We start from the raw sequence: 72,089 nt of genomic DNA on the forward strand, positions 1-72,089 counted from the left end.
GTCACTAGGATAATTTATGGAGAGTCAAAGGAAAGAAAAATAATCAAAGGCCTTTAGAGAAACATATTCCCATTATCAATCCTCTGTTCGTAGCCTTTTATTGTTTTGAATTTTGTAGAATTCAATGAAGTCTGGAGGCACTGCCCAATGGGAACTGGAAGCAATCTTTAAAGCCATGACTGCCCTCAGCCTGCAGTAGAATGTCTTCTGCCAATGCCTCTGAGTCCCATGCTTCCTCATTCCTGCTCTTGGGAATTCCAGGATTGGAGGCTGCACAGGTCTGGCTTGGTTTTCCTTTCTGTGTTGAGTACCTGACTGCTCTTGTGGGAAACCTTGTCATTCTGTTTGTGATCTGGACTGATCCTAGACTCCACCAACCCATGTTCTACTTTCTGGCCATGCTGTCAGTGATCTACCTGAGTCTCTCTACCTCTACCATTCCCAAGATGCTGGGAATCTTCTGGTTCAACATTCAGGAGCTGTGTTTTGGGTGCTGTGTTGCTCAAGTGGTTTTTTTTTGTGCACTTTTTCAATCATGGAGAGCATTGTACTTCTGGCTGTGGGCTTCAATCGTTATGTGGTTATTTGTAACCCTCTCAGGTACACCACAATCCTCACCAACAGAATCATTGGGGTGATTGCTGTGGCTGTGGTTCTGCGAAGCTTGTGCATGATTGCACCTATCATTTTTCTCCTCCTGAGGCTGCCTTACTGTGGGCATAGAATCATCCCTCATACCTACTGTGAGCACATGGGAGTGGCACGTCTGGCTTGTGCCAGCATCCATGCCAATGTCTATTATGGTCTAGGGAATATTTCTATCTTGTTCCTGGATGTGCTTCTAATCATCATCTCCTATGCTAAAATTTTATGCACTGTCTTCCGCCTCCCTTCCCAAGGTGCACACCTGAAGGCTCTCAACACCTGCAGTTCCCATATCTGTGTCATCTTAGCCTTCTTTGGCCCAGCTCTTTTCTCCTTCCTCACTCATCGTTTTGGTCATCACATCCCCCAGTATATCCATATCCTCCTGGCTAATCTCTATGTAGTCATCCCCCCTGCCCTCAACCCAGTCATTTATGGGATCAGAACCAAGCAGATCCAGGAGCGGGTGAAGAGTCTCTTTACTACAAAAGATTGAATGAGAGTAACTTATTTAGGTTATGGAAGCCAAAGACCTAAAAGACTGAAATTTATGATAAAAATTAATAAAGAAATTTCTTTTGTCAAATTGACCTTCAATTGTATATACATATTAGATATACATAAATACATATATATGAAATATTGACCACAGTTATTGGATTCGTGTGTTTTTGTGTGAGTACATATTCTCTATTGAATCCTAACACAGAATATGCCATGTAAGTGTAAGTTTCAAGGAGTAGAACTTGAATTCATTGAGGGAAGAACTTACGATTAGAACTATCTGACTATTGATCTCTTTAAGGTAATAACAAAATTTCCTTCATAGAGATATTTAATTAGAGGTCAAGTTAGGAGTTAAATTAACCAGGATGTAATTTGTCAATATTTACTAAAATTATGATACCGTGCTGACTTATGATGTAATTCTAGGAATATAATGTAAATTTTACTCACTGACAGGAGAACTGGAATTTGGGTAGTGATGATTCACACACAGAGGAGGTACCAGGTGTGAGATATGGGGGAGTTTAATCACACATTACAGAGAGAGCAAGAATGAATATTTATTTATTTGTGTACTGGTTTTTAACTGGATGACTTTGAACATCAAAATGTTTAAGAAATAAAGAACACTATTAATGAACTTCAAAAAAATGTGGGAAAATGGATGGTAATAGAAAACAAATTGTAAATAATCCTAAAAATTTGGGAGTATAGAAAGTTTAATATAATAAGATATATAAAATGGACAAGTAAATAAATAATAAGTTCATGGCTTTCAAAAATGTCAACAGAAAAGATAATGTTAATTTACAATAAAGAGCATTTTAAAGGAGTGAATAATGTAAGTAGAATATTGCTCAAGAAAAGATCAAATTGGACTTTGGAAGTCACTATTAACAGCATTTCACTCACTTCTATAACAATCCTAGTGATTTCTATTAACTTAACATAAAACAAATATTTTTTAAATGTTATTAATGAGGATCATCCAATTTCAATGAGAAGAGTTAATATAGAGGTAATTGTTAAAAATACTGTGTCCAAAAGATTTTATAATCATCAAGGATAATAATTACCAACCAAAAATCAAATAAAAAGACAACATTAAAATTTTCAAAAGAAAATCAGTGGGATTATAAAAGAACTATGATCATTATACACAATAAATTGGATGTAAGATGAAATTTTTCAGCCATAAACTGGAAAGTAATAATAACCAGTTAGGAATTTTATTTTTTGAAATTGCATTAATTTAAAATACATATTCAATAGATGAGCTAACAGCATATCATACCTAGATGAAGAGATAATGAACTGAGAGTTATCAAAATAACATCTATAATAACTCCTAGAGAAATAACTTGGTAGAAAATATGAAAAACAATAGAGATTTAGAAAATAATCAAGTTATATATATACGTGGGTCATAAAAGAGTTCAAATATAGGTTAGAAGCAATATTTTTAAATGAAGATTATAAAATTTATTAAAGAAATCAAGCCAAAAATTTAAAACATGATTTATTTAAAAAAAAATTCACCTAAGAGGGTCAAAGTAAAACCACTGGGAAATAGATAAAGAGAAAATTTCAAAACAGTCAAAGGGGTTGAGGGGAATATCTTCAATGAAGCAATAAGAAAACTAACAGCAAATATATTTTTTAAAAACTATGAAATAAAGAAAATGGTAAAATATTTCCAAAACTATAGTGGAAAAAATGAACTGCCAACCCAAATTTCTATGCCCAAGAATATATCTTCTTCGGTGTTAGAAATCCAAGTTGGAAGTTTATTTTTCTACTATATTTTTCAATAGCACTATGAAACATGATAAGTCCAACAACTGATGTTTTGGACTTTTCAACTCAAAGTATAAATTTAAGGTAAACCAGGTAAACAATGTGGAACAATCAATAATTTTTAAATCCTCTTGAGTTATGTATTGAATATAATAAATATTTCTGAGAGTTTATTTGCCCACTTGTTTTCATTTACAAATTATAACATAGATTCAAAAGATAAGAGCCAGACCATCTTAAAGAACTTTTTAGGGTTTATACTATTACAGTCCCAAATCCATTCTATAGCTTCACTAACCAGAGTTGTGGGATATGTGTACAAGAACAGGCAAACTGGTATAACAGTTTAGTACAGAAAAAACACATCCACATACAGACATTATTTAGGACAGACAGCACTGCAGAATACCCAAGAATGCATAGTGTTTTTATAGATGGGGCAGAGCCAAATGAGAAGCCAATTTAGATCCAGGGGATAGTGACTTGCCCTTGAATCACTGCCCTTTCAACATGATGTTTAACATTTTCCCATCAAGAGATGAGCTTATTTCCCTACCCCTTGAGTTTGGGCAGGAATATAACTTCTTTTGAAATCAGTAAATGTGATGCAAACAAAGGCTTAAAAAGAGCTTGTGAATTGGAGTTTCTTGCTGTAGACTTGAAACCCCAAAATTGTCATGAGTGAGTCCTAATTGACTTGCTGAACTGCAAAGGGCAATGAGGAAGAGCCCAGCATTCAGCTCTCTAATCTCTGGGGAAGTTAGATGAAACTGTCTTCCACCATCCAGCCAAACTATGACTTGACTTATAGCAAATGCTGGAAGAGATAGAGTGAGAGAGCCTAGACTGAAATAATTTCTCATCCAATCCAAAGAATCTTGAACCAAAAGGGTTGTACATTTTTTTTCTCATATGTGGAAGACTGAAGAAAAGAAAAGAAAAGAAAAGAAGTCTCATGAAAATAGAAGAAGGGGATCAGGAGGAAAGAAGATAAAGGGGAAGGAATGTACTAGAAAATAAAATTGATCAAATTATATTATGTGTACTCTGAATATGTCACAATGTATCCCACTATTATGTATAATTATGATACACCGATAAAATTAAAAATAGTTTTTTTAAAAAAAGAAAATATGTTTAAAAAGAATTACTCTTTTTAAGCAACTAACTTTACAGAAGTTTTTTTGTTTGGTTTGGTTTGGTTTTTTGTTTTTGTTTTTGTTTTTGTTTTTGTTTATGTCACTAAAGTTAAATGATGTAACAGAATGCAAAATGCAAACACCATGAGGCAAAAGTTTGGTTCATTGATCACATTACATAATCATCCCTGATGGTACCCAACCAAGGAGATATGAAGGTTTCCTATACAGGACACCAGTAAGATGGAGATGGTGATGAAAACAGTTATCATCCTTGTGTAAACCATATTAAGCCTTCATAGCTGCCTACAAGATGGGGTACAGCAAGAGTTAAATTAACCAGGATGTAATTTGTCAATATTTAGTAAAAATGTGGTACCATGCTGACTTATAATGTAATTCTAGGAATATAATATAAATTTTACTCATGTATATAAGAAGTCCTAACAAACACAAAATTTTCATTATAGTTTAAAGTAAAACTAACAAGAGTCATATTGGTAAAATATTCAACAAAGCAGCAGTGCATTGGACTTCAAAATCTTCAAGGAAGTAGGAGTATTGACTGTATTATGTCATGAGTATCAAAGTAGATTTGATTATTAGAGATAAGGAGTGGATATTATTCCAGTGGTATCAATGAGAATAAATGAGAAGTCTTCCTCGAGGCTTTTCAGTGTGAGGAGTTATAGTGGAAAAACATCCAATCCCTAAAAAGTTTTCAGAGAAACAGTGTCCTCACGGAATAGCCGGCGTTCTGTCTCACAAGTAAAATCAATAGAACATCAAAATGGTTTAAGGCAAAATTAATACTGCTGTTCATGAAAATTTGATTCCATAAGTCATAGTGGAATAATTTTTGGCATAGGACCAGATTACAATATATACAATCATATGGTGTTATTACCCTCAGGTCTGGAATTTTCATATTCCAAGAATAATGTTATTCAATATGCCTGAGCACTTCTAACATTTAAGGTATTATGCTAGATAAGGTGAGTTAAACACCACTGTAATAACAGTCCACTAGAATAATGGGAAAGATAGAAAACATTAAATTCAATTACACATGTCCATGTTATGATAATGTTTTACACTGATATGAAAATACAAGAGATCCAGAGATCATATCCATTTGGCTGATATGGAAGAATAACATTGGTTATTGAGGAACAGTTGAAAGGAAGTGGAAATAAGTAGTAGTTATGTTGTATGTAGGACTTTCAGTCACCAAATAAAAGGATATGCATTATGAAGTTAAGAAGTACAACTAAAGTTTAAAAGGATGATTGAGTACTGAGAAAAGGACTTTGGCAACAACAGTGCTTATTGTATCCTAAAATATCCATAGTATATCACGGACATAGTAGAGGTCATAGGAAGAAATTTTAAGCATAGACTGAATAGAGTTAGGCTCAATAGGGGAAAACAAATGGGGATACATTAGGGAAGATGGACTCAATGAGGGGAGGGCAGGAAAATAGAACATAATCTTCTCATTAATTAAAATGAATGAAATGAACAAGAGAATGTAGTGGATTAAACTGGAATCTCTTCTGGACCACACATATTGCCATCTCTATGGTAACAACTCAAAAAAGACTAAACTTAGAAGAAAAAAAAACAGCTGAATAATTCCATTGTCCATCAGTCCCTTTCACCTATAGTTAGAAAAATCAGAATCCGTGGCCTGCCCAGGTGGCACCATCAGGTCCACTTCACCACGTCTAGGAAGGGAGACCCTCAGGACACACTTCTGTGCTCTGGCTTAAAAAGACAATATCATGGTTTTCTTAGGAAAATGTAGATTTTTTCCACCATCAACCAAAAGAGCTAAACATGTGTTTTTCTGGAGACTTTATGTTCACCATAGTTATAAACTGGAAAGGAGACTCGCTGGCTTGAAAGAAGCTGAAGCCTTTATCTGAAGGCATGCCCTCTGCCAATAAACAGAGCTGCCCCCATCGGGTCTCATGTGCTGCCACAGACTCTACAGGGTCTGTTTGAAAGTTCTACTCCTTCTTCATCCTTTGAATCGTCAATTGTGACAGTAGACAAACTAAATCTGAATTTATAAATTTCTATTAAATAAAACAGAACAGTTGCCAAGGGCAGTTTCCTAAGATGTCATACTTTGAAGACATTATAGTATGAATTTAATATTTTCAGGGTTCCTGAGAGAGGCTGACTCAACATCATCTCCCAGACTCCCCAAATCAGAATATTTCCATTCCTCACATTCCATGCACATCTCCTGCCCTGCACTTAGGGGTTATATGTGGTACAGTGTTTCTCAGCAGATGCACCAGTGTGGGGACAAAGAGTTAGAGAGACTTAATAACCCTTGTCCATGTTTCTACCCAGAGGATTCTGAAGACTAAACTCAGGGATTCTGGGACATTCCTTAGGTTCACTGTAAAGTTTTTCTCTCTGTGACCAGGTAGGCTTGGGGCACAAAGACTTGAAGAGGCTTCCAAGCACCATCTTTTTTTTTATTGTTGGTTGTTCAAAACATTACATAGTTCTTAATATACCATATTTCACAGATTGATTCAAGTGGGTTATGAACTCCCATTTTTACCCCGTATACAGATTGCTGTGTCACATCAGTTACATTTCCATTGATTTACAAATTGCCTTTCTAGTGACTGATGTATTCTGCTGTCTATCCCATTCTCCACTATCCCCCCTCCCCTCCCCTCCCCTCCCCTCCCCTTCTCTCTCTCCACCCCCTCTACTATAAATCGTTTCTTCCACTTATATAATTTTTCTCCTACCCCTCCTTTCCTCTTATATGTAATTGTGTATAACCCTGAGGCTCACCTTCCAATTCCATGCAATTTCCCTTCTCTCTCCCTTTCCCTCCTGCCTATCATCCCTGTTTAATGTTAATCTTCTTCTCAAGCTCTACCCTGTCCTTGGTTACTCCCCTTATATCAAAGAAGACATTTGGCATTTGTTTTTTAAGGCTTGGCTAGCTTCGCTTAGCATAATCTGCTCTAATGCCATCCATTTCCCTCCAAATTCTATGATTTTGTCATTTCTTATTGCAGAGTAATACTCCATTGTGTATAAATGCCACATTTTTTAATCCATTCATCTATTGAAGGGCTTCTAGGTTGGTTCCACAATCTTGCTATCGTGAATTGTGCTGCTATGAACATCGATGTAGCAGTGTCCCTGTAGCATGCTCTTGTTAGGTCTTTAGGGAATAGACGGAGAAGGGGAGTAGCTCATCTTTAAGAACCTGGGTCATGTTGCAAATATGCTCCAAGTTAGAGCTGGGAAAAGAAATGTGAGAGGTAAGAATGCTTGAACAGGGCAAGCACAATGCTACAAAGAGGAGAAGGAAAGGACAAATGAAAGAAAAAGACAAGGAGCCTCCCTTTTGCCAAAAAGTTATCCCAAGTGCCATTATCTTCACCGACAAATGCATTAGAGCATCTAGGATTGTACAGCGTCCACAGCTGAGGACTGTGGCATACCAACGAGTAACACGCATATACAGAATTTCTTTTGTATTTTTGTCCTTTGCCCTTTATCTCCATTTCTATCATTTTCCCTCTCTTTCTTTCTATTATACACCACCCACTGGCCAACACACATACAAATACTCAGATACCCAGTACACTTGCTCTAGACAGATGCCACAAATATAATCATATTGACACCAACTGTCAAAAATAATGAAAATTGCTCAGACTAGCAAATTTACATATTACAGGGGGAAAGGCCAGCAACTAAACTCACTCTGGTTTATATAAGACAGAAAGACACCCCTATAGGACACTGTCATATATTTGAGTTGGGGGTGGAATGGTGATTAATGTCAATTTCCAAATGGAATGACAAATATTTGGTCTGCACTATGTTCTTCAAGTTTTATCAACTTTATGAAACCAATTCCAAGCCTTTATCTGTATAAATCAATACACTGCTACAGCAGCCAAACTGAGCCTGCCTCCCTAACCTCTTTCATGACTCAGTCTTGAAAATGCAGAAATAAACCGTGCACTATACACCTGTAATCTCAACAGCTCAGGAGGCTGAGGCAGGAGGATCATAAGTTAAAAGCCATCCACAGCAACTTAGTGAAGCTCTAAGCAACTTATCAAGATCCTGTCTCAAAATAAAATATAAAATGATCTGGGGATGTGGCTCAGTGTTTAAGCACCCCTGGATTCAATCCCCAGTACCAAAAAAAGAAAAAGTGCTTAAATAGAGATTATTATCCACACTCATCAACTGCCTTGGTTCCACGGAGTTTAGGAGATTAAAGAAAGAACACAGTTCCCCTCAAAGTGAGCAAAGTAGGGTTATGTTAATATTAATAAAGATTTAAAGATAAGTATAAATGCCTGGCCCAACAACACTCTCTCTTTGGTCTCATCTGTGACAATCATCATTCCCACCTCCTTCATACATACCATCTGAGAGTCAAAGATGACTTAATTATGAATGAAGGCCTTTTAAAAAGAAGCCTGTTATTTTTGCTACCATGTGATTTACTGTGTTAATATTGGGGCTAAAGGAAAATATAATATTGGGAGGCATTGATAATATGAATACTATTTTGGAATACTCTGTGAGCTAGTTCCTTGATTTACATTGATCTTATCCGCCATTAAAAAAATGAACAATGTTACTTAGATTTATTGTTTCCAATGTTATGGGAACAGAAACTAATCTGGAAAGTGAAAGAAATTTGCCTAAAAGTTTCCAGAAAGCAAATGATACAGCAAGATTTAAGCCATTTTAAGTTTGAATGGGTTCAAAGTACCAACACACTTAATAGCATACTAGAGTCAGAGAAATAGACTAGACAGAAGAGAAAAAGACACCACAGGCTCAGTGATCTTAGCATTGGTGGACAGTAGAAGGGTAAGATCTTCAACTATTATAAATCTGGATTTTGAAATGGACTGTAGGGCTGGGATCTTTGTACCCACCTAAAGCAGGATGAATGTGTCACTTTGCCTTCCAGAAAAAATCTTCTGGATCACACTGTCTGCCATTGTTTGTGGCTCACAGCTGCATCGGGAAAGAGGCAAGCACCCTGGTCTAAACTGCCACAGGGTAAGTGTCCGGATATGCAATGAAAGACTGGTCTCCTATGCCATTTCCCTGGAAACTTCTTCCTCTGCTAGTGAAGGGTCATACTGAAAATCTCCCCCCTGAAGATGAGACTACTCTGAACTTAAATTCCATGACCTACCACCCTAGCTATTTCCTCAGACTAGTCCAAGTTGTACAAGCAGCTTCTCTCTGATTTCTCAGTCTGGCTTCTTTCCCACAATACTGGAAAATATTGTGCCCTCCCTCAAACATGTACAATACTCTCCAGTTTCCCAAAAATGATGGGCATCTTCTGGTTCAGTCTCCAAGAGATCAGTTTTGGGGGTTGCCTTGCTTAGATGTTCTTCATCCACAAGTTCACTGGCATGGAGACTGTTTTGCTGGTGGTCATCTGCAATCCTCTCCACTACACGGTGATCCTCACCAATAAAACCATCAGCATTCTAGCCTCTGTTGTCATTGGAAGAAATTTAATTCTTGTAACCCCATTTGTATTTCTCATTCTGCGACTGCCCTTCTGTGGGAATCACATCATGCCTCATACATACTGTGAGCACATGGGTCTTGCCCAACTGGCCTGTGCCCCCATCAAGGTCAACATAATCTATGGGCTTATGATGATTTCTAATATTATTGTGGATGTGATCCTGATTGCCTCTTCCTATGTGCTTATCCTCCAAGCTGACTTCCGTCTTCCCTCTCAAGATGCACGACTAAAGGCTGTCAATACTTGTGGTTCCCATGTCTGTGTCATGCTGTGCTTTTACACACCAGCCTTTTTTTCTTTTATGACTCATCGCTTTGGCCATAACATTCCCCAGTACATCCATATTCTTTTGACTAATCTATATGTGGTCATCCCACCTGCCCTTAACCCTGTCATTTATGGTGTTAGGACCAAGCAGATCCGAGAGCATGTTGTAAAGATATTTGTACAAAAAGAATAATTCTATATAAAATTTGGGTAAACATATCTATATGCAATTCAAGTTATAATAATTTAGCTCCATTTTAAATATTTTATACCACCAGTTTCGGGTTTACATCTTTCATTTGTATTGGAAGTGGTTTATTTTTTTTCTTTTTTATTGGTTGTTCAAAACATTACAAAGCTCTTGACATATCATATTTCATACATTAGATTCAAGTGGGTTATGAACTCCCATTTTTACCCCAAATACAGATTGCAGAATCACATCGGTTACACATCCACATTTTTACATAATGCCTTAGTAACTGTGGAAGTGGTTTAGTATTAACAGCAAAACTTCTTTTGCTGCCCGTTCTCCTCATCTCCTTCCCATATCTGGACAAAAGTAAAAAAGACTAATAGAGAAGATGCTGGAGGTGTCAGTAGCCTTGAAGTATGACTCTCTCCATCTCTCCATATATCTTCTCATGCAGTAAACTTGGATCCCAGAAGAGAACAGATCCAATAATATGTTAGATGAAGAAATAAGGTTCAGTCCATGGGATAATGGCAATGTCTGGATGAAATCATCTAATGCCCCAATTTTCTATCCTTAACAGAGATACCAAATTTTATCTTCCTCTCTAGAATCTTTGATTTATTTTTATTTTAATGTTCTGTCTTATTCTTACTCTGATTTCCAATATTCAGTCCTATTTCCATACTCTAGATCTGAGAATGGTGTCTTTGCTTTAAAATAAGTCAAAGGAGCACTGAACCGAAATTTGTGACTGACTATAGAACTCTTGCTTAAAACTCAGAAGTGTCCTTCATGTCCTGTACTTTGGAAACATTTTCTATGACTGCATGATAATATATAAAATACCAAAAAACATGCCACAAAAGTTTATTAGGAAATAGGGCAAGTATAACCAAGAAGTTAGAAGAGGAACACTATTCAGTTCCTGTGAACTTGGGCAAATCTTGGCATTAAATTTGACCCCAGCTAATACAATTCCTGTAGCCCATAGCCCTTGTGAAATTTCTGTCTATGTGCATGGGTTAAAGTTTGGTTTGAGGGTTTTTTGTTGTTGTTGTTTTGTTTTGCATATTTGTATTGATTTACTACCTCCACTTCAAATTTCTAAAATTTTGATAGGAACATCAATTTTTAAAGATGGAAATACATTTAACCTTATCCATCCCATTATCTTATGAGTAAAAAGACTGAGGTCAAAAGAAACACAAGAGCTAATGTACACAAAAGAGATAATATCACACTCATCTTTAATATAGTTTTCACATACAATAGAAGGAAGATCACTCAGATAAATCCTTTTGTTCAGAAATTCTTAACTCTTATAGAAGATTTGAGTAAAAAATATTCTATGTAAATATGTGAGGTCACACCATGGCCCTCAGGTAGAGATATCTAGAAAAATGGAAAACAGAAAGTAGCCTAGAGTTAGTGTTGATAATGAAGAGCTAGACTCAAGAATTTTTGTGTGGGAGCAACAGATCACAAATAAACAGTGACTGAACTTGATCTTGTCTTTCTCACTGTGGTCCACAATACTGAGTGGTAAGTATCCTCATCAATATCTATAACACACACAAACATGCTAAATAAAAGGGTTTCTTCTTTCAGTGATATTAAGAAGTCTGTAGCATGTGTAAGGCAATTTTCCAGTTAAATGTATTTATGGAAATGCGAAAAGCTTAAACATAATAGTGCATACAGTGTGGATTGAAGCACATAGTAATGATGGCTCTGAAGTGGTTCATAATCAAACTGCAATACCAAATTTACACCTGGGGATGTAGCACAGTGATAGAGAATCTGTCTAGCATAAGCAAAGCATTGAATTCAATCCCTAGTACACCAGGGGGAAAAGAAAGAAAATGCTTAGACCTGGCTAAGCAGAGTCCCTGATCTGGGTTTTCTTGTCAGGAAAACTTTTTGTGCTTTGGAGTAGCTTCCTCAAAATTTTAGAAGTCCAGACTGGTGCATGATAACAACAAGGCTCTCTGGGTTGTATGCCCTGACCCTGAATCAAACATAGAAGTCCAATTCTCCTCCTTAGAGAACTCTGTTACTATCTTCTTCCTATAACCACCAGCTTGTGGAGTTACCCATTTTCCCAAAGAAGTTCTGTGATTTCTGCCTATTGGGCTGTCCTGTGTTCTCATGGCTGAGACTTGGCTTCAAGAGAATGGTTTGGTGACCAGATGAGATTCCCTCTTGATAGTATAGTTTTCTTTCATGGCATCACACAAGATGAGGCCACCATAAGGTGTTGCTGTGCTAATATAGGGTGATTCTTAGATCAGACCCAAGATGTAGTCAAGACTCTGATTTACCAAAGTTTCACCGTTGAACCTTGGACTCAAGCCATGTGTTAGGGCTGTATGTTGTATCTCACTCATCTGTTTCCAAAAGCAAACACTGCCTTCTATCTTTAATGCTCATGGTGGCAGAAAGAACAGAAGACATTACCATCCCCCAACCCACAACCCTGGCACCAGGACACAGAGTGGTCATTACAACCCCCACAGCAGTTTCCACATAAACTGTCAGGTATTTGCACAGAAGTGGCTGCATTAGCCTTTTTTTATGTACCAAGGATTGAACCCAGGGATGCCATGCTACTGCAAAGTCTTTGAGATCATTACTCTGCAATGCCACCATGTACTTTGTCCTGATTGATCCTCTGTGTATGGAGGAGACTGTTAATCCCACCCTGCCCCACAACACATCACCCCCTACTCCAGCTGGTGGCACTATGCGAACAGAAGCATTATGGTCAACATTAAAACAGATCCCCTAGAAATGCAGAAACCAGGGTCTAAATAGTTCAAGTGGTGGAAAGATATTTTTCTACAGTTATGCTATAAAGTTTCTAACAAAAAATTAACATGAACAGTAAAAATGATCATTCACATTTGAGAGAGAGCATGGGAGGAATAGACAAACTCTAGATAGGATAGAGGGGTGGGAGGGGAAGGGAGGGGGCAGGGTGTTAAAAATGATGGTGGAATGTGATGATCATTATTATTCAAAGTACAGGTATGAAGACAGGAATTGGTGTGAATATACTATGTATACAACCAGAGATATGAAAAATTGTGCTATATATGTGTAATAAGAATTATAATGCATTCTGCTGTCATATATAAATAATTAAAAAAAGATTGCTATGGTTAAGCCTGGTATTTGTAGTCAACACCAATGAAGCACTAAAAGAAACTTTGAGCCAGGCATGATGGCATGTGCTTGTAACCCTAGTGGCTTGGGAAACTGAGGCAGGAGGATCCCAAGTTCAAAGCCAGCTTCAGCAACTTACTGATGCCCGAACCAAGTTATTTTTTATAATGAGACCCTGTCTCATAATAAAAAATAAAAATGAACTAGAGATATGGCTCAATTGTTAAGCACCACTTTAATTAGCACTAAAATTTAATTAATTGATTGATTAATTAAGTTTAAATATAGGAATCTACAGAAAAAGTTTAAGACTGCTTTGTCAGTATTAGTCAAGTCTCCAGGGAAAAAAAAAGTTGACAAATTCAACTTGAGCCCCTAAACTTGCCCAAGTATGTGAACATTTTAGGGAAACCACAAGGGACATTAGGGACAGTAATTGTAGGATAATAACAGCTCCTCACTGGAAGAGGAGCAGGGGTTCCTGGAATCTAGAGCCCAAGAGAGCATTCTGGAAAAACCTAAATGTCAGGAATCGAGATTGATTGTGAGGCCCATGGGGACACTAAGGACATCATCAGTGAGGGAGCAGGCAGAACCAGAACAAATATCTTAACCGCAGTCTCCTGCTGCCCTCCTGTTGGCATGTTCCCTTTTCTGAATCCAACCTGATGCCGTCGATCAAAGGAAACTATCACTGAAGTACGTAGTCCTGAGTCCTCAGGAGAGTACAGAGTATACCTGGAGAGACAAAGGAGGTCACAGACAGCACACTGGCCCAAATACGTGAAGAGCTGAAGGAAAACAGACATTCATGAAGACCAGAATTTTTATATATTCCCTTTGCAATTACTTCTTTGCTCTTTATTTCAGGATTTTTGTCTCTAATACTAGATACTGTGTCCCTTTTTGTTCTGAGTTATTAGAATAGTTTTGCATTATTTTAGATAATCCAAGAGTTAACTAAAGTGATGTTGATTTAAAAAAATCATTTACACTAATACACTTTGAATTCAAATCTAGTATGTTTGCACTGAGGTTGACATGGGAAAAACGAAACAAACCTTGTAATCACCACACATATTACCTGCTTATACTCCTAGGTTTCTCACACAATTTTATAGAACTAATTATACAAGGTCCAAAGTGGTGTGAAGAAACATTTGAAATGTTAAGAGTATCCTTTCCTATTAGAGTATTCACAGATATTGAAGAAAACATTGCACTTTCTAAAGCTTTGATGAATGTTGTAATTTAAACACATGAACATAATAATGTATGGTGAGACTATCAAACTTTATAAATAATAACTAAATTATCAGGAAAAGTTACCTATGTCCTTTATATTTGGTTGTCCATCATAGTTATACAAAGTAGTGGTGTTCATTTTGACAGATTCATAAAAGCATATAACATAGTTTAATCCATTGCAATCCCCAGTACTTCCTCTTTCCTGCTTCACATTACTGTATTTCATAAGAAATAAGTGCTTCCTCAGGATAAGATTGTTTTAACCTTGGAGATATGCAAGCAAAGATATGCCTAAAATACCTTCAACGTTTGCAGTTAGCATGATAGCTCACAGAAAAATTCACATTATTTGTTTAAAAACTGTAGTTGATTTGATGATTACATATCCATATTCCTCAAAAGACAAAAAAATTGTTAATTTAGCTTTAATTTATTACCCATTTATTAATATTATTATTTATTTTATTTAACATCTAATTATTATATTGTCTCAGCAGAAATTCAACAAATGTAGACTCAATTGTTCAAGGAGCTTCAGTTTGGCATATGAGCATTACTGACATCTAGTGGTCAAACTAAATGCATTTCTTGAATGAATAAATAAGGGTCCTTTACATGAGCAATCTAGTAAACTAAAAAGGTAACTGCTATTGGTCCATCTGATATTTAATCTGGTTTTGAACACCAATAACTTCTATTTAAAATAAGTAATAAGAATGGTGTTCATTTCAATAAGTGTATGGATCTGTTTTCAAACACACTGCTACTCTAGCCACATAAATTCTTTCACTTGTTAGAAAAATTATGTATATTGTCATTTTTATGACTCCCGGGTGTTTTACAGAGAAGCATTAGTTGCAGAGAGGTTAATGAAATGTTTTATCAACTATCAAATTACAGAAAATAGGTCTAAAGTTAAAGTAACCATAAACTATCTCTGATTTCCAAGTGTTAACTGTAAAGATAAGGTTGTTAAAAATTATAAAAATTTCCAGTGTTTGTTTATCAATAAATGCCTAATAGTTTCTGAGAACTTTGCAAGAATTACATTATTATATAGTTACAGAAATCCTATATGTTGACACAATATTTTATCATTTTCCATGTGAGTAAACCAAAACTAGGACTTAGAATGTCACATGAAGTAGATCAAAATCGTAGAAAAAAATTAGTGGATCGGAAGTTATGTTTTTAATCTGTTCTCTAAACTTATTCCCTTTATATAAATATATATTTATTTTTATGTTTCTCTAAATTAATAACATATAGAGAGTTAGAGTCACTAAATGCTCACAGAAATCATGTAATATAATTCTTCAGTTATAAACCTTGAGATATATATAGTTCAAGGTTTGGAAACTAGTTAGAATCATATCTCTGCTACTTATCTATATTTCTGAGTTAACTTTGAGGAGCTTCTGGGTTTTCCTACAGTGCTCTTTTTTTGCCTGTGCTGACTCTCTGCCAAAAGTAACTGTTCATTGAGTGAAACATTGGGATTTAAAGAGTTGGTGTGAGGCCACTATTCCACCATTTCTGACTAGACTTATGGGACCTGTTTAGGAGAGAATACTCACTAGAGGTTGCACAGATAGCAAGTGACTGGGAACCAGAAGTCTCTGACTAGAAAACAGAGCTCTGTCCTCTGGGATATGAAAAGCTCTATCCTAGGTCCAGAGACACCACCTGCTTGTGAAGGCTTTTCCCAGCGGACTAGAGTGGCTGTCAAATTTCTTGGCCCTGGCTTGTGAGAACTCAGTCACATTTAGTTTGCAGTCTGTGGCATCCAGTCCTTGAGGAATGACTTTTCAGATGCTGAGCAGAAGTAGGTGAGTCAGCTCCCCTGGTTTTGTTGAAAGGGGGCTCCAGTGACAATAACCAAAGTGATCCTGGGGGTGGTAGCGCTCCAGTGAATCAGCCAGTGCTTCTGTGGAGGGCCATTTCCAAGGTCTGCAGGAAGAGAGAGAGGAGTCATGTTGAGAATAATCTAGATCAATTGCCACAAGGCAGACACTACACAGAAGCACACAGCAAAACATGCACAGTGACAAACAAGCAATCCAGTTTTAGCAAATGCAGGAGCATATGTGTAGACACAAACATTTGAACAGATGCTGTTATATGAGAACACTCATTATAATCTGCCAGTTGTCATGATTAATGTTTTTCTTTCTCTAAATCCTTTCATTTTGTCACTCAGAAGAGAAGCTCTTAGTAGTCAGTCATTCCAGGAGGAGAAGATTTGTAGCATATTCAAAAATGGAGAACGATGGGTTGCAGGATGGGAAGCCTTTAAGCCTGGGTAGAGAGGTTATTAAATATTCTGCCTCTGAGGATGGAAGCCAGTCACTAGGAAGATTTCAACATAGCTGAACTGGAGAATTGAATGTCTGAAAGGGGAAGAGAGGTTCAGAAAGTTATGGTGGAGAAAACCTTAGACAACATGCATGAAAGTGCATATTAAAAAGAAAAAACTACAAAGTATATAAAAGGTGAAAATTATTGCATTAGTAGTGGTCACAATGATGCTATCAGTTTGCAAAGAAGTGGTGACATAGTAGAACTTTATTTTATTTTATTTTATTCTGCTGCTGCTAACCTTATTAAATATTCTGAATTTGTCATATATTTAGAATATCAAAGAAATTTTAGAAAGAATATTAATAAATAAGAGGATTCTAATGACTGCGGAAATCTTGTTTGAGACCAGGAAGCAAAATACTGCAATGCTAGGATTTAAGCCCCATGAATTTGAGGACTGTGATTAAATGGCTGGTGTACACCTGCATTTGGAGCAGCACCTGCCACAGCATGCTATAAACGTTTCTCTTATGGAAACTTCTGTAATATACCTGATGGGGTCAGAAAATGGTAGTAGTGATTAAGTTTGCAGAGAATTCTGAATATAGAAGTTGGGAGACTTAAGTGACTAGAAGCAGCTAGAACATGTAACAATTTATAAGGTTTTAGGACATTGACACATGAGCTGTATTCCATATTAAAAACAATATAATAAATAAATCCACGTGAAATTAACATCAACTCCCACCCACTCATTCTAAGTGCTGTCATAAGGAGTCAACGGGATTTATAAAATATATATACATATAAATATAGAAGATATATATATATATAAATTTTTGAGGATGTATCTATACATATCCTCAAATCCTTTCCCTTAGCCCCACACAGAGTTCTGCTCCCTTCTCCCTTCTCATAGCATGTGAATCACTGCTTCCGAATCTCAATGATTAATCTCATTAATAATTAAGGTTCATATGTTGATCAATTAGATGCTTTTCAAAAGTGAAAAATATGAAGGAATTTTGGTGAAAAGAAATCAATTAGGGGGAGTTGTGGTAAAAGATATCCTGTTAAGTAAGAGAAAGAAAAACTGATTGAATAGTAGTTTCTGAAGATTAAGCCTACTAAATTATTTTTAAATTGACCTGCTCTAGACAACCTCCATCAATAGCAGCAGGGTACACCATAATATCATCTCCAATCCAATATCAGTGATAAACATGTAAGTGATTTGGCTACATGTATTCATACTTGCTTTAATACACTTTCTCAGTGCCAGCAGATTATGGTTTTTGAATTGCAGTTGAATCATGTTACTGAATCTTAAAGCTTACATTCTTTTCCATCGTTCCTAAGACAAGATAAAACTTCTTGGACTAACCACAAGAGCCTACATTCTGGTTTTCTACTCACTCTCATCTCATCGATTCTGTGCCATCTTTCTCAGCCAGGGTCACGCTGACCTTCCATTCCTTCATCTTTGCCATGTCATTCCTCACCACTCAAATCTTTTCCTATTCTTTTACATAAACTAGAATTTTTTTCTCCCCAACTCACCCTTCCATGTATCCATTCTCATCCTTCTGCTGTCAATTCAGCCAAAGCTCCTCAAGAAATCATTCCCCAAAAGTAATGACCAGGTTAGTTAAGCCTCTAGTGTACAGCAACTCCTCTTTGTAATCCAGTTGCCACTTTACTTAAATGATCTGATCAGTGTTGGTCCTCCTTGCTAACCTATTTGACCCACAAGAGCAAGACCAGTCTGTCTAGCTCCTTGAACATTGATACTGTGTACCCAGTGATTATCTAGTATTTAAGTGCACTTGAATGAAGAATTGATGAGTGTTTAGAACTGAAGAGAGAGGGAATGTAGAGAAGAGGAAAGTACTGAGGATGACTCCAGAGATTCTTTCCTGGGACAATGTGTATATCACACCATTAAGTACGGTAGAGGAAAAAGGAAGAGGAATGGTTTCAGAGTGGAGATGATCAAGTTGAAATGACCTTTATTAAATAAGATGTTACATCTGTGGAAGTTATTATGTAAGCAGCTGATGAAGCCCGGGGCCACAGTTTGCAACCCCAGAAGATGAAGATTTCACTTGCTTCTATAATGAATTTGATTTAAAAAGAAAAAAAAAACTATTTCAACATCCAACACAGGACAAAGGCTACTTTAGACATTAAACCTAGAAATATTTTTTTCATTGATAAGAGAATTACTAGAAATTTTTCATTTGCCGAGTTTAACTATGAAAATGTTACTGAGGTTATTGGGAGTTAATTCACTGTGACGGTGTTAGTGGGCAAATACTAACACCAAAGCTAGTTTAAAACATTAAGGAAACAATACAATTTTCCAATGCTAATTTTTTTCTTTTTAGTTATTTAATAGGTTCCTACGTATACATAACATTAGAATTTATTTTGACAGAATTTTAAATGCAGGGAGTACAGTTTGCTCCAATTCAGTGGCCAGTACTTACCCTTGCCCTCTGCCTCCACCCTCCCCTGTTCCCTTTCCTCTACCCTACTGATCTTTCCATTTATCTACATTCTTTTTATTAGTATCTTGTGGCATAATGGTAAAATTCACTGTAATATATTCATATGGGTATATGGAAAAGTTAGGTCAGATTCATTCCGTTCTTTTTCCCTTACCCCTACTATCCATTCTCTATCTCAATTTCCTTTTTCCAAAGCTAATATCTTTAGAAAATATAGTTCTTGTAATAAGTATAACCTAAAGGTTAAAAAGAACAACCATTTGATTGAATGTAGCATATTACAGAAGAGGACATGAATTTAAAGTCATAGAAAGCTGTGAAAGTATAAAATAAAATATAAATGTTGCTGCTTTTGCTGGTTTTTACCATTGTGTTCCTAATGCAGCCAATTTTAGGTGTTCCTTATTCATTCTTATTTTGCTGATAAGGAAAAATTATTTAGCTTTAGTCTTTAAGTTTTTTTTCTGCTAAGTTCTTTCTGCAGCTTCTTCATTGAGATAACTAATATTATTGAGATGCATAACCTCTATTTTTATTTAATCTTTATAATTAGCATAGAGAAATTAAACATGTGGTTGGTCTTTCTAGAGGCGTTAGATTGAAGGACGTATGAAGAATGAAAAACCACATAGGACAATGTGGAAATAGCTCAAAAGAACAAAGATGGTCAGATGTTTCATAACAGTAAAAATGAAAATAGTTAGAAAAACAAAAAGTTGATCATGGATATAAATAGAACTTTCCAAAACTTAGCCAATGGGACACAATAACTATACATGGAATGTCTAAAGATATGTCACTTTCTAGGTACAACTAGCCCAGTCTCTATCCAAATCCCACCTAGAACCCATTCACAGAATATACATTGTCAAATTTCTAATAATGTCCTACCTAGACTCATGCACACCTAAGCACCACATCATTTTACAGCTTGCCTCCATGTCATAGGGGAAATTAAAACATAAGTAGAACACAAGGCACCAGACATCTTCAATTATTATAGTAAACTAGCCTGCAGCCAACTTAGACATATCATTTCCCATCACTATATCAGAAACTAGCTACAAAATTAATATAAACTAGACTGTTCTCAGGTTGAGGTCTTGATCTAACTTTAAAAAGACAGAGACATTGCCAGTGCCACTTCCCAGGTAGTATGAAGGGATTGTCCATTTACATAACATGTCATGAAGATGATAGAATAAATTATAAAAGGCTCTGAAAACTATCTGGGTGAATCCAGTGTTTTCTGTTCAGCTAAGGAACGTAATGTGGTGAAGGACACAATTTTTTAGTTCTACGAAGGAACATTGTTTTCTTGAAATTATATAATAACCCCCAGTTGCATCTAAGTATCGGTTATCCAATCCTCCACTTTTTCTGGATTTTCTCCCAGATAGCCTCTTCATAATTTCTCAGGAATATTTTACAAGAAAATATCATTGCTCAAACCACCAGACAGGTTGGGTTATCATCTCCCCCACAAACACTGTATCATAATCTGATGATATTTTACACACACATACACACACACACACACAAACACACAATCTCAGTTATTCTTTACATCCTCATTAGTAATTATAACCAACAGTGAGTATTTGCTAATTTAATACCATATGCAGTTTCTTCCTTAGGGACTGACAGGACAAAAGAGATGGAAAGTTCAGGATTGTTGTTATATTTACAAATTTTACACATGGATTTTCTACAGATGAGGTAAATATTTCAAAGAAAATGTATCTGTTAACTGTCCTTGATATTCCCTCTCTAGGTCTCCTCTGCTGTGTTATGGAATTAAAGAATGGACGTCCCATTTCTCCAAGAAATAGACAACATGCTATGACAGAAGTCAGGGTCTGTCCCTGGAAGCACGAAAACTCCTGTTAGAAATGTGCCTATAACCAATTCCCACCAACATGCTCCAGATCAACAGCACACAGTTCCACCCGTACTCCTTTCTTCTGATAGGTATCCCAGGGTTGGAAGATATGCACATGTGGATCGGCTTTCCTTTCTTTGCAGTATATCTGATAGCCCTGCTAGGGAACATCATTATCTTGTTTGTGATTCAGACTGAACGCAGCCTCCATCAACCAATGTTTTACTTTCTGGCCATGTTGGCCTGCACTGATCTGGGCTTGTCCACAGCTGCCATCCCCAAGATGCTAGGCATTTTCTGGTTCAATCTCAGAGAGATTGTGTTTGGTGCCTGCATCACACAGATGTACACCATCCACATTTGCACTGGCCTGGAATCTGTGGTGCTGACAGTCATGGCCATAGATCGCTATATTGCCATCTGCAACCCCCTAAGATACACCATGATCCTCACCAACAAGGTGATAGCCATTCTGGGCATAGTCATCATAGTTAGGAATTTGGTGTTTATGACTCCTTTCATATTTCTCATCCTGAGATTGCCTTTCTGTGGTGTCCGGATTATCCCCCATACCTACTGTGAACACATGGGTTTGGCAAAGTTAGCTTGTGCCAGTATTAGAGTCAATGTTATTTATGGCTTCATTGCTTTCTCAGTGGGATTCATTGACCTTTCAGTGATTGGATTTTCTTATATTCAAATTCTCCAAGCAGTCTTCCATCTCCCATCCTGGGATACCCGGATGAAGGCACTCAGCACCTGTGGCTCCCATGTCTGTGTCATATTGGCCTTCTACCTGCCAGCCCTCTTTTCCTTCATGACACATCGCTTTGGCCACAATGTCCCCCACTATATCCACATACTTTTGGCAAATCTGTATGTGGTTGTTCCCCCTGCCCTTAACCCTGTTATCTATGGGGTCAGGACAAAACAGATACGAGAGAGAGTTCTAATGATGCTTCATCCTAAAAGCCATTGACATTTAGCCCCAGGAGTATCTTCCACAGTAGTCCAATAAGGAAATAATGAGATCATACCAGAAGTAGAAACTGAAAATATTTTTGTTAAACAGTAAGTCAATAATGAGATCATAAATAGCAGGAACATTTTTGTTTAACTCCTCTGACATTCCCACACAAGCCAATCACATTATGTGTCCCTCCATTGCCCATAACTCCAGTACACCCATTGAAAGGCATAGCATAGAGATTCCACAACAATCTCTCTACTATGATCCATGAAGAGTACAAAACAATATTCATGTTTAAGCCTACTGGTATCTCAAAATTCCTGAAGGGAGTAAGAGGTTTTGCCAAAACTTGTTGCAGCAACAAGTACCTTGAACAACTTCCTCCCACCTGGAGATTTTCTCCATTCACATTCACAAGGTCAAGTTTATGAGTAGAAAAATGATGTGGGATTTCTTGTAAACCAACCAGAATACAGTGGCCAGAGAAATTAACTGACAGTCTTAAATTTTACATATATATTCGGGTCCTGGACTTATCTAGAAGTTTGACCAGAGAATTACAGTGAAAACTCTTTGAACATCAATATCTCTGTCCATAAAATGTTATAAAATAATATTAATTCAGCCCTAGGAACTTGAAAATACTGTCGTGAAAATCTTCACAGCTTGTAAAATATTAAAAGATTTGGGGGAAAAAAAAGAGTACATACTAAGGTAGTATTGTTGTGCCTTCTAGCATTGCTTCTAGATTTACCTTACTAAATCCAATTCCAGTGCACAGTCCCTAGTCCCCCAGTTGGGTCTCTTTGTGGTCCTCTCAGCCCGTACCTTCAGAGACATTCTCAGGCAGGAGGACTGAAGCCCTGACTAGTTTAAAGTGCTCTATCTGGGCTTGAAGGATTGGAGAAAATCTTTGCCTCACAGTCCTCCTTGAGATGAACTCTGAGAGAGACTGCAATGGTGGCTTCTGCAAGAGCATAAAGTTATTCTCACTAGGGTGTGGAAGCTAAATAAGAGCATTGATTCGTTGGGTATTCTAGGAGCTGCAAAAACATGAAACTGACTTTTAATTGGAAATAAGACCCTGGTTGAAACTCAGGGTGCATTGAGCAGAAATACACAAAGAATGGGGCTAAGGTGACAATAATGTAAACTGAAAGAGGAGAAAGTAAAATTTGAAGAAATGAAATAAAGACACAAAGAAAAAAATGTTCAGGAAATCTTTTTTTTCCCCAGTGTTGGGGATCAAACCCAGGACTTCCCATACACCAGGGAAACACTCATCCTTAGCCCTTAATTTGCTAATTAGAAAGTTTGAAATACCAGAAAGAAGAGCTCAAAAGATTAAAATTATAACAAAACAAATAATGAAGATGACAAAAGATCATTTCGTATTGTCTTCCAAATAAATGTCAAGCCAATATAGCTTTTTTAAAAATTCTTTTATTGTTACATATGAATTACACTAAATAGTGGGTTTCATCATGGAATATTCATACATTATTGAGTTTCCTATACTATATTAACAGAGCTAAAAAATTCAAAAACTTGCAAATTCCATTTCAAAAATTAACATTATCCTTATGGCAAAATCAGAAAATAAACAAGAAAAAAAAAACAGAAGAACATAAATACAGAGAAGTTTTTCAAGAGGAACAGATACATAGATTAACCCCACATATAAAAATAGATAAAATTATAAATTTGACATTAATTTGCTTGCATACATTTTAATTAGCTTTTTAATTCATTATCACCTTACAATTAAAGATATTTTTGAAGTACAGTGTGATATTTCAACACATGTGTAGATTTTCTAATGATCAGATCACACTGATATATCCAAAATCTTATTTATCATTTCTTTGTGTTGGAAACATTCAATACCTTCTCTGCTAGCAATTTTGAAATATACTATTAAATGCTGTCAGCCATAGTTACTTACTGTGTTAGAGATCATTAGACATTATACTTTCTACCTTTTAATTAAAAGGTACAGGTGTCCAATTGTAAATTATCCTCTATCTCCCCCTATCCTCCACCCTTCCCAGACTCTGCTAACCACCATTCTACTCTCTGTTTCTATTATGCCAATGATTTTATCTTCGCATTTAAGGAAGAGTATATGGTATTTGTCTTCTGCACCTGGTTTATTTCATTTAATGAATGTCCTCAAATTGGTGCCAATGACAGGATATCATGATTTTAATGGCTGAATAACATTCCTTTGTGTATTTATACCACCTTTGCTCTGTCCATCCACTCACCAATGAACATTTTGGTTTATTCATACTTTGGATATTGTGAATACTACTGCAATAAACGTATGAGTGCAAATATCTCTTCAATAAACAGATTTCCTCACCTTTGGATATGTACCCAGTGTTGAAATTGCTGTATCCTGTGGTAATTTTCTGAGGAACTTTCATAATGTTTTCTATAATGGCTCTACTAATGAATGGTCCCATCAAACGAGTTATCAGATTTTCCTTCTCTAAATTCTTGACTGACTTTTTTACTTTTTAATTTTTATAATCATTCTAACTGGAGTCGGATAATATTTCATTGTGATTTTGATTTGTATGCAAATTGTTTAAAATTAAGTTTATCCTTATTTCAAAAGCAAATGAAAAGAGCCGGACAGACTGTGGAATGTCTGACTTTAAAAGTTAGCTACCCAATATGTGCAGAGCTGACTTTGAGGGGAATTAGAGGATGATTTCAAGAATCTAGACAATAGTCCTCAGAAAATGTGCCTAGGCTATAGTGGCTCATAGGCAACAATTTTTTAAGATGCTCTGAGCAAAGGAAATTATTTTTTATAAAATTAACACAAAACCAGCAATTATATGTACATGTGCTCCAAAGACTAGGCACTGATTTGAGATTAAGATTCACGGACAATTTTGAATAATGGGCTCCAAGTTGAGTAGCAGCAAACATTTAGTTATTGCTCATTAGCATTTTCCCCAAAAACATACTGAGAAGCCTATTTTTAGGGTTTAGTAATAATAATAATAATAATAATAATAATAATAATAATAATAAGACAACAGCATTGAACCACCAACAAGAACCTCTAAGAGCTTTACAAACATGCTCATGTTTATTTCTTCAAGTAAATAAACAAATTAGAAATATAATATTTTAATAATTTATGCAACTTGTCAAGTGGCAGACATGAAAGCAAAATTCTGTCCTGCCCAAATTCTAGCCTTGGATCCTTGGCTACAAGGAAGGGGACTAGTCAGAAAAAAAGAAATCATTACCACAAGTTCAGCCATATATTTTACCTGCAGGAAGTAATGGAGTAAATTATGATAAGCTAAGAATATTGAGTCAGATTCAGGAATATTTTTGCCTGACAGAGTCTGGCAACATGGGGATACGAAGGCATCAAGTCACCACCATGATTTTAGACGCCTGCCTTGACCAGGGGTTGTGGTGTGATGAGAGCTGGGCTTGCAACTTGGAAGGCTTTGTGGTTGAAGGCTGAGGATCAGGTTTGAAAGCAAGTAGAGAAGAGCCCTTGGCCAGAAAATTGTCCAACTACCCTGAGGCAGCTCTGCTATGAGGGAGGCCAAGTTAGCAATATGATGAAGGCTCAGAGAAAGGCCTATGCCTAGCCATTCTGCTGTGTTTGAGCCATTCTAACCCAGGAGTGAGACCTATAAGTAAAGAAGCCATATTGGGCACTCCATCTACAGTAGATGCCCTGGGGTCCTAGAATGTAACTCAGGGTTACATGGTGCAAGGTGATCAACTCCAACTCTCCCTAACACCTTGTTATTAAAAAATGTGGGAAAACTGAAGAAACAGAAGAAGGTGAAAGAATGTGACTGGGAGAAATTAACTAACTAGGATAAAGAGGATCCAAAAAGGCAAAAGACAGAGAGGAAAGGACATAAGGATGAAATGGGGTAGAAGTTCACTGTAAGCTCCTGATCCCCACCTCACCCCAGAAACAGCAGAAGCAGAAGGAAGGAGGATCTTTGGATGCCCAAACTATAGTCCATGTTTCTCTGGAGGAGGCTCAATGGTATGGAACCAGATTGCCTTGGAAGAATACGTACAGAGCAGATGGCTGGTGTCAGAGCAGGGATGCCACTCACTGAATCAGTTTCAATGAACCCATTTCCAGATTCAAGATAATGAAATCACACAAGATATGGCATCCTGACTGGCTTGCTACTTTGTGAGATCATATTTTTAGATCAGCCACAACAAGTGGTGATAAAAGGTAAAGTTTAAAATTCCCATAGACTTCAGCTTCTGGCCAAGATGGAGTAAAAGGAACTGAATTCACATTAATAACTGGGAAAAAAGAGCAATCAAAACTGAGTGAGATATATTAAGAAATGGTTCTAATACAGCAGACATCATGCAAGTGAGAACAGGGACCCCTGCAATATGGGAAACAAGTGAGGCAGTTGCTCCAGTTTGCTGCCTTGACCCAGTTCCCAGGCTACCATGAGGGAAGAAGGATGGACCCCAGGTGGAATTCAGTGGAGTTCCTGAATTGAAAAGGTCTAGTTGGAAGTATTTAAAGAAGAATAAAGCTAAAGTTAACAGGGCATAGTTCTGGGGAAGAAAGAACTGCACACAGAGAGAATGGTCACAATCTGCAAAGGATCCTCAAGTGATAAGTGTAACAAATGAGGAAGCTACATGAGGTAGGGGGAGAAACTACAGTACCCCAAGGATTAAAAAAGAGAGTATTCAGCTCTCACATGGACCTAAAGAATAGCCATTCTACCAGCCAGAAAAGGAAAACCAAAACATAATTCATGAGGCTTCAATCAGAATACTCAAAGGAATCTTTCTTCAGTTGTAAATCAAAACTAGTTCTAGACCAAAATTTGTTCTGGTTTGTGCTAACAGAGCCCAAAAAGGTCAAATTGTTTCCAAGTAACTTACATGCATTCAGAGAAAAGATTAAGAATATTTACAGAATTAAAACTAAATTAAATATAGTATCTAAGCAAAATCCAAAATGTGTGATATACAATAAAAAGTTTCTAGAAATGAACATAACTAGAAAATACAACCACAAATAAGATGAGGAAGGAAATTAATTGGTCAAAATTAGCAAATTAGAAAACAAAAACATTCAGTCATTAAAACTGAATCCCATATATTCAAAAACATTAAGTAGAGTCATAGAAGACATTCAGAAGACAAGGTAAACTGCCAAAGATGAAAAAGTAGATTCATGGCATCAAGGGTAGATTATTACTGCATAAAGAAAAAAAGTTGGATTTGCTTCATTAAATTGAAAGATTCCTGCTGAATAAATTGCAGCATACACTATAATTTTATGGCATTTTTAAAGTTCCATGATAAATGCCATGAGGAGTTAACTTTGATTCATTCAATTGAATAGGCAGTACCTATCTAATAAGCATGTGCCAGAAGCCCACAGAACTTCTGAATGAGTTTTTGGAATATGCAAAAGATGTTGAATGTGCACATGTAAATGAGCATGAACATCCATAGATGAGTAAGTAAACTTTGTACCCAGGAGACCACCTGTTGCACAGTATCGGGCTAAATTACCAGGAGAGCATTCAGAAAGAAAGAAAATCACTTTATTTTTTCATCCACCTGCCTAACCTAGGAGGACCTTTTAGGCCCAGGGGGAGAGAAATTGAGAAGTTCAAAAAAGGTAGTGTCCCTGAGCATCTAGAGTATAATTATCTGCAGATACCTCTGGAACCAACCAGAGCCTCAATTCCTGTGAACCTGACCACATGCTTCATCTCTTCTGTAAGGGAATCTTAGCACAGGTTGCTGTACTGAGTTTAACCAGAAGACAAGACACCTATCTATCTCGATCTGTTTTTCTTTCCTGAGTCAGTACTGCTAAAGTAGTCTGAAAAGCGAGAAATCCAGACCATCTCCTCATCAGGTAAGGAGGCACTAGTGGGGGTTCTGTGCTTTTGGAACTTCTCTCCTTGTCCTGCTCTGGGCACTTTGTAGCACCAGAAATATAAAAGCCGGAGTTTATCCAAAAGAGATTAATAGCAGGTAGAAGAACTAGGATGTGCATCATCTGGAACCCAGAAAATTTGGAGATTTCAGCTACAAATATAGAAATTTAGGGGTTGTAAGACAAAGAATCTGCCTCTAAAAATCTTTGATCATTGGGTAGAAATTACATTTGGTCTATGTAACTTCAGAGGAAGGGGACAAAGACCACAGCTCAGTGGCAGTAAGAAAGTAGTAGTTGAGCAAATTTCAGCACAACCCAATCAATGGGTAAAAGCTCTTGCTGCCAAATTCAGAAAATTGTACCCAGAAAAGCAAGGAGCTACCTATCACTATCTGCACGCAATCGTATCTGGAACTACATGTGTAGAGATGTCTTGCATGCCTGAGTTTTATCCAACTAGGTGATCCCTCCAACAACCTTTCCACTTCTTAAAACAGGGTTTCCCTGGTACCATGCTGTGGGCCTGTCATGCAGCCTGGGGAAGGGCTTGGGCTTCAAGGACTTTGATTTGATTTTAGACTTTCAGCTTCCTTGGATTCCTCATGCTGTCTCTGGCTGGAAACAGAAAACACAAGCTCTTAGTCCTCATCACCAGTTCGGCCTCTTGCAAATAATTAGTGACATCCCAGGTAAAGTATATTTCATTTTTTATAAGATTGATGGGCAAGCATATTTTTATGGAATTATTTTCAAGGCCTAAAGGAGTTCTAAAAATTAATTGTATCCAACCTTCTGTGTAAAGTGGGATTAGCATTAGAATAGTACAGCATGGTTGCCTACCAACCCAGATTGCAAACCAAGATTAAAAGAGGAAGGGAGGCAAAAGGACAAGTGCTTTACTTCTAGGGCTGAGTAAGTCATTCAGAGCTTTTTAGATGATTTATGAGTGAAGAACATGCATAAATGTTCAGAGAAAGAGAAGAAAATGAATGGGAGACAAAATAATCTTATAGTTCTTATATTACCCTCAGAAATGGCATGCTAGGGTAAAAATAATTGAGGGACAAAAAAAACCCCACATATTTCTTCCCATAGGCTTCTCCACAAATATGATTGAATTGCCAGTCCTTCCATTTGACTTGGACTTCTATTTCTTACACATTTGAATCCTATCAGTTAAACCATAGAAAAGGCATAATATCACTGAATCTGAACTTGCACAGTGAAAGACAGACGGTTAAAGTAGTCAACTTACCCTACCTACTTCAGAGCATTGTGAGTCACAAATGAAACAATTTGTTTAAAATTGATTTTGGACTTGCCAAAGTCATTGCTAATATACTCTATTATTAGCAAGAGGAAAAAGATTTGGTAGATTTTCTAAGTATTTTCTATGTATCAGGCTGGAGAGCCACATCTGTCAGACTTGCTTGGGGAAGCAGAGGTGAAATGGGGAGACCAGGGAAGGAATGTCCATCCTCCCTCCACGTAGAGCATCCAGTATCACTAAAAGTCTCCCAAATGAGAAGAATCTGAGATGAGCCAGCTGACAGGATTGGAATGGCATTTGGGGAAAAAGATATACATAACTGGACAAATGTACTATTTGAATCTCTTGAAAAAGGTATGTCTCTACCAATGTGACAATATCACACAGTTTGGGGTCTATGGTATAATTACAACTTCTTTGTCACCCTGACTCCACCCCAAACTATTCCTTCTTTAAAAGATTCCATTTTTAAAATGGTTAGTTACATCACAAGTAAAGTATATTTCATTTTTTATAAGATTGATGAGCAAGCACATTTTCATGGAATTATTTGCAAGGCCTAAATTGGTTCTAGAAATTAATTGTATCCAATCTTCTGTGTAAAGTGGGCTTAGGATTAGAACAGTACAGCATGGTTGCCTACCAATCTATATCTTGAGCTCTCAGTTCCTTATTTATAAGATATATTTGATAATAAGATATATTTTACTAGATATTGATGATTAAATGTTATAAAGTTCTAGAATATTTGAGCACACTTCCCAGGAAATAGTAAGGGTTCCAAAAATAATTATATAATTTTATGTTATATTGGTGAGCCTAATGAAAAAGAAACAGGACAGTTCTTAAATGATCAATGGAAAAGAGCTTATAAACCCACAAAATAACACCTTAATAGAGATTTCTGTCCCAGTAAACAGATTTAAGTACAAAGAAATATATGATTTGTAAGGCCTGACTAATACATTTGCTAAGCTACAACACTCTTTGGGATCTCCTTAACAAATTTATGTACAATTCTTTTTCTCCAGTCTATCCCTCAGGTCAGAGTTAGCCATCGCTCCTGCACATATAATTATCGTTGTTCATGTAGTTTGTACTCATTAGTACCCATCAGCCTCAAGAGTTACTTTAGTTTCACTCCTTCACAGTAAAAAAGTGTTTCTTATTTAATTTGTGGCCCTGGCACCTAATGGAATGCCAGGGGAAAGACTAAATAAAAAGAAAATAGTGGCAATATTGAACTACTGTTCTGAGGGTGAGAAACACGTACATGGATCATTATATTCAAGATAGAAAAGGAGCATGAAAAAGGGATGGAAGGCTGGAAAGGTGGGGGCTAGCACCCCTGCACCATTGCAATCATGAGATTTCCACTTGTTCAATGACACTTATTGCTCCCTTGTGACTGTGTGAAATTGCTCGTTCACTTTAAACGTGTTTTTTCCAGAAATTAGCTATTCTCCAACTATGAAGATCTATCTAAGAAGTAGATGGGGGGGACAATTATGTGGTAGGGTCCATTTTACCAAATAAAAGTGATCTTTGGAAAGGTGGAAGTTAACTTTATTTTTAGTATATGATGAATAAAAATCTATAGTTAAATCAAAAATAAATTCAATAAAAATTACATAATGCAAATTGCATAAGAACTAGGAACATTTATCTGTGCCCCTTTTATGTCAGGTTCTACTAGGCATACTGTGAGAGTTAAATTGCAGATATGATAGTTTATGTGGCTATGAAAAAGAAAACAGGAAAAAGTTATAGATACAAATTGAGAATCTCATTTGTCCCCAAAGTGTTTCCTAAGTAATTTTTTCCTCTTAAGTATCTGAAAGTACCCAAGAATTCTATTGAAAGCATAAGTTGAGTAAATCAAGTCCATAATAAATCACATTATCTCAGTCCTCTGCACAGTTTAATGTAATAGGAGTAGCCCAACTAGCATGGCATTATGGATAAACAGACAAATAACAATGGCCTGGATATATTGCCACAAGTTGTGTCCATGTAAAGAATGTTGTTTTATCTTCATGTACTTAGAGTCATTAGATGATCTTTATCCCCATTTTACAGATCACTAAAAGAAAGTTGTAAAAATTCATGACTAAATATGGCGGCACACCAAAATGACTCCAACTCCAGTGAAATTTCAGACTTCCTTCTGAATTGTTTTGTCACATCTCCCAGCTGGCAACTCTGGCTGTCCCTGCCCCTCAGTCTCCTCTTCCTCCTGGCCATGGGGGCCAATGCTATCCTTCTGATCACCATCTGGCTGGAGGCCTCCCTGCATGAGCCCATGTACTATCTGCTCAGCCTCCTCTCCCTGCTGGACATTGTGCTCTGTCTCACTGTCATCCCCAAGGTCCTGGCCATCTTCTGGTTTGACCTCAGACCCATCAGCTTCTCTGCTTGCTTCCTTCAGATGTATATCATGAATAGCTTTCTAGGCATGGAATCCTGTACATTCATGATAATGGCCTTTGATCGCTATATAGCCATCTGCCACCCACTGAGATACCCATCCATCATCACTGACCAATTTGTAGTCAAGGCTGTCATTTTTATTGTGGCCAGGAATGTCTTCTTATGTATGCCCATCCCCATTCTCTCAGCACGACTCTATTACTGTGGGAGAAATGTCATTGAGAACTGCATCTGTGCCAATATGTCTGTCTCCAGGCTCTCTTGTGATGATGTCACCCTCAATCGCCTTTACCAGTTTGCTGGAGGCTGGACTCTACTGGGATCTGACCTTATCCTCATTTTCCTATCTTACATCCTCATACTGCGAGCTGTGCTAAAACTCAAGGCTGAGGGTGCTGTGGCCAAAGCCCTCAGCACTTGTGGTTCCCACTTCATCCTCATCCTCTTCTTCAGCACCATTCTTCTGGTCTTTGTCCTCACACATGTGGTCAAGAGAAAGGTCTCTCCTGATGTGCCAATTTTGCTCAATGTCCTTCACCATGTCATCCCTGCATCCCTAAACCCCATTGTTTATGGGGTGAGAACCCAGGAGATCAAGCAAGGAATCCAGAGATTACTGAAGAAAGGGTGGTAACAAGGGCAACTGACTCTCTGCTTTCCTAATGTAGGATGACTTGATAATCAGTTGATGGAAAATTGCGCTGAGACCCATAACTTGGAGACAAGATGTTAAAATAAAGGTAAGTACTAGTTCTGAAATAAGTTACTGACTCCTTACTCTTTAAAGCCAATAACTCTTCCAAAACACACACGCAAAAAAAAAAAGAAAAAAAATTCCAACATCTTTGTGACCTTTCAATGATTCCCTAATATTTATGATTCTATTTTGTCTAAAATATAAGAACTCAAGAAGATGAATACTATAGTAGAGAAATAACTCCCAGTTAACACTAAACTTACACCTTTAAACATTTAATTTTTAAAAAAAAATATAACTGTGGATATCAGTGGCCTTGATAATCACTTGCTATTATAAAGATTACTATTGTTATCCCATCTGCATAATGCAGTTTTGAAGACCACCATAGTTTAAATGTCAGCATTGACAGTGGTTAGAATCCATAATCTCTTTCATTTTCCTCTAACCAGACCAATACCTTTTTCTCCCCCTCCTCTTTTTCAAGCAAAGACCCTTTTCTGTTGGCAGAATCCTCAAAGCAATAAAGCTCCTGTAAAAATTAAGGACCCATGAAGTAATGAGTTTTTCCTGGGTTAGAAGGAATTACCATAGAGAGCCTTCTCCTTAATGTCTTTTTGCCACATGTAGGATTCACAGTGACTCCACTTGTGATCTGTGGACAGGACTCTGCTAGAACATTCTCATATGTTACAATATCAGAACACACCCTAGAAAGGACACTTAAATATACTAGGGTCTATTACCAATGAGGCACAAGTTTCCTAAAGCAACTTTTTTCTTCCTGGAACTTGGTTAGAGAACTGGTAAGTATAAAGACACATAGAACAATTGGCAATCATTGAGAAACTCATATGGTATTTAGACAAAATATAAAACAATCTGGGACCTATGATTATTAAAAAATATTTTCTCCTACATAAAAGACAGGAAAAAATGGGGTACAAATCCAGACACAGTGGTGCACACCTGTTATCCCAGATATGTGGGAGGACGAGGAAGAAGGATGGCAAGTTCAAGAGCAGAACAATTCATCAAAATTAAGAGAAATAAAAAATAGGTTCATACACATTCAGGAAATGACTCAAATAAGAGAAAACCTGAGATGTGAGATGGTGAGCTCCAAGTTCTTCATTGTGGTACTTGAACAACCATAGGTGATTTTTGTGGCTAAGAGGAACCCAGGAGTATCACTCACCTTCAGGATCCTCGTCTGTCACATGAATGCTGAAAACTAATTGTTTAAAATGGCAGAAGACTTTCTTACTAGCTTTCAGTATGTTAAACAGGCTCACAATGAACTACTTTTAAATCCAGGAAAATGTACATTGTAGTTACTTTTATCAATGAAAAATAAAAAATAGGATTATAATAAGCATTAATTGTTTAAGTTAGGAGTTAAAGAAATAATTGCATCCTAATTTTTATGTCTTAAGTTAAATCTTGCCTTCAACAGATTTTCACAATTCTATACATCAATATCAGAAACTGGCTAGTTTTAATTGTAATAAAAAATTTTAGAGAAGACATAAGATATATGGAATACTTCATAACCTAGCAATCAGTAAGGAACAGATATAAAAAATCTCATCCTTTGAACAATGGAACACATAGATAATGTTAAAATGAAGAATTTGTCAGTAACTTTTTATGTACCTTTATTTTATTTATTTATTTTTATATGTGCTGAGAATCAAACCCAGTACCTCCTCACACATGCAAAGCATGCACTCTACTGCTGAGCCCCAGCACGAGCCCTGATTTGTCAGTAACTTTAACATTGCCAGGAATTAGCCACTCTTCTATGTGCATCTGACAGATATCTAAGGAAATATTTCACTAGAGAGTGATCAAGGAAATATTGATCAAAATTGCAAGGTGTTCACAGCACAGCAGTAGCCCTGCAGGCCAAATTTGGGGACCAGCTATTTCTTTGTCCAATACATATTCACTTTCCTGATAAGCTGCACACATTCTATGTGCTGAGTACAGGGTCACGAACAAGACAAGATATATGTATATTCTGAAGGGAAATTTAAGTAAGGAAACAAATTTTAAAATTCCTTCAGAAAGTAATACATGCTATAAGAAAAAAAAAGATGTTATAATATCTCTTTCCATCAGAAAAGCCAGAAGAAGGACACTTTGCGGGAATTTCATTCTTCTTCATAACTGAGTAAAATTCCATTGTGTAGATATGCCACATTTTTTTTATTCATTCATCTGGTGACTTGCATCTTGCCAGTAAATAGAAGGAACTGGAGAACATCACACTAAGAGAAATAAGCCAAATTCAGAAAGTCAAGGTTTGAATATTTTCTCTCATATGTGTAAGGCCGAGAAAATAAGGAGAGGATGTGGGCAAGAAAAATGCAAGAAAATGGAAGGGAAATTCAGTGGTGTAGATAAGGAAAGGGGTGGAAAAAGGGAGGAACTGTGGAATTAAGTTGACCAAATTATGCTGTTTGCATGTGTGAATGTACCATGGTGAATTCCACCCTTATTTACACCTATAAGTATTAAATTATAAAAACAATAAATTTGTGCTGGGCAGAGGCTATGGGAATAAGAAGTGGAGATGCCAAGGGAAAAGGAAAGAGAGTGAAGAGGTACTGGAGACTTAAATGGAACAAATTATAATCTGTGCATGTGTGATTATATCAAAATGAACCCCACAAGTATGTACAGCTAATTTTTAAAAGGCCACTTTTCATCTGATTATTAAGAACGTGATCTCTGTCTAGTACAAGATAATTATTTAGTAAGGTTTGTCTCTGTGTCTTCTATTCTGCACCACCCACCTACATTTCTGATTTGGTGCCAATACCATGGCATTTGTGCTACTATAGTATGTGCTCTGTAGTATAATTTAATGTCTGGTATTGTGATGCTTCCTACTTCACTTTTTTCACTAAGGATTGCTTCGGCTATTCTGGGTCTTTTAATTTTCCAAATGAATTTCATGAATGCTTTTTCTATTTCTGTGAAGAACATTATTGAAATTTTAATAGGAATTGCATTAAATCTGTATAGTACTTTTGTTAGTGTGGCCACTTAGATAATATTAATTCTGCCTATCCAAGAGCATGAGAGATCTTTTCATCTTCTAAGGTCTTTGCCTAATTTCTCTTTCAGTTGATTGATCACTGATGTATAGGAAAGCATTTGATTTATGGATGTTAATTTTATACACTGCTACTTTTCTGAATTTATCAGTTGTAGAAGTTTTCTGATGGAGTTTTTTGGGTTTTTAAATATAGAATCCTGTCATTGGAAAATAGTGATAGTTTGAGTTCTTCTTTTCACATTTATATCCCTTTAATTTCTTTTTTGTGACTAATTGCTCTGACTTGTTTCAAGGATGATGTTGAAAAGAAGAGGTGAAAGAGGGCATTCTTGTCTTGTTCCAGTTTTTAGAGGCAATGTTTTCAGTTTTTCTCCATTTAGTATGATACTGTCCTTGGGTCTAATATTAACAGCTTTTATAATGTTGATGTCTGTTCCTACTATCCCTAGTTTTTCTAGTGTTTTGAACATGAATGGGTGTTATATTTTCTTAAGTGTATTTTCTGCATCTATTGAGATAGTCATGAGATTGTTGTCTATAAATCTATTGACGTGATAAATGCTTATAGCAGCTCAATTTACAATAGCTAAACTATGAAGCCAACCTAGATGCACTCCAACAGATAAATGGATAAAGAAAATGTGTTGAATATACACAATGGAATATTACTCAGCCATAAAGAGAAATGAAGTTAAGGCATTTGCCAGTAAATGGATGGAACTGAGACTATCATACTCAGTGAGTAAGCCAATTCCCAAAAACCAAAAGCCAAAAGTTCTCTCTAATGTGCAGATGCTAACACACAATGGGGGGGGGGTTAGAAGCACTTTGGATTAGACAAAGGAAATGAAGGACAGAAAGCAAAATTGAGAGTAGTAAAGTTAGTAGAATCAATCAGACATTGCTTTCCTATGTTTATATATGTTTATATATGAATACACAATCAATGTAATTCTACATCATATATAACCAGAAGAATGGGAAGTTGTACACCATATATATATATATATATATATATATATATATATATATATATATTTATATATTTTGGGGGTTTTTTCAAAATACATTCTACTGTCATGTATAAATAAAACAAAAAATATTTAGAAGAATGTGATTTCTGTGAAAATTATTCCATCCTTATTACTCCTTGACTGGATGCATCTAAAGGCAGATCTCAAACAAATGTTAGAAAATTATTACAACTGGCTGATGATTATAACTAAAAAGGACCTAAAACAATCACCCATCCAAAATATTTTATGAGGAATTCTTGGATGGAAAGCAGGGGGTGGGATGGGGCACATATTCAGGGAATCTTCTTAATTTCTTTCTGTGGAATAAGTATGTAATATCACATTGTTGTTGGTGTCTCTTTAAAGCTTGCTTTAGAAGCATATCTTCCATTTTAAATATAGAAAGTCCATTTCTCTGCTACATTACACTAATTAATACATTTGATATTATAAAATAACTTATGTTTTAATATGTTTGCTAAAACACCTATATGAAATGTCATCGATAAGCAGTACTGTCTTTTGTAATGAGACTATACTTAAGAAATCCCTTGGTGGGAACAAATGTCTTGACAGAGGCAAAAATCACTTATTATATAGCATTATATCTAATGCTAGATGTTACAGATGCAAAGAAGAATGAGTTCACAATCTATTGGTAGTAGCAAGAAATTGGGAATTCGGGTTATTCAACAGATGAAAGTTTCTTGAGTGAAGGGATGGAAATTAGTGATCCTAAAATCAAACATCTAAGTGAGATTAAAATACCATCATGATGAAAAGATTTACCTTGCTCTTGGATAGGCAGAATTAATATTGTCAAAATGATGATATGACCAAAAGCACCATACAGATTTAATGCAATTCCAATCAAAATCCCAATGACATTCCTCATAGAAATAGAAAAAGCAATCAAGAAATTCATCTGGAAAAATAAGTGACCCAGAATAGCTAAAGCATCCTTAGCAAGAAGAGTGAAGCAGGTGGCATCACTATACCAGACCTTAAAATATACTACATTTTGGGAGCAAATTTTAGCACACACACATCAGATGGAGCACTAATCTCTAGGATATATAAATATCTCAAAAATTTTAACACCAAAAAAACAAATAAGCCAATCAATAAGTGGGTCAAGGAACTGAACAGACACTTCTCAAAAGATGATATACAATCAATCAAAAATTTATGAAAAAATGTTCAACATTTCTAGCAATAGAGAAATGCCAATCAAAACTACTCTAAGATTTCATCTCACTCCAGTCAGAATGGCAGCTATTAAGAACACAAACAACAATAAGTGTTGGTGAGGATGTACGTATAAGGGCACACTCATACATTGCCAGTGGGACTACAAATTGGTGAACCAACCTGGAAAGTAGTATGGGGATTCCTTGGAAAATGGTGAATGGAACCTCATTTGACCCAGCTCTCCCACTCCCCAGGTTATACTCAAAGGACTTAATTATAGCATACTATAGGAACACAGGCACATCAATGTTTATAGCAGCACAATTCACAATAGCTAAATTGTGGATCCAACTCAGATGCCCTTCAGTAGATGAAAGGATAAAGAAAATATGGAATATGAACACAATGAAATACTACACAGCATTAAAAGAGAATAAAATCATGGCATTTGCAGGTAAATGGATAGAAGGAAAACAAATGCCAATGTCTTCTCTGATATAAGGATGCTGATTCATAGTGGGGATGGGAGGAGGGAAACATGGGAGGAATAAAAGAACTTCAGATAGGCAAAAGGGGAGGGAGGCAAGGGAGGGAGGGCAAGGGAGGGAGGATAGGGGTAGGAAAGATGGTGGAATGAGATGTACATCATTATCACAAATACATGTATAAAAATGGTGTGAATCTACTTCATGTTCAACAAGAAACATGAAAAATTGGTTCAACTTGTATAATATGAATTGAATAGCATTCTGCGGGTGTATATAACAAATTAGAATAAATAAAATTTAAAAATTTTTTAAATACCATTCTGATGACTCAAACTTCTATTCTAAACTTTTATCTTATCCTGATAAACATCAGTTGCTTACTTTTACTTTTTAACTCAGATTCTTTAGTCATTTCTAATATACAGTCATGAAAAGAACTGGTATAGAAATGAAGTTCATCAAAAGCTGATCTTCTGATATTATGGACCAAGGTAGCTTCTCAGTTAATAGCAATTTCAGTATTTCAATTGCTCTTGCTAAAATCCAGGGTGTCCTCCTTTAATCCTTTCCAGCTTTTACACTCTTCATATAGACTCTCTGTAAATACGGTGGACTCATAACTTCAATATTCACTCACCACCTTAACCTTAGTCATTATCATTTTTAACCCAAATTATTGAAAGAAAGGCTTTATTGTTTTCCCCAATCCTGTTCATACCCACCATGTTCCATTGAAAGTGCTTCCTCATTGTTGCCTATAAATTAAATGAGACTTACTCAGAATGTAAATACTGAAAAGAACATAGAGAGTATTAAAAACTTATTTAATGAATAATTGAGAGATTGTGGTGGTACAAAGTAAAATGAAGAATGTAATGGATACCTAAATGTGGGTTTAGCACATATTTGTAAAGAGAGAATGAAGATGAGTATTTTGAAAGTAGTTTAGAAAGTTTGGGATGAAGATAAAGATAGACCCATGGATGCCATATGATATCCCTTCAGATATTCAGATGAAATCAAGAAATGTCCAGATTTCTACAACCCCTGATCTTGGATTCATATCTCTCAAGACTAGGATTTGAATAATTTGATGATCCCCTGCCTAATTTCCTGGGTACAAACTCCATAAACAATGGGGTTGAGGGCTGGTGGGATGAGGTGATGCAGGACGTTGAGAAGAATAGGTACCTCTGAGGGTATCTTCTTTCCTGCCTTGTTTGTGAAGATGAAGACTAGCAGCAGTGTATAGAAGAAAAGTATAAGAATGAGATGTGAACCACAAGTACTCAAAGCCTTGGTGGTTGCACCTCCCAACTGCAAGCTTGTAACAGTCCTCAAAATGAAGCAGTAAGACAGCAAGATGAACACCAGGTCAGAACCTAGAAGGCACCAAACACTAACGAATTGATAGAGCTTATTGAGGTGAATATCCCCACAGGAGAGCTTGGCTACAGAAATGTTGGCACATATACAGTTCTCCACCACGTTGCTGGCACAGTAGTTGAGCCTAGCAGCCAGGACTGAAGTAGGCAGGGTGGCTAGCAGATTGCGGAAGATAATGAAGATGGCTACATTAATGAAAAACTGCTCTGTGATGATGGAGAAGTATCACAGTGGGTGGCAGATGGACACATTGTGATCATAGGCCATGACCACAAAGGTGGAAGATTCCATGGGGAGGAAGGTATTCATGATGAACATCTGCAGGAAGCAACCTGAAAAGCTAATGTTCTTCATGTTGAACCAGAAGATGAGCAGGACCTGCCAGAATCATTGTTCTCAAAAACACTGTATATTCATTATCATCTTAGAGCACCTCTTATGAAAACGCTCAGAGTTTGTTAAAACCAACCCACCCTCAAACCACAGCCCCACAACCCCCCGGGACAGTTTCGTCATTTCAAATCCTTTCTAAACCCACCTCAATCTCCAAAGTCTAACTTATACCCTTTCCTAATTCTAGAGACCAACCTTTGGTTTTAAAAAAATGCTTATTTGTAGCCCTGTCCTCTCCTGATATCTATAGTTCTTACTCAAACTCCTGTAGGCTTATCTGCCCATCACAGGAATTTTCAAGAAGACACATTTTACACATAAGAAACATTTTACAACAATGTTTCCTAACACAGTGAATGATACAAATGTACATCCAATTACATTTAGAAAGAAAATTCTAGAGCCCTGGAGTATAGGAGTAGAATAATTCAGATGTTCTGATAGGTAAGAAGAGAATTTAAATTTTAAATATCATTTAGATATTGAGAGATGATCTGTCCACTGGAAATAATGAAAACTTTAAAAAGACATGAACATAAAGAATAAGAGGGCATATCTGTGTGGGATCTGGTGCCGTGCTTTTTCTTTAGGGATGGGAGGATTCATAGAAGCAAACCAGCACACTGTGTAAAAAAGAAGGTTGAAATCTGGAAAACAGTATTTAGATTCCTTAGAAAATTTAGAATGGAACCACCATTTGACCCAGCTATCCACTCCTTGGTTTATATCCAAAGGACTTAAAAACAGCATACTAGAGTGTTGCAGCCACATCAGTGTTTATAGCAGCTCAATTGACAATAGCTAAACTGTGGAACCAACCTAGATGCCCTTCAATAGGTGAATGGATAAAGAAACCATGGTATATATACACAATGGAATATTATTACTCAGCAATTAAAGAGAATAAAATCATGGCATTTTCAGGTAAATGGAAGGAGTTGGAGAATATCATGCTAAGTGAAGTAAGCCAATCCCAAAAAACCAAAGGACAAATGTGATTAGTGGATGCTGATTCATAATGAGAGGAGAATATGGGAGGAATGGAAGAACTTTGGATAGGGCAAAGAGGAGGAAGGGAAAGGGAGAGGGCATGGGGGTAGGCAAGTTGGTGGAATGAGATGGACATCATTACTCTAGGTACACATATAAAGACACGAATAATGTGAATGTACTTTTTTATTGGTTTTTCACAACATTACAAAGCTCTTGACATATCATATTTTATACATTAGATTGAAGTGGGTTATGAACTCCCAATTTTACCCCAAATGCAGATTGCAGAATCATGTCGGTATATAAATGGAGCACAATATTTTATTTCTTTGGTCAAAGAAATAAAATATTGTGCTCCATTTATATACTATGAATCAAAATGCATTTGGCTATCATGTATAACAAATTATAACAGTAAGGAGGGAAGGAAGGAAGGAAGGAAGGAAGGAAGGAAGGAAGGAAGGAAGGAAGGAAGGAAGTTGACTGCCTGGAAGAAAGTCTTTGGAGGGTCTGACCTTGGGGATGACTGTGAGGCAGAGGATGACATCCAGCACAGAGAGGATGGCCAGCAGGTAGTACATGGGCTCATGCAGAGATGCTTCCTGCCAGATGGTCATTAATAAAACAAAGTTGGCCCCTATGGCCAAAACAAGGAGAGGAGTCAATATGATAGAGAGCCAGTGCTGTGTATCTTGCATGCCTGGAAAGCAGATCATCAGGAATTCAATCACCTGTTCTTGTGTTGTTGGAGGATAATACCATGACCCCTTCAGGTAGGACTAGAAATGGCTGAGAGGAAAGAGTCAGCAATTATTAATAAACTCCTAACTGATCTGTGTGCCTCTATCCTAGGCTTTCAGTTTTATCCACAATTCTACGGAATAATAGTCTCCATTAAGTTTAAATTAGACTGTATTGTTTAAATTGTTTTCCCATATTACTCAATACTTTATGGGTAAATAATAACTCCCTTCACATGACTATGTCCCAGACATATTCCACAATTCATTGACACTCATTTAGATTAGCCACACTGATAGGACATGGTTTACATTTTGTGAACACTGTTGTTTTGTGCATATCATGTCCCTATGGAATCCAATATTTTGCCCTCAAAAAAGTAAAATCTGCTTGTCCTATTCTTATCTTCACCAAGATTGTACTTCCTAGAATGTTTTTCTTATTACTCATCTTCAATGCCTTTCCTTTTCAATATTCTCCTTTGTATGATGCTCCAAGAATGTAGCTAGTAAAGCATGAAAAAACCTTGAATACACTCATGGATGTTTCCTGTTTTCCAAAAAGCCTAAAATGGAATTTTATCTTTTTATCATAACAGAGAAACATACTAGGCATTTAGTAACAAAATAGACATTCAATAAGGATATTTCAGACATATGATACTGGTTATTGAAAGCACCATAATGCCCTTAAAGATTATGCTAAATTATTTAGAACCTCTGTATCTTGCTTGCCCAGCACCATTGCCTTGCACAAAAATAAATTTGAATGATGCAGGAAATAAACAATTTAGCAGTGATAAAAAATCAAAACAAAGCTTGGAATGATGGCACATGCTTATAATCTGGTAGCTGGGGTGGCTGAGGCAGGAGGAGCAAGTTCAAAGCCAGCCTCAGCAAAATCAAGGAGCTAAGCAACTCAGTGAGACCCTGTCTCTAAATAAAATACAAAATAGGGCTGGGAATGTGGTTCAGTGGTCAAGTGTCCATGAGTTCCATCCCTGATACCCACGCCCCACCCCCCAAAAAAGATAGTTGTCTTGGGCTTGGAATGTTTCTCAGTGGTAGAGTCTTATCAACTTCACTTTGATCTCAGACACACAATTCCTGGGTATAAAGGAACTCTCTTGTGAGACAACCACAATGTTTCATGGAGCCTAAACCTGACCACATAAGAGTAACTTTATACAATGGACTTTTTGAGAGCTACACAAGTCTCCTAACATTGCACATTGCAATTAATATGTAGCTGAGAAATAAGCTGCATAATGTTGCTAGTCTGTAACCTGCCTAGTAATACAATGAACAATAATGTACTACTGATGCCAATGACCTAAAAGTAACTTATTGACATAAATAAAGATGGCAGCTTGGACATTCTGCCACTCTGCCATCTTTCCTGCCTCTGCATCTTGTCTTTGTGTCTCTTATTATTTTCCTTACATTCAATCCCAAGTACCCTCCCCCGACAAACACTCCAAGCAAGTTAAAGGTGAAAAAATAAATACTAAAGACACTTGTGTAATAGCTTTTTTGAGTGTGAATTTGATAAGTATAAAAAAAAATATTTGTTTTCGGGGGAAGGAGGAAATTATCAAAATGAAGTTTATCAGACAAAGAGAAACTGAAGGAATACCTAACCATACCCTAGACATGATGCTCCACAAACTTGAGCCCTTTTCTGGGTGAAGTAGTTGTCAAGTTCTTCTGTGTTCCCCTCAGAACCAGGGAGAATACCTTTGCTTATAGTTGGATCTGGAGGGTATGTTGTTATGGGCACCTAGGATGTAAGATGCAAAATATTTCCGAAAGTGTGAAGCTCTTATTTTTTTTCTCAATATATACTGTGGGCATCTCTTCAAAATTTTCTTTTCATCTAGACCATTGGTTCTCAAGGAGAGTATGCATCAGAATCACAAAAGAACTTGTTAAAAACACAGATTTCGGAGGGATTCCAACATGGCGGCGGGCGCAGAGAGATCAAGTCTCTGACCTCTTCAGCTGTGCAGGCATAGGGAGTCGTAAACAACCTAAATCTGTTTGCTCAGGATCACTAGGCAATGCTGAGCTGACGTGGATCTGGGGCTAACATTCTGGGCCTCTCAGAACACACACTGAGCCCGGATCGGCTGAATTCAAGCTCCTGTTCACCTGCTTCGCGCAGACAAACAGCTGTGACTCAGCACTAATCCATCCGGCTGAAACAACTGGTCAGCCCTTCTCATCCTACGGAGCTAAATGCCTACCGAGCCTTCATAGGTAGTGGCCTCAGGTTTGAAACGGGGCTTGGGAGAGACAGTAAGGACCCAACCATTGCATTGGTCGCCCGGCAAAGGGAAACGAACTGTCGCCATTTGCAAGAGATACCACCATGGCAGAGAACTGACGTCATCAGACTGCAGCGGAGGAGATAACTTCATTGAAACCTGCGGCTACAGTGACTTCTTCCCTTCCCTTCTAATAACTTTCCTCCCAAGCATCTAATAAATTTATAGGAGTAAACAGTAACTCATCAGTCAAACAGAACAAGAAGTAACATGAGCAGCTTCAAAAAGCAAGGAAGAAAAGGAGTACAAACAATGCAGGACAGCCTAAATATTCAGGAGGACCTAGAGTCATCAGAAAAATGGTCATATAAAGAACTCAAGGAATACCTTAGACACATGGAATGGAACCTTAAAGAGGATACAAGACAGCAAATTCAAGCAGAGAAAGAACACATTGAGAATGAATTACATAAACAGATAAAAGAAGAAGTTAAGCATCTTTATCAGGAGATAGAGATTATAAAAAATAATCAAACAATAATTCTAGAAATGAAGGAAACGATAAACCAAATTAAAAACTCAATTGAGAGTATCACTAATAAAGTGGAGCAAGTAGAAGCCAGAACATCAGATAATGAAGACAAAATATATCATCTTGAAAAGAGTCTAGCCAACTCAGAAAGGCTGGTAAAAAATCACGAGAAAAACATCCAAGAGTTATGGGATAACATAAAAAAACCAAACTTAGAGTCATCGGGATAGAATAAGGTACAGAGATTCAAACCAAGGGAATGAGTAACCTGCTGAATGAAATAATTACAGAAAACTTTCCAGAAATAAAAAAGGAAACAGATATACAAATTGAAGATGCATACAGGACACCGAGCACACAAAATCACAGTAGAACAATGCCAAGACACATTGTTATGAAGATATCCAACATACAGAACAAAGAGAAAATATTAAAAGCTACAAGAGAAAGGAGACAGATTACATTCAGGGGTAAACCAATAAGGTTAACAACGATTTTTCATCACAGACACTGAAAGCAAGAAGGTCATGGAACAATGTATTTCAAACACTGAAAGACAATGGATGCCAACCAAGAATTCTGTATCCAGCAAAATTAAGCTTCAGGTATGACAACGAAATAAAAATCTTTCATGATAAACAAAAGTTAAAAGAATTTGCAGCCAGAAAACCAGCATTGCAAAGCATTTTGAGCAAAACACTACACGAGGAAGAAATGAAAAACAATAACCAAAACCATCAGTAGGAAGTGCCTCGGTAAAGACAGAGGGCGAGGGGAAAGATAATCATGGAGAAACAAACTAAATTTTTTAAAAAAGGGATAAATAATCAAACATGGATGGAAGTACAAACCATATATCAATAGTAACTCTGAATGTTAATGGCTTAAACTCTCCAATAAAGTGACATAGGCTGGTATCATGGATTAAAAAAACAAATTGAACAATATGCTGCCTCCAGGAGACACATCTGATTGGAAAAGACATACACAGGCTGAAGGTGAAAGGATGGGAAAAAAATATACCATGCACACGGTCCTCGTAAGCATGCAGGGGTGGCCATCCTCATATCGAATAAAATCCACTTCAAGACTAAGTTAATCAAAAGGGATAAAGAAGGACATTATATACTGTTAAAAGGAACCATTCAACAACAAGATATAACAATTATCAATATTTATGCACCAAATAATGGTGCTGCGACATTCATAAAACAAATTCTCCTCAAGTTCAAGAATCAAATAGACCACAACACAATAATTATGGGTGACTTCAACACACCTCTCTCACCGTTGGACAGATCCTCCAAACAAAAGTTGAATAAAGAAACTATAGAACTCAATATCACAATCAATAACCTAGACTTAACTGACATATATAGAATATATCAACCATCATCAAATGGATATACTTTTTTCTCAGCAGCACATGGATCCTTCTCAAAAATAGACCATATATTATGCCATAGGGCAACCCTCAGTAAATATAAAGGGGTGGAGATAATACCTTGCATTTTATCTGATCATAATGGAATGAAACTGGAAATCAATGATAAAAGAAGGAAGGAAAAATCCTACATCACATGGAAAATGAACAATATGTTACTGAATGATCAATGGGTTACAGAAGACATAAAGGAGGAAATCAAAAAATTCTTAGAGATGGATGAAAATACAGACACAACATATCGGAATCTATGGGACACAATGAAAGCAGTTTTAAGAGGAAAATTCATCGCCTGGTGGTCATTCCTCAAAAAAAGAAAAAACCAACAAATAAATGAGCTCACACTTCATCTCAAAGCCCTAGAAAAGGAAGAGCAAAACAACAGCAAATGTAGCAGAAGGCAAGAAATAATTAAAATCAGAGTGGAAATCAATGAAATTGAAACAAAAGAAACTATTGAAAAAATTAACAAAACTAAAAGTTGGTTCTTCGAAAAAATAAATAAGATCGACAGACCTTTAGCCATGCTAATGAAGAGAAGAAGAGAGAGAATGCAAATTACTAACATACAGGATGAAAAAGGCAATATCACAACAGATACTACAGAAATACAGAAGACAATTAGAAATTATTTTGAAAACCTATATTCCAATAAAATAGAAGATAGTGAAGACATCGATAAATTTCTTAAGTCATATGATTTGCCCAGACTGAGTCAGGAGGATACACACAATTTGAACAGACCAATATCAATGGATGAAATTGAAGAAGCCATCAAAAGACTACCAACCAAGAAAAGCCCAGGACCAGATAGGTATACAGCGGAGTTTTACAAAACCTTTAAAGAAGAATTAATACCAATACTTTTCAAGTTATTTCAGGAAATAGAAAAAGAGGGAGCTCTTCCAAATTCATTCTATGAGGCCAACATCACCCTGATTCTGAAACCAGACAAAGACACCTCAAAGAAAGAAAACTACAGACCAATGTCTCTAATGAACCTAGATGCAAAAATCCTCAATAAAATTCTGGTGAAACGAATACAAAAACACATCAAAAAAATTGTGCACCATGATCAAGTAGGATTCATCCCTGGGATGCAAGGATGGTTCAACATACAGAAATCAATAAATGTTATTCACCACATCAATAGACTTAAAGATAAGAACCATATGATCATCTTGATAGATGCAGAGAAAGCATTCGACAAAGTACAGCATCCCTTTATGTTCAAAACATTAGAAAAACTAGGGATAACAGGAACTTACCTTGACATTGTAAAAGCTATCTATGCTAAGCCTCAGGCTAGCATCATTCTGAATGGACAAAAGTTAAAGGCATTCCCTCTAAAATCTGGAACAAGACAGGGATGCCCTCTATCACCACTTCTATTCAATATAGTTCTCGAAACACTGGCCAGAGCAATTAGACAGACGAAAGAAATTAAAGGCATAAAAATTGGAAAAGAAGAATTTAAATTATCACTATTTTCAGATGACATGATTCTATACCTAGAAGACCCAAAACGGTCTACAAAGAAACTACTAGAACTAATAAATGAATTCAGCAAAGTGGCAGGATATAAAATCAACACGCATAAATCAAAGGCATTTCTGTATATCAGTGACAAAACTTCTGAAACGGAAATGAGGAAAAACACTCCATTCACAATATCCTCAAAAAAAATAAAATACTTGGGAATCAACCTAACAAAAGAGGTGAAAGATTTATACAATGAAAACTACAGAACCCTAAAGAGAGAAGTAGAAGAAGATCTTAGAAGATGGAAAAATATACCCTGTTCATGGATAGGCAGAACTAACATCATCAAAATGGCGATATTACCAAAAGTTCTCTATAGGTTTAATGCAACGCCAATCAAAATCCCAACGGCATTTCTTGTAGAAATAGATAAAGCAATCATGAAATTCATATGGAAAAATAAAAGACCCAGAATAGCAAAAGCAATTCTAAACAGGAAGTGTGAATCAGGCGGTATAGTGATACCAGATTTCAAACTATATTACAGAGCAATAGTGAAAAAAACAGCATGGTACTGGTACCAAAACAGGCGGGTGGACCAATGGTATAGAATAGAGGACACAGAGACTAATCCACAAAGTTACAACTATCTTATATTTGATAAAGGGGCTAAAAGCATGCAATGGAGGAAGGATAGCATCTTCAACAAATGGTGTTGGGAAAACTGGAAATCCATATGCAACAAAATGAAACTGAATCCCTTTCTCTAGCCATGCACAAAAGTTAACTCAAAATGGATCAAGGAGCTTGATATCAAATCAGAGACTCTGCGTCTGATAGAAGAAAAAGTTGGCTCCGATCTACATATTGTGGGGTCGGGCTCCAAATTCCTTAATAGGACACCCATAGCACAAGAGTTAATAACAAGAATCAACAAATGGGACTTACTTAAACTAAAAAGTTTTTTCTCAGCAAGAGAAACAAATAAGAGAAGTAAATAGGGAGCCTACATCATTGGAACAAATTTTTACTCCTCACACTTCAGATAGAGCCCTAATATCCAGAGTATACAAAGAACTCAAAAAATTAGACAATAAGATAACAAATAACCCAATCAACAAATGGGCCAAGGACCTGAACAGACACTTCTCAGAGGAGGATATACAATCAATCAACAAGTACATGAAAAAATGCTCACCATCTCTAGCAGTCAGAGAAATGCAAATCAAAACCACCCTAAGATACCATCTCACTCCAGTAAGATTGGCAGCCAGTATGAAGTCAAACAACAACAAGTGCTGGCGAGGATGTGGAGGAAAGGGTACACTTGTACATTGCTGGTGGGACTGCAAATTGGTGCGGCCAATTTGGAAAGCAGTTTGGAGATTCCTGAGAAAGCTGGGAATGGAACCACCATTTGACCCTGCTATTGCCCTTCTCGGACTATTCCCTGAAGACCTTAAAAGAGCATGTTACAGGGATACTGCCACATCGATGTTCATAGCAGTACAATTCGCAATAGCTAGACTGTGGAACCAACCCAGATGCCCTTCAATAGATGAATGGATAAAAAAAATGTGGCATCTATACACAATGGAGTACTATGCAGCAATAAAAAATGACAAAATCATAGAATTTGCAGGGAAATGGATGGCACTAGAGCAGATTATGCTTAGTGAAGCTAGCCAATCCCTAAAAAACAAATACCACATGTCTTCTTTGATATAATGAGAGCAACTATGAACAGAGCAGGGAGGAAGAGCAGGAAGAAAAGATTAACATTAAACAGAGACATGAGATGGGAGGGAAAGGGAGAGAAAAGGGAAATTGCATGGAAATGAAGGGAGACCCTCATTGCTACACAAAATTACCTATAAGAGGTTGTAAGGGGAATGGGAAAATAAACAAGGAGAGAAATGAATTACAGTAGATGGGGTAGAGAGAGAAGATGGGAGGGGAGGGGAGCGGGGATAGTAAGGGATAGGAAAGGTAGCAGAATACAACAATTACTAATAGGGCATTATGTAAAATTGTGGATGTGTAACCGACGTGATTCTGCAATCTGCATTTGGGGTAAAATTGGGGGTTCATAACCCACTTCAAACTAATGTATGAAATATGATATGTCAAGAGCTTTGTTATTTTGTGAACAACTAATAAAAAAATAAAATAAAATAAAACACTCCGGAAAAAAAAAACACAGATTTCTGGACACAGCCCATTTCTGTAGACGTAGGATGATATGGCTTTCTAACAAATTTCCTAGGTAAAGCAGATACTGCTTTTCAGGGATAGGACTTCAGGAATGACCTAACTTCTCATTTAGGTTAACCTTAATCCAAGCCGTCTGTCTCAGTTCATAGAGCCTCAGCCACAGCTCTGCTCAGCTTCAGATATCAAATTGGCCGCCTCCCATGACCTTCTGTTCTTACAGTACAATTCTGGCTTTCTGATTTGAAATCTGTCTTCCTCCCATGGATTCTCTGAGAATACTATAAATTCCTTTTTTATCGTTTTGTCCCTCTGACTGGTTTCATCACTTAGCCATCTCTCCTAGGAGGATCAAAGCTCATTAAGGTCAAGGACAAGGCTTCCTTCCTTTTCCCTTCTGGCAGTTGGCACAAATTAAGACGCTTGCATTATGCCTCTAATAATCAAAGAAGGAAACCTTCTGTGCTGTCATCCTCCCTATCAGTGATAGAGCATGAGCTAAGCTGACCTACATCCTCACATGCTCATGTTTCTCTAATATCAGTGATCTCTACAGAGTACAATAACATTCTCTGAAATAAATAATGAAGAAAGTCAAAGAACAAACTCAAAGTGTCACTCATGCTTTTTTTTCCAATATACTGTTCCCAAAAAATACTTAACAGAGAATGTCTTCTCTACCCAGCACTTTTGACCATCCAACGCTTTTCAGGTAAGGTTTGGCTCCTCGGTTTCTTGCTAAATCCTATGCTTGTGGCTTTGGCCTCTGGATCCATTTATGAAAATATTGTTATCTGGATAAAGCCATTCTCCTTTGACCAGAAAGACAAAGCATTGGTCTTTGGGCTCCCATGGGCTCTTGTGTCCCTGTAGATACACAGACATTTTCAAGATGAAAAGGGAGATTTCTGCATTTATATTCAAGTGGAGTAAGAAAAGTAATCAACTTATAGTCTCCCTGGAGGTGACTGAGAGTTACATAAACTGTTTACAATGGGAAGGCATATCAACCAGGAACATGGAGGATATATCTAAGAGAACTTTAAGATGAAAAATTACAGTAAACTTACAAAACATACCTTATCTAACATGTAAAAGCTGCATTCTTTAAAAAAAATTTATATGGTTAATAAGTGATCATTTACTTTATGATTAATTTTTACTAACTTCTATAAATATCTTACACAGGGATAAATATATCACTTTAGGAAAATAATTTTACACAATCTTGAACATTTCTTTAACTTACATATATTGAATTAGACTATAATATGTCAATGAGGTAAGTTATTATTTCTAAGGTTATCAACAAATGAATAATAAAACACTGAAGGAAAAACTAGTTATTCCCAAGCTGGTGAGACTGAAAATTAGTGCAATTACTATAGAAAGCTGTATGGAGATTCCTTTGAAAACTTGGATTGCAACCACCATTCGACCCAGTTGTCTGACTCCTAGGTTTATACCCAAAGAACTTAAAAATAGTATACCATAGTGACACAGCCACATCAATCATTGTAGCAGTTCCATTCACAATAGCCAAACTATGGAACCAACTTAGGTGTCCTTTAACACATGAATGGATAAAGAAACTGTGGTATACATACACAATAGACTATTACTCAGCCTTAAAAAAAATTATGTTATTTGCAGGTAAATGGATGGAAGTGGAGAATATCACATTAAACAAAATAAGCCAATCCCAAAGACCCAAAGGCTGAATGTTTTGTGTGATATGTGAATGCTGAATCACCATAAAGGGAGGGAGAGCTAGAGAAGAATTGAGGTATTTTGAATTAAACAGAATGGAGGGGAGGGGGTATGGGGGTGGAAATGATAGCAGAATTAATCAAACATTATTACACGACCAGTGATAGTCTACATAATGAACAACCAGAAGAATGAGAAGTTATACTCCATTTTTATGTATGATGTGTCAAAAAGCATTCTACTTTCATGTATAACTAATTAGAAAAAATAAAAACAGTTTTTAAATAGTAACTCAGTTGTGAGTTTCCAGCAGTCAACACTCCTAAGTCCTGGAGAACAGGTGCACTGAAACACAGTATCCATTAAAGAATTTACTGGGTCTTGGATTGTTCTGTGACAATGAGAAGTCTGAACTCCAGAGCAGTTTGGGATTTCCCAGGTCACCGAAAGGAGGTTTCCTAGCGCAGCCCTAAGAATGTGCAGTATGATGCAGGGGTCATAATTAACACTGGACAGAGGTGAGGCCCTATTTAGGTGTGGGTGGCACTATCTGCTTTGCCTCTCTGCCTAACCACCCATCCCTGAGGGCAGTATCCTTCGCTTGACGCACCTCCTGTCAATCTTCACACCAGGTTGGTTTTGTCCAGGTGTGTCTGGAGCCCTCTGGGACCTGGGATTGGTAATAACACCCTACCTTCCCAGTGCTCTGTCCACAGTCACTGTCCCTGCCTTGGGTAAACATCAAGAATGGACGCTCAAGGTAAAAGTGAGAGAACCAGCCATGAGACACTCCATGGGATTTCAGGTGGGGAAAATGAGGTCAGACTTGGGGCTTATTATTTGAGGGGAAGACTGCTGAGAACTTTTGTTGTTCTCAGAGCCCTTGTGATGGGGTCATTTCTTGGCCTGGTTAGTGTGGTGCTGAGTCTCCCAGTGCCTCTGGTTTAGCATCTCTTAGTTTTATTTCCTCCTGAGACAGAATAGTTGTTTTCCCAGGTCTGACCTGGGCACTGACAGGGAGAGTCAAGCACAAAAAGAGAGATCAGAGGAGGACACATTGCTGCAAGCCAACCTGTGGGTTGACAGATGCCTATAGATGTCATCAAACCTTTGGGGTCAGCCTGAGGCAGTCACGGGGCATTCAGCATGGTCTTGGGTCAGCATTCTCACCAGCACATATACTGCAGGAGGACATAATCCGTGCTACTCTTGCCAGGTCTAGAACTCATGTTTCCTAACTTTGGGAAACTTTAACTGCACAGACCTTGAGTGATGTCTTTGGGTTTCCCTTGAGTGTCAGAGACTGCAGTGAAGCCTTCTGAATAAAATACCCAATCATCATTAGTAGTTCCTAGGTAGTGCAGAAGGTCTTCATGGGAGTCTAGGAATCCCTGGAGTGGAGCAGGTAAGGCTGTAGTGGAAGATTTCTGAGTCCAGGCATTTTGTCTTTTTCTCAGTTCTCTCTGTGTTGCTGAGTCTTTCTCAAGGCTGACTTCAGACTAAACTGTGCATTTTCAAGAGACCAGGGAACAGTGCTGTCAGGCATAATGAATCAATTATCTGTGTGTCTCAGGTCTATTCTCTGGAGCTCTACCTCTTTCTTATTAGGCCAGTATCATGGACACTCTGCTTCTGTGACCTCCTCCAATAGCTATGTGTGCTCTTGTCTCTCTCTCTTTCTCACTCTCATAGAGTCCAGGCCAGTGTCAAGAAGAGAATTAAGGAGAAGGGTCAGGTCACATCAAAGAAGAGACTTTCTGCTTAGTGACAGTAGTGATCCCTCATGATCAAAGGAATTCCCTCATATCTTACACACATCTGGGACTCCTCCCTGGCCTCTCAAGGTAGAGAGGTTCAGCAAGGCTGGTTCTGTCACAAAGCTCCCAGAGTATCTCTTAGCATGAAGAACACTGAGGCTTAGCCCCCTCCCTGCTCAAGAGACACTCCACTGTCTGGTACATCATCCTTATGCCTTAAGTTGAGCCTCTGACTTGTCAGGTTCCCACAATTCTCAGTTCCTTTAAGACACTCATGTTCTTATTCATTTATTCTTTAATTTAGTCATGTGGGTGTTTATTTCACCAACATTCCTGAGTAACAACTAGATTCTAGGCCCTTCTGAAGTTTGTGCTGGGGCTGCTCCAGTAAGGAAGGCATAGTCCCGACTCCTCAAGGACTGACACTGACTGGTTTTACAGTGCAGAGTAATCAGTGCACTGACAAAGTAGTGAGGAGACTGTGATGGGAAAGGGTAGGAGCCACATCCTGCTGCCTCGCAGGACTGGAGGACAGCCTCATGGAAGAGAGGCTGCTTGCACTGGATTTACAAAAACAAGTAGGAGCTGAGCAACATCAGTGCTTTGCTCATTTATCCCTTTGCTTCCTGGTCAGAGAGTTAAGGGCACTTCCCCTTCAGGTTCCTGGGAATAAAGTCCCTTCTGCTTTTCCTCTAAGGAACACACAGTCAATTCTTGTTACTTTAACAGCTGATATTTAACAAGCAGTTCTAGGCTTTTACTGTAGCTCAGGAGTCACCCAGGACAAAGAGGAGGCAAGCTATACTCACCACAAGCTTCTCTCATCTCTCCTGTTCCCACAGGTGGGCTTCAGCCTCAGTGCTCCTTGGATGCTGCCTGTGTTAAGGCCAGGGCGCCCTGCACATGTGTAGCTGCTCTTTCACTTCTCAGCTAAAAGACAGGAAATGGCCTTAATCTCGTGGCAGAAGAGGGTAGCTAAGAAAGCAATCAACTGTCTCACTGGGTGAAATGTTAAGTACTGAAAGGTGAATTTTTTATAATTATGAGATTCCCCTGGAGGTCTCAATAGTAATGTCACTGCTTTTCTAAGCTGACTCTGGATGAAAAACAAAGACAGGGAGACACATACCAGCCAGGCAGTTCATTTTTTTATTGCTGATATTTTTAGAGTTTTGGGGCAGTATTTAATCATTATTGATTTAGGAAAAGGCATACGGAATGATCTCTGGGTGCTCAGTCCACAAAAACTGAGGCCTTCTTGATTATATTTACATTTACATGTGTAAACCCTCAACACAGAAAAACATTATTTCAGAGTGCCATCTGGCTTTTAAAACCAACATGTAGACACAAACGTACAGATTCAGATTTTTGTGTTGGTGCTTGAGGTGTTAAAAAGTGGTTAAGTAGAACCCTAGTTATTTGGCACTTGATATTTACAAGGAGGGTGACAGAGACTGAGTTATTATAGCATCATGATGAGAGACACAACAACAATCTGAAACACAGAAAGAGATTCATGTAGATAAAGAAAAAAGAAATCTGTGATCTCATACTAAGTCATTGCTTATTATTACTGTTAATAACTATCATTTATAGAATTACTTATGTATCACGACTTTAAATGTAGTATTTCATTAATATTTAATATAAATCTGTGACGTGATCTTATTTACCCTAAGATAAAGCCTTTGAGAGTTTAAGTAGACTGCCAACAATTCATTCGTAGAATATGAAATGGACACAGCTTGCATCTGAATCCTTTAGTCCCCAATGCTTGTGTTTATCTTACCACATTGTGAATTGTCTAACACGCTAACATGTAATTACCAAGTTTAATGAACTATATGATCCTTCCTGTTGAAACAAACCATTAAGATATTGAAAGGGATTTTATAGTAGTGATAAATCAGAATTTGTGAATGAACAAAGGATGATCCTATTGAGAGTTACTAATATAATAGGCATTAACCTAATACAGTCAATGAATCTTCCTGAGGGGTGGGAGATGAGAAGTATCAATTCAGATAAAGGAGGAAAATGAAAGAATACACGAAGGGAATATACAAAATAGAGTGGTCCAGTGGTAATCCCAGGAGTTTTAGAATGTCTAAAACAAAACATTTAACATATGGGAACATGTTGAATGTAAGACAAAAATACACAAAGACCGTCTTCAAAACTCCAAGTGCTTGTCTTAAAAATATGACTATTCATACAGGGAATTCATGAAGAATTTTGACCATTGGAGTAACATGATGACATCTGCATTTTAGGAAAAACCCTTTAACTTCAGGATTAAAAGTAGATTGGGGAGAGACCCAAAGCTAAGGCAGAAACACCTAATGACGAAGTCCAGATGAAAGAAGTTGGGAGTGTGAGCTAAAGCTGGCATTTCAGGGGTCGGGGAAAAGGAGAGGCTATAAGAGATGAAAAATAAATAAATAAATAAATAAATAAATAAATAAATAAATAAGTCAATAAGAATTGGTGAAGGGGCAAAGAGATGAAGGAAAAAATGAGTAAGGAGAGTTTCCAAATTTCTGGATGAACTTGGGAAAGTAGATAGTGGTATAACTCACAAAAATATTGACAAGACTTAGGGAAAATTTGGGAAGGATAGGAAACTTTGTCCAGTCTTGGATATGTTTACTGCATAGTCTGTAGTAAAGCAAACACAAAAATATCATTTGTTTCAGAAAGATATTTGACTTAAAATCATAGGTTTGGAAGAAATGGAAGTATTTAAATGTTAAAAGCATGTGAATGGGTGAACTCAATTCAGAGATAATGTATAATATTGTGAAAGAAAGAGGGGATGGAACCCTGGACTCAATCTCTAATGAGGTGGAGAAGATGGTGGGCCTGGGGTCAGAGGAGGAACAACTGAAGAGTACAACGTTGTGGAAACTGAAGGAGACTAGTTTCAAAAGTAAAAGATGGACTTATTAACATCCAGAGAATGAATGAGGGGAGATCTTTCAAATGAACTGTTCTGAAATACAAATAATTGAATGGTAAAGTGTAAGCATCTCCCCTAAAGGCAGCATGTGTTTATTCTTATCTCTGAGTAAAACGAGATTTATCCTAATTCAGACATGTGCAAGTCTCACCCATAAGAAGCGTATCTCCAGGAAAGGGGATATTGTTCCTTGTCTCTAACTGTATTCCCTTGTGTTGCAGCTCAAGGTGCTTCATTCTTCTGGTGCAGAGGGCAGCCAGAGCTGGACTATGTGGTAACATATCAGGAGTGAAAAAAAATCATGACGTTGGTTTCTTCTCCTTTTTCCCTCTCTAAGCCCTTTATGATGGCCCTTAGCAATTCCAGCTGGAGGCTACCTCAGCCTTCCTTTTTCCTGGTAGGTATTCCAGGTCTAGAGGAGAGTCAGCACTGGATAGCTTTCCCCTTGGGTGTCCTTTACTTGTTTGCTCTAGTGGGCAACGTTACCATTATCTTCATCATCTGGGCTGAGCAATCCTTGCACCAACCCATGTACCTCTTCTTGGCCATGCTAGCTGCCATTGATCTTGTCCTGGCCTCCTCCACTGCACCCAAAGCCCTTGCTGTGCTCCTGGCCCATGCTCATGAGATTGGGTATGTTGTCTGCCTGACCCAGATGTTCTTCATTCATGCTTTCTCCTCCATGGAGTCAGGTGTACTGGTGGCCATGGCTCTGGATCGCTATGTGGCCATTTGCCATCCTCTGCACCATTCCACCATCCTGCATCCAGGGACCATAGGGCGCATTGGGGTGGCAGTGCTGGTGCGTGGATTGATCCTCCTCATTCCCTTCCCCATCCTCCTTCAGAGCCTTATCTTCTGCCAGACCACAGTCATAGGCCATGCCTATTGTGAACATATGGCTGTGGTAAAACTTGCCTGTTCAGAAACCACAGTGAACAGAGCCTATGGGCTGGCAGTAGCACTTCTGGTGATTGGGCTAGATACCCTGGCCATTGGTGTCTCCTATGCCCTCATCCTCCAGGCAGTGCTGAAGGTACCAGGGAGTGAGGCTCGACTCAAGGCCTTTAGCACATGTGGGGCTCATGTTTGTGTCATCTTGGTCTTCTATGTCCCTGGAATATTCTCCTTCCTCACTCATCGCTTTGGCCACCATGTACCCCATCATGTCCATGTTCTTCTGGCCACCCTGTACCTCCTTGTGCCACCTGCCCTCAATCCTCTCGTCTATGGGGTGAAGACTCGGCAGATCCGCCAGCGAGTGCTCAGGGTGTTCTATGTTAAAGGATTGATCTGAATCCATTCTAGTTAGTTTCTTCAGAGGTTCCTGCCACAGGCACAGCCAAGATACCATGGTTGTATGGATGATATGGATAGAGGCCACTCTACAATGAAGAGTCCTTCTAGTCCTACTAGCCCCCATGCCAAGAACAGCCCACAGGCATTTGGCTCCACGTTCTGTTGGGATATATCTGGATAGCTGGATCATGAAGAGGCCCCGCTCCTTGACACACACACACACATGTTAATTTTTTTTCTCCTGGTGCCCACAGTTGTCTACTCATTTTTTCAGAGTGATTTCAGAATAAGATAAATGACAGCTCTGATTATGACATCTTTCCTGCAACCCTGTCTGGAATGGAAATGGAAAGTCCGAACTTTTGCTCAGTTTTAGAGCATCTTCAAACCCTCTAAGTTTGACAGTGGCTCCAAATCACTGGACTCCTGGGTAGCAGCAAGGTCTCTTCAAAGCAGCTGAGAAGACCACTTTTTAAGAAAACGCCCTTTATCCTAACATTGATGTCATTTTACTTAAAAGAATCATAATTGATACAGGTAGTTTTGGGCAAAGGAACTTAGTGCCAGCTGATAATGTTACATGTGAGTTGGAAAGCCACTGGATGTTACTTTTTGTATATTTAGTCATCAAATATACCAATAAATTTTAAAATAATAAAAGAGTACAGAATATATTATCTTGCCAACATAGAATTTGAAAACCAATAACAACATGATGGCAATGAAAAACCCTAAATACTTGGGGAAAAAAAGCACATCTCAGTAACCATATATCAAATAAGAAATCACAAGGAAAGTTAGAAAATATGGCTATGCATGGTGGTGGTTTCAGTGTGTTGTTTTCATATATGTTCATGGGAAAACTATGTCAGATTCATTCCACTGTATTTCCTTTGCTTATTCCCCTTCCTTCCCTTCCATTCTCCATTGTCTGATCTACTACACTTCTATTCCTAGCCTTACCACCCCCACCCTTTATTGTGGGTTAGCTTCCAACTATCAGAGAAAACATTAGACCTTTGGATTTTGGGGACTGGATTATTTCACTTATCTTGATAGCTTCCAGATCCACCCATTTACTGGCAATGTCATAAAATCATTCTTCTTTATGACTGCATAATTCTCCTTTGTGAATAATGCATAGCAATGTATAACAGTTGCTCTGTAAGTTTGTTACACTATGTAGGAAATAACCTATCACTTGAAGGTATTCTGTGATAATGACGTATTCTGTAAACCCTCAAGCAACAAATAAAACTTCAAAAACAAAAAAGTATAATAAACCAAAAGAGGAAATAAGACAGAGTTAAAAATAGTTCATCAAAAAAAAGAATAAAAACAGGCGTGTACTTAAAAATAACACCAGAGCTGGTAAGAGGGAAGGGCTATGTGTGGGTGAAATAAAATAGACAAAATTACATCTGTTGATGTACATGTCCTTTCATATCCTCCTAGAGTGATCATTTGCTGCTATTCTAACCCCTCAAATGCCCCCCAAAGCTTCTTCCAGAACAATATGAGTAAAATTAATTTAGATCATTCCACTCTGTCGTTCTGTGGTCCCAGGGAAGGTCTATGGATAAAAAAAATTATATTAGACTTAAGTTTCATTGTTTCCTTACAGTATTTAAGCTGCATTAGTATATAATGTATTTTATCTGACTCCTGCTACATTACACATATTCTTACCTCAATCAGAAAATATTTCCCTGATTTTTTTCTAACGCTTTTGTCTTACTTTGTCTGAGTGTTACATGTTCTCTGTTATTAGAGTCTTAGATACAATGAGATCATTCTCCTTGTTCTTTACTCCCTTGAACACAACTATTAAATCCCTTAGCTCTTCTATCAGCCTTCTGTTACCAGCATTTCAATCCTCTGCTCCACCTCTAATCTCAGGACATTTTGCACATTTTCTGAGAATCAGTAAGAGCTAAAGGACAAAAACTGAGTAGTGATGAGACAAAAATCTGAGTTCACTTTATCTGTCACCTCTCACTTTGCTCCTTTGGTGGGGTTGCTATCCCAAATGTTCGTCCTTCTCTGGGCAGAAAGGTGTAAGACAAGGGAATAAACTTTCCAAGGCAGGAGTAGGATTGACTGTGAAAGGACACATAGTGAAGTGGTGAAGGATCCAACTACACACCAACTGGAATATTGATTTTCTGAGGGTGTTTCCTTGACCTTCCAGCAACCTGCATCACTAATTTTCCCATGTTTTCCCTAAACATAGGCCAAATGTCACTTCTTACAGATGAACACATCTACATATGGTTCCATTTGCACAACTCCAGAAGAGTGGAGAAGCAGAGTCTTATTATGACAAATTCTCTCATTAAAGAAGTAAATTCACTCTTTTCTCAAATGTCTACATGTGAGCACTGATGTCAGACTAATCCTGATCCTGCCTCCACTAGCTCAGCTCTAGGCTAGCTCTGCTAGTTTTAGACATCAGATTGACATCCCTGTAGCATTGCTCCCTTCCGGCCTCCATTCCCCCAGGTTGGACAATCTGATTCTCAAGTAGGGGTTTGGAGCTCTACCGCTCTCCCCTGAACCTCATCATTCTTGTACCAAAGGTCTTAGTGTAACTCATATCACCCTTGTTAATAGCAAATCTCATCAGGTAAAATGACAAAAACTGATACATTGTTGAACCCTTATCATCTGGTGTAAAAATTGAAGAACAACTCTTCACACTTAGGGTCTCCCTTTAGTCTCCTTTCTTGATACACGCCTGAACTGTACTTTGCTTCTGGTTTGACCTACAGACTTCTAACACATGTGTCTTTCTGATCTCAATACACAGGAGTATACGATAATGAAGATACATTTCTTCGAAAACATTAGAGAAGCAAATGTACAGAGGAAAATAATAAAGTGGGTTCCTACTTATAATTTAGAAGCATGTTTTAGACTCTGGTTGAGAAACTCTTCATAAATTAGGTCATCTAGCACATTGAAAAATCAGGAAAAACTGCTTAATAATAGAGGAGTTATCATCCTTCTTAAATGAGAATACCAACTCAGATTGAGATCTGTGAGTCAAAAGTCACACATCTTATAAATGGCCAAACTCATGTGCTCAGGGGTTTAAATAAATCAGTCTCATTCCAAGATAAGCAGAATTATCAGGTGCAGTGGCACACATCTGTAATTCCAGTGACTCAGGAGACTGAGTCACGGCCAAGTTGGAGGCCAACCGCAGCAACTTAGTGAGACTCTAACTTAAAATTAAAAAAAAAAAAACTGGTCATGTAGATAGTGGTAAATTACTTCTGGCTTCTATCCTAAGTAGAATAATATATATATATATATATATATATATATATATATATATATATATATATATAGTGCCAAAATAAGAACACTTAGATTTTATGGTATTCAAGTTTGCATTGAACTGTGAGTTATATGCAGCTTTTTGTTAAGTGTTTTGGAGAATATATTAATGACTTGGTTCTCTGAGCCATTTTCAAAGAAAACAAGAAACAAACTGTCATGTTTTATTAACTTTTATTCAACAAATATAACAATATGTAAAGTGCTATATTAGCAATTCTATAAATTGAAAAGATGGAATTTTAATTCTCTGTGGGTGTTTACTGGGCCAGTTTCAGAGAAGTTTACAATCTAATATCTGAGAGATGAACACATACTCATGACTCAAGATGGCCAGATCAATTCCATTGGGGTGAATAAAATAAGGCACTGTGGAGTAAGTAGAATCTAAACTGAGACTCTTAGAGTGGGCTCAGTTTGTCAAACAAAGACATTAAGTTTTCTGTGTGGAAAAGGCTACTTTGAAAATATATATACCAGCAAGTATGGAGCATAATCTAGAAAAGCACGAGTTAGGAACTGGCAGATGAACAAGCAAAGGGAAGAGTGCTTGAAAAGTATTGTGTTTTGATTGGGCTCTGTCTTGGGAGTTTCAAAACAGAAAATGGAGATTAAAGATATTATTTTGATGAAAGGCAACATCATAGGAATGATAAATTACTTTATAAGTCCTCCAAGAAAAGTTGGGTCAACCCAGATCAGCTAAGTAGGAAAGCATTCTCAAATGACTCATAAAATACTATATATGAAGCCCTCAATTACTATCCCAAAAGGGACCTGGTTACTAATGTAAATCAATACCAGGAAATATCAATCAATCACCACCAATCAGTCACAATCACTTTCAGAGCATGATTGGGATGAGAACTGTAAAGAGTTAAAAACATTTTTTCTTATTTAGCCACTCACTAATTCAAATGCCTGCATTCTATGGAAAACTACACTGTCCCCAGAACAAGATATGAAGATTGACACAATAGGGCTTCAAATAGGATGAGGAATACAATTTAAGGTATATCTAAGAAATGAAGGAAAGGATGGGAATGTAGATGGTATCTGAAATCTGACGGAGAAACCAGGTAAGACAGTATGAAATTAGACACTGATAACTGGGTGGGGAGAGAACATAATATTTCACTTAAAATAAGACACACTCCAGTCAAAATAGCAATTATCAAGAATGCAAATAATAATAAATGTTGGAGAGGATGTGGGGGAAAATTTACACTCATACATTGTTGGCGGGACTGCAAATTAGTACAACCACTCTGAAAAGCAGCACAACAGCCAAACTATGGATGCATCCTAGGTTTCTTTCAACAGATGAATGGATACAGAAAAATGTGGCATATATACACAAGGGAGTATTACTCAGTCGTAATGAAGAAGAATGAAATTATGGCATGTGCCAGCAAATGAATGGAACTGGAGGATATAATGCAAAGTGAAATAAGCCAGTTCTGAAAGTCAATGTTAAAGTGTTGTCTCTGCTATGCAGAAGCTAATCCAAAATAAGGTGAGAGGGAAAGAGAAAAGAAAAAAAGAGAGAGAAATCTTTCATCAAAATAGAAGAAATATCAGTAGAGTAGACAAACAGGATTGAGGAGGAGGAGGAGTAAAGAAATACAGGAAAAGGGAAGAAGAATGGAATGAATTTGACTGAACTTTCATGTGTACACACATGAGTACATCACAGCGAATCCCACGAACAAGTATACCCACGAAACACTAACTTTTAAAAATACTATAAATAAATTCCAGAAAGATCATCAGAACTAGAGGGAGAGAAGAATGGAAGGGAGGAGCTGGAGGTGCTATGGAATGAATTAGAGCAAATTATATTCCATGCTTTTGTGATTATATCAAAATGTACCCTAATGTTATCTATAACTAAAATGAATCATTTAAAAATATATTTAAAAATGTATGCTTGCAAATATAAATCATCCTAGAATTTAACCAAATTTATTACAAATAAGGAAAAAACTACAGAAAATTTTTACATCAGAGAAGTGGCTTTAAGTATAAATGATAATGATTTCTATCAGGGAGAAAAGAAGCAGTGTATGACACATGCCACTCACTCTACATCAGACCAAAGTTCTGGAATCAACTTCTGTAGCTCCACAAGAGACTCACTGATGGCACAAACCAGGTTCAGCCATATCAACGAGAATAAAGAGATCTAACACATATGAGTTAAACAATTTAGGAAACTGAAGAGCATTTACAACTATTGGAATAACATTTCTTCTTTATTTGACAACCATATCACTCAAAGTTCCTGAAGTTATGGCTTGATAAGTCCCTTTCAATTGATAAGGCCAGAAAAAACTTAAAAGTTATTCCAAAAGGCAAAAGTTAAGCTTCTAGTCAGTGTAACAGAAAACAGGCATCAATATATGAATATCCCATAGTCAGCATTGAGCAAAGCAAAATACAAACTTACTCTTACATGAAATATTTAAATTTCCTATGCATTGTGAAAATTAATTCCCATTGTCAATTTCTGTTCCAAGGTCACATCTCACTCATTTGACTTCTTACAATCTTCTCAGCAGTTTCTGGATTCCCTGCTTGATTTCCTTGGTCCTTACACCATAAACAATGGGGTTCAGCGCTGGGGGAATGAGGTGGTGCAGGATGTTGAGAAGGATGGGGACATCAGGGGGAATTCTCTCTCTGGCCAGGTTAGTGATGACCAGAACTAGCAGCACTGTGCTGAAGAAGAGGATGAGGATGAAGTGGAACCCACATGTGCTCAGGGCCTTGGCCACAGCACCCTCACCCTTGATCCTTGTGGTGAGCCGTTTCTGCGGACTGTGGTCACCATTACAAGATGGCGCTGGCTCCGCTGTGGTCTGTAACAAACAACTCCTTATTTGGGAGAGTTGGCGCATGGTTTTTTAACACCCTATGAGAAAGCTCCACGTGGCAGCTTCGCATTGGGGCTTGAGATGCTTTATTAAGGCTGGGAGAGGCATCCGAGAGGAAGAAGAAGAAATATCAAGGACCTGAATAAACGGCTGAAAGAAGATTCCTGTTGTTGCGTCTTCCTTGCGGGCAAGGGGGTCGCGACAAGTAGTGCCGAGACCCGGGAACCAGAACTTTCAGACGTCAGGGGTGGTGCACCGGATAGTCCCAGGTAAGTGGGACCCGCGACCAAAGCGGGGATAGTCCCAGTAAGTGGGATCCGCGACCAAAGCGGGGTCAGCTCCTCTACAAAGAAAGAGAGAGCCTCATATTTTATTGCAGCTGCAATGTGTACTTTCACTTTTGTTTTCTGTGTTTCTTTTGTCGTCTGTGTCTTTTGTTTTCTGTGTTTCTTTTGTTGTTGTGTCATGGGTGCCGCATCTTCAAGTCCGCTTCTCCTGGCCCTAGATGGCCTGTTACGTTCCAAGGGCCTGGAAGTGAAGAATCGTACTTTACAGAGATTTTTACAGAAGATAGATATTGCTGCACCGTGGTTTGCATTTTCGGGCAGCCTTACCATACCTAGTTGGGATAAATTAGGCAAAGATCTTGACTTTGCTTCTGAGCAGGGCATATTAGAGGGCGGGGTGATACCCCTTTGGAGAATAGTCCGTAGTTGCCTCACAGAGGACAGATGTCATGACGCACTTACTAAAGGACAGGAAGTTCTAGAACAATTACATGAGGAGAAATCAGAGACGGCAGGAAGTGAGGTATCTCGGGAGGATGGAAGTGTGCGGAGCGTGAAACAGGGGAAGAGGCGATTGTATCCAGATCTCAGTGCGCTGCGCACACCTCCATGTGAAAGTGGGTCAGAGGAAGAGGAGAATGAGGAGGAGGAGCTTGGGAGGCTGTCTCGCCAGCTAGGGAGTTTAGCTGTAGGAGAAGGGAGCAAAGATAAGCAGGGGCTCAAGAAATGTGATCCTCCGGATCCACCGCCGTATGGTGGGGGTGTTTCGGGGAGAGCTTTCCATGCTCAAACATGGAAGGCTGTTCACGCTGAGATGGGTCTTGCTTATCCAGTTTTTCAGGACGATAATAGGGGAAGATTCCATGAGCCTTTAGATTTTAAAATTGTGAAGACTCTGGCGGAGTCTGTGCGCACTTATGGGGTGGATGCCGCCTTCACACTAACTCAGGTGGAGAGTCTGTCTAGATACTGTATGACTCCCTCTGATTGGGCTAGCCTTGTTCGGGCTTGTGTTTCCCCAGGTAAATATTTGGACTGGAGAACATTTGTGTTAGAGGGCGCAATAGAACAGGCCGCCCAAAACCATGCGGCGGGACATCCTCATTGGGATAAGGACATGCTTTTGGGGCAAGGTAGATTTGCTAATCAACAGACAGGATTCCCTCTTGAGGTATATGATCAAATTAATAACATTTGCATTCGGGCATGGAAGTCACTTCCAAACAGAGGAGAGGTATCTGGTAATTTGACCAAGATTATACAAGGCCCTACAGAACCCTTTTCAGACTTTGTAGCAAGGATGGTGGACGCCGCTGGAAAGATTTTTGGGGATCCTGATAGAGCCATGCCCCTTGTCAAGCAATTGGTCTTTGAGCAATGCACCAAGGAATGTAAAGCAGCAATCGCTCCTTATAAGAACAAAGGCATAGAAGCATGGATGAAGGTGTGTAGAGAGATTGGAGGACCTTTAACTAATGCAGGTCTTACAGCTGCTGTCCTTCGGATTGCAAAACATATTTCTAATGTTATGCTACAGCCTTTGTATGCTACTCTTAGGGGTGATCCAGATCTTACTTCCCCTCGTAGCCTCACTAAAGAGGCTAGAGCGGCCCTTATGACAGTAGAAGAAGCTATACAACATGCTACTTTATGCAGGCTCCAGAGTGATAAACCTTTCCAATTATGTGTGCTTGCCACTATGCGGCAGCCTACTGTTGAGCGTGCTCATCGCACCTTAAAGGAAACTTTACAAAAACAAAAGGGGGGAATAGGAGCTGAACATACTCCTAAAGAACGCCTGTCCTTAGCTCTCTTTACCATTAATTTTTTGAATTTGGATATTCACGTTCGCTCTGCGGCCGATAGACATGTGTCCCCTCAGCCCTCTGTGATTGGCTATGTTAAGTGGAAAGATGTTCTTACGGGCCAATGGAACGGCCCCGACCCCGTGCTGACATGGGCACGAGGATCTGTATGTGTTTTTTCCCAGGATCGCACGGAACCATTGTGGGTCCCTGAACGCCTGACAAGAAGAGTCTTGACGCCAGCTACTCAGCAACAAGAAATACCACAGCAACCCCGTGATGAGGATCTTCATTCTGCTGAGTGCTCTGGCTCTGGTGCTGGTGCCGATGACATGGACGACACCAATGCAGTGGTGGGCAGCGGCACGGGCTTGGCCAATGCCGATGCCGGTTCATGATTTAATGATTCCAGGAATGCCTCCCGTATCATTGGCGAATATTTGGCCGGAAATTGGTCCAGATAAAGCTATGATCATACAAGCTCTTGCAGCTTTAGAAAATGGCATCTCATCTCAAGTCTGGCTTACGCAGATTAAACAGTAAATCTTTGACATGGTCGTTGCACCCCAAGTTTTATGAACATTGCACTGGGATCGACATGTCTTTCTTTGTTATTCTCTTAGTGTTGGAAAGCCCTTGCACTCTGCCGGCTTTACTGCCATTGCACGCAGATGGGTTTCCACACTAGTGCTTTTCTATCGCCTTAAGACCCGTGCCTTTCTTTTAGGGTGTTGCCAACTTGTTTGTCGTCGTATTTCTATACAGCCACAGTTCAGCCTCAGCCATCCCCCTTCGTCCACCATCATCACGATACAGGATGCGAGGCAAGGCACTGCACTTGAGTGATCCTTGGAGTGGACCTCAAGGAGAGCATGTCCTATTGCATGCGGGTTAGACGCGTCCACGCCCCGTCCCACGAAAAAAGGCGTCGGCTGATATGGCCTCAGATCTGGGGAAGGGCCCTCCTTGGGGCTGAGCCATACTATGCAGCCACTTCTGCACAGTGGGATAGGACCTCTACTCTCGCCTGTATTGTTTTTGGAAAACAAAAGGGGGAACTGTGGTGAGCCGTTTCTGCGGACTGTGGTCGCCATTACAAGATGGCGCTGGCTCCGCTGTGGTCTGTAACAAACAACTCCTTATTTGGGAGAGTTGGCGCATGGTTTTTTAACACCCTATGAGAAAGCTCCACGTGGCAGCTTCGCATTGGGGCTTGAGATGCTTTATTAAGGCTGGGAGAGGCATCCGAGAGGAAGAAGAAGAAATATCAAGGACCTGAATAAACGGCTGAAAGAAGATTCCTGTTGTTGCGTCTTCCTTGCGGGCAAGGGGGTCGCGACAGATCCTTATCACAACTTTCAATATAAAGGAGTAGGAGAGAACAATAAGGATGAGGTCAGAACCCAGCAGCGTCCAGCCTATCACAAACTGGTAGAGCTGGTTTAAGGTGATGTCATCACATGACAGTTTGGACACAGACATGTTAGTGCAGATACAGTTCTTGATAATTCTTACACAGTATCTCAATTGGGAAGAAAGTATGGGGATAGGCATAGTAAGAAGGACATTCCGGGCCATGATAAAGATGGCAGCCCTGACCACAAACTGGCCAGTGATGATGGAGGGGTACCGCAGTGGATGGCAGATGGCCACATAGCGGTCATAGGCCATCACCATGAAAGTGCAGGACTCCATCGTCAGGAAACTGTTCATGATGAACATCTGGAGGAAGCAGGCAGAGAAGCTAATGGGTCTGAGGTCAAACCAGAAGATGGCCAGGACCTTGGGGATGACAGTGAGGCAGAGCACAATGTCCAGCAGGGAGAGGAGGCTGAGCAGGTAGTACATGGGCTCATGCAGCGAGGCTCCCAGCCAGATGACAATGGTGGAGGGTGGTGTTGGCCCCCATGGCCAGGAGGAAGAGGAGGCTGAGGGGCACAGACAGCCAGTGCTGCCAACTCTGGTAGTTAGGGAAGCAGATGAGGAGGAATTCAGAGATCAGTGCAGTGGAGTAGTTGCTTTGTTCTGCCATATGCTGTGCTCTCATCAGGACTGACACTTCAGAAAACCTTGATGGACAAAACAGGAATAAATCCATCTACGCAATATGAATACCTACAGAGAGAAGTAACTCATTTTCCAAAGAATCATTTAAAAATAGTAACAGGTAAGTATCTAGCATTCTAACCTAGATACTTAACTGTTAAACACCCTGTAATTAGAATGGACAGAAAAAAATTATATTTCTTTGTTTGCCTGAGATAATCCCTTTTGATGCTACTGTTTTTTGTGCCCAACTTGGTTGATATATTATGTAATCAACCTCCTTATAAGACAATACCACTGTTATCCCAGTTTTACAGATGAAGAAACAAAGGCAAAGGTAAGCAAAGTCACTCTATTAAAATCATGGTGAAACCATGACTTGAAACTATGAAATCTGGATCTTACAGCCACTACCTTTTTCTGCTACTATAAAAACATATATAAAATTACTTATGCAAGCCCAGCTAGTAAAATAGATCAGCCATAGATTCCAAACCAATGTTGGTCTCTGTCCTTCATCCAAGAGACGAAATCACAGGCAAAGGAGGAATCAGACCTAACTACATTACCAGATAATACTTGAAGACTTCATTAGAGTTATGACTATCATATGTATGGAAAATAAATCTCATAGACATCTAAAAATATAACACTTTGTTATACGAAAATGTAAAAATTTTATATATATCCTAGTGTCTTAGGCAAGGTGTTGAGATGAGAACCGTAAATTTCAGAAGCCAGCAATTTTTGGTCCAACAGTACTATTCCTAGACTATGGGACAAGTGGATGTGGTGGCACATGCCTGTAATCCCAGTGCCTCAGAAGGCTGAAGATCCCAAGTTAAAAGCCAACCTCAGCAACTTTGTAAGGTCCTAAACAACTTGGCAAAATCCTTTCTCAAAATAAAAAGTAATTTTTAAAAAGGGGGTTGTTGATGTGTCTCAATGGTTAAATACCCCTGGGTTTGATCCCTGCTTTTAAAAATAAAAAATAATAATAATAATAATAAAAGGAAAGGGGAGGAACAGCAGCAACTGACTCCATGTGAATTCACCATCAGTCACAAACCCACAGTCTATGGCTTCCTGGCCTAATATATCATAAGCAGTTGTGGAAAAAAATATAATGGGTCAACCTTTTACACGATTTCCCTGCTAAAGCCTACCTCTGAACATTGGTCGATATGCCCAGTGACACTGTTTCTTTAATGCTGTTAGGAAGTTCATACTCAGCCACTTTTAAATCAACAATGACAGTAGTCCTAAGGAGTGTTGGAATCTTTCCATTAATTTCCATTAATTTCCTCTGAGAAAATGGAAGCCAGCTTCTCAAAGGTGAGAAATGGGAATATTTGAAGGCATAGATGAAGGTTGAAATAAACAAAATTTCCACTGTTTGCCTAATAATGTGAACTCACCCTCCATATCATCTGTAGCACCAGCAAAATATCAATAGCAAAAAGACAATGTAGAGAATATACATAATTTTAAATTTTAAGATGCTAAAGATTTATTTTACAGTTTTTCTTGAAAGAGTTATTTTCAGTTTTTCTTGTTGTACTAATTCTTTAAAATCAGAATTTTGCAATTTGAACTAGCCACATTTCAAGTAGCTATTGACTACTGCATCAGACATCACAGGTCTAAAGACATGGGAAACTTAAAAGCTTCTCTTTTTATTTTGCTTGATATAGGAGTTTAATCTTAGTGTTGGCCACTTGGCATCTATGACTCTTGGATTTTATATGGAACCTAATTTCATCAGGTTCCATTTCTGGGACAGCTCAAAATTACAATTTTCATTTTCTTTTTCAGTATTACTCATCAAGCTTCCTTTAGGAATTTCTTAGTGAACTAATCTCCCAGACATAAAAATGGGAACCTATCCATTGTCTCAGCTTCCGTCATCACAGAGGCCTCTACCAGAGACTAGGAGACTCCAGCAACTAGCACTCTTACCCCTTAACTCAAACTAGTTATTACTTCATCACCACCCGTTCCTTAAATCATTGAAGTAACTTATTTGACATGATTAAAGTCACTATTTAGCCAAATTTTCAGATATCTCCAAATGTGGCAATAGAATAGAATGGAATAGAATAGAATAAATGTGGCATCATTCTTTCACAAAAAAAAATTTGGTTATTTCACATAAGAACTACACGTAGATATTGTTAACAAACAGGAAGAAAAAAGTTGAAGTTCAAAAGGTAGAAGTGAAATTAGAAAACAACTATAACTTCAGCTATAAATCCAAATAAAAATCTATTTATCCTGCAAGTCAGACCATACAAACTTACCTCTGTCCAGATTTTGATAACATTCATATATATATAAAGTCATCTGAATTGTTTCCAATTCCCCATTAAGTTTTTTCTCCTACGTCAATGAGCCAATCATACAGTTGACTCCATAACTAGCTATGGGAAAGATAATGTGTCCAAACCATGAAAGCAGAAGACAGCACCAAGAGATGAGGCAGAATGAGACAGGAGGGTGATATGAAGGCAGCTAGGATTACTGGTCCTGTCTCATCTGGTGCCTCCAGGGCAAACTTCTGTAGGGAGTTTAAATTGTATTTGGGAATATAAACTCATTGAGGATTTCCTGGTCTCCAACTGCTATAGGCAACAATGAAGGTGTAGGTGTAATTCAAAAGCCCTCACACTGCAAATCTCAGTTTTTCTAAATGGGTAATTGCATCATTCCTAGACCAAAGAGGGACACTATATGCCCCCTTTCTGTTCCCAATATCTAGTCAAGTTAAGGGATCAATAAGGGCAAGCCTGGAGCAGAAACTCCAGAAACATATTATCTTTAAGGAAATGGACTTCTCTTATGCACCTTAGGAACTAAGACAAGTCAGTATTATCTGTAGGAAGACACTTTTGTGCATGCACACCAGGTACTTCTCAGGATGCTGGTCAGACCAGCTAACTAAAGAAGTTAACACTGATGATGTCACTGCTTCTGCAGCCTGACATATAAATTCCCTCTCTGAATGGGGATGGGCATGGAACTCAGGGCACTGTAGAAAAGATACACGTCACTCATCCAGCTGGCCACCACTGGACAAAACACCATGAGGGAGGGGAGGCACTGCCTGGAAAAGCACCATAAGGACTGAGGTGCTGTCAGCCTGTCACCACTGAACTCTTCTTAGAGCAGGCTCTGGTCTCTTGTAAGCTTTCCCAAACAAATCATACGTCCCCCATGCTGTCTCTGGCCACGTTTTTTTAGGCCTGTCTGAGTCCTGTCTTACTGACCTGGCACAACTAGTCTCTGGACAAGACAGTAGTATACAGTTCATGTTCAAAAACTTTGCCCCCATAGAAGAAGCAGGGAAGAAGCTGATTTGGAGAAATTGGCAGAAACTGAATCTGAAACTCCAGACCCACTATAGACCTACCAGAAGAATTTCTTCTTCATACTTATATTAGACTCCTGCCTCATTATTGCCCTCTTCATAGTTTTCCTGGTTCTGAACTAGACCAAACAGCTCAACGCTGTACTATAACTACCACTTATGACCATTTGGTGCACCATTTGGCTCAATCCCTTGGGGGCTCCAGAGGATATTTTCACTCCCTTTTGACCCTCCCCCTCCCAGATGCCCACAATGGCAAAGCCATTTTAGCCATCTGAACCTTGGACCATAAGGCCATTCCTCAGGGATGGGAAAAGAAAACACAGAAGAGAAATTTAATATGGGATAACAGTGAAGAGAGACAGAAAGTTGAGAAAAATCCAGACAACTTGGAGCATCCAAGGTAAAGAATATATGCATCTGGGAACAAGCATTTCTAGACATAGGACAGAGAGACCTGTTTTAGACATTAGGTGTACTCCTAGGGAAAATTCATTTCAATAAGAATTTAGCATTTAACCTACAATGGCATGACAATAAGCCAATCTTCAGTTGAAAATATTATAAAATTGAAAATATACTTAATACACCTAACCTACCAAACATCATAACGTAGCAACAGTACACTGTAGAGTATCAGATGTTTACTTTATAATCAGGCCCCTGACTGGGAGTTGTGGCTCACTGCTGTTATCCAGCATCAAAAAAGAAAATCAAACCAACATCACTAGCCAAGAAAAGATCAAAATTCAAAATTTGAAATGTGGTTTCTACTGTAACAGTAGTATAATGTCAAAAAATCAAAAGTCAAGCCATCCTAAATCAGGAACTATCTTTATTATTTTTATTCTTTTTTTAAGAGAGAGAAAGAGAGAATTTTTAATATTTATTTCTCAGTTTTCAGTGGAG

General features: G+C 38.0%; 5 protein-coding genes and 1 pseudogene across 6 annotated transcripts; 4 read left to right on the forward strand and 2 right to left on the reverse strand.

The window, feature by feature from the left end:
* Positions 1 to 200: 200 nt before the first annotated feature.
* On the forward strand, positions 201 to 10,111 carry LOC308642138 (olfactory receptor 52E4-like; the record flags this gene model as incomplete). The annotated part of the gene is made up of 2 exons (XM_081280744.1): positions 201 to 506; positions 9,503 to 10,111. The coding sequence occupies 2 exons, from the start codon at positions 201 to 203 to the stop codon at positions 10,109 to 10,111; spliced, it is 915 nt and encodes a 304-aa protein (XP_081136870.1).
* An 11,146-nt stretch (positions 10,112 to 21,257) lies between these two features.
* On the forward strand, positions 21,258 to 22,199 carry LOC308642115 (olfactory receptor 52E5-like; the record flags this gene model as incomplete). Its single annotated transcript, XM_081280712.1, has 1 exon — positions 21,258 to 22,199. The coding sequence occupies one exon, from the start codon at positions 21,258 to 21,260 to the stop codon at positions 22,197 to 22,199; it is 942 nt and encodes a 313-aa protein (XP_081136838.1).
* Positions 22,200 to 31,508: 9,309 nt separating this feature from the next.
* Positions 31,509 to 32,456, forward strand: LOC308642086 (olfactory receptor 56A3; the record flags this gene model as incomplete). Its single annotated transcript, XM_081280682.1, has 1 exon — positions 31,509 to 32,456. The coding sequence occupies one exon, from the start codon at positions 31,509 to 31,511 to the stop codon at positions 32,454 to 32,456; it is 948 nt and encodes a 315-aa protein (XP_081136808.1).
* A 6,899-nt stretch (positions 32,457 to 39,355) lies between these two features.
* LOC308634798 (olfactory receptor 56A4-like) lies at positions 39,356 to 43,448 on the reverse strand (annotated as a pseudogene). Its single transcript has 3 exons — positions 43,440 to 43,448; positions 41,569 to 41,832; positions 39,356 to 40,045 (listed from the first exon to the last, which is right to left on the reverse strand). The product of its transcript is annotated as an olfactory receptor 56A4-like (transcript).
* Positions 43,449 to 56,459: 13,011 nt separating this feature from the next.
* On the forward strand, positions 56,460 to 57,455 carry LOC308642028 (olfactory receptor 52L1-like; the record flags this gene model as incomplete). The annotated part of the gene is made up of 1 exon (XM_081280629.1): positions 56,460 to 57,455. The coding sequence occupies one exon, from the start codon at positions 56,460 to 56,462 to the stop codon at positions 57,453 to 57,455; it is 996 nt and encodes a 331-aa protein (XP_081136755.1).
* A 5,887-nt stretch (positions 57,456 to 63,342) lies between these two features.
* On the reverse strand, positions 63,343 to 67,799 carry LOC308642136 (olfactory receptor 56A4-like; the record flags this gene model as incomplete). Its single annotated transcript, XM_081280742.1, is given in 3 exon segments — positions 63,343 to 63,603; positions 67,121 to 67,654; positions 67,656 to 67,799. Coding segments are annotated over 3 exon segments (939 nt in total).
* Between the last annotated feature and the right edge of the window lie 4,290 nt (positions 67,800 to 72,089).

Source organism: Spermophilus citellus, assembly GCF_964194105.1.
Source record: "Spermophilus citellus genome assembly, chromosome: 2".
Lineage (NCBI taxonomy): Eukaryota > Metazoa > Chordata > Mammalia > Rodentia > Sciuridae > Spermophilus > Spermophilus citellus.